The sequence below is a fragment of the Eleutherodactylus coqui genome, chromosome 6 (genome assembly GCF_035609145.1).
Source record: "Eleutherodactylus coqui strain aEleCoq1 chromosome 6, aEleCoq1.hap1, whole genome shotgun sequence".
NCBI lineage: Eukaryota > Metazoa > Chordata > Amphibia > Anura > Eleutherodactylidae > Eleutherodactylus > Eleutherodactylus coqui.
Window position 1 is genome coordinate 214,776,804 of NC_089842.1, and position 60,948 is coordinate 214,837,751.

General features: G+C 46.9%; 2 protein-coding genes across 2 annotated transcripts; one reads left to right on the top strand and one right to left on the bottom strand.

Moving 5' to 3' along the window:
• Nucleotides 1–14,630: 14,630 nt before the first annotated feature.
• On the bottom strand, nt 14,631–31,916 carry EIF2S1 (eukaryotic translation initiation factor 2 subunit alpha). The gene is made up of 8 exons (XM_066608697.1): nt 31,788–31,916; nt 26,701–26,942; nt 24,914–24,993; nt 22,652–22,803; nt 20,143–20,249; nt 19,425–19,522; nt 16,403–16,546; nt 14,631–14,857 (listed from the first exon to the last, which is right to left on the bottom strand). The coding sequence occupies exons 2-8, from the start codon at nt 26,939–26,941 to the stop codon at nt 14,732–14,734; spliced, it is 948 nt and encodes a 315-aa protein (XP_066464794.1). The 5' UTR covers nt 26,942; nt 31,788–31,916; the 3' UTR covers nt 14,631–14,731.
• A 243-nt stretch (nt 31,917–32,159) lies between these two features.
• ATP6V1D (ATPase H+ transporting V1 subunit D) lies at nt 32,160–60,639 on the top strand. The gene is made up of 9 exons (XM_066608698.1): nt 32,160–32,286; nt 42,925–43,042; nt 47,113–47,192; nt 48,944–49,011; nt 54,014–54,058; nt 54,898–55,001; nt 57,490–57,556; nt 58,365–58,443; nt 60,211–60,639. The coding sequence occupies exons 1-9, from the start codon at nt 32,246–32,248 to the stop codon at nt 60,347–60,349; spliced, it is 741 nt and encodes a 246-aa protein (XP_066464795.1). The 5' UTR covers nt 32,160–32,245; the 3' UTR covers nt 60,350–60,639.
• The last annotated feature ends 309 nt before the right edge of the window (nt 60,640–60,948 follow it).

The following is a 60,948-nucleotide window of genomic DNA, read 5'->3' on the forward strand; positions in this document are numbered from 1 at the left end:
TCAGCGATCAAGCACTGAGCTCTGTCATTGGCTGCAGCGCCTGTGACATTACATAAAGTAGGTGGGACTGCAGCCTGTATACAAATGGTGGGAGCAGCACCTAGTGGCGGAGCGAGACACAGTGCGAAGAGGTGAGTATAAGCCTATTTGTTATTTTATGGTGGGGGTGCTGGATTTTATACGAAACCTACATCTTGGAAAACCCTTGAATTCCCAGAACCATTCTGTAAGTTACTAACTGGTTAATTGAAGTCACTGTGGTCTATGTTTAAAAAATAAAAAAGAATACATAAATATAATGTCATGTGAAGATCCCAACATATCCAGTACTTTAATGGTGGTTTCCCATGACTTAAAATTGCTTCACATCACAACCAATCTCTTTCCTCGTTGCTGCTGACCAGGTCATGTGGCTGCTGTAGGCAATCACTGGCTAAAGAAAATCACTGCTGTCGCCAGTGATTGGCTGCAGCAGTCACAGCTCCTGGTCAACAATCACCAGGAAGGACAGAATGGTTGTGAAGCAATTTTAAATTGTGGGAAAATACCTTAAAAATGCATTGAGATGTGTGTTGGGAAATATTTTAAGAAATATGAACTCAAGTACCCAGGTCAACTATGCAAAAGAAAATTCCTTAACCCATTAAGGACAGTAAATTTACTGTATTTAATCCAACCAATAGTAAAAATACGGTGGGGGGATTAAAGCCTCTGCTCCTGCAATAAATCAGAAACATGTCGGGTTGTCAGCTGTTAGTAACAGCCGAAAACCCATGGGAGAAGGCAGGAATGGTTTTTAATAGAGATGAGCGAGCGTGCTCGCTGCTGCTCCTCCCTGCTCACTTCCGCAACTCACCGCTCTCCCCCGCCGCCACCCGAACCTTTAGAGACGAGCTGGCAGGTACTCACATAAGGCACTAGTCGCTCGAGTAGTTTGCCTTAGCGAGTACGTTCGCTCATCTCTAGTTTTTAACCTTTTCAGCCTTCTGGTTTCTCTAGTACACAGTGCTCAATGAGTGCTATATACTAAAGAGTGAAAGTGAAAATCGTTATTCCACTATGCGAGCTGGCTGTCAGGATACCCTGTCACAGCAGAGATGCAGGGTCGTAGAAGCCCCCTGATTAGCTCTGCCAGTGACTACTGTTTTCCCTGTAACGGGCTCCCGTGGATGCCTCTGCTACAGTAGAAAAGTGTCAAAAAAAAGGGAAGGTCCTCTTTTGGTCTTATGACATCATGGGCGACATACATATTTATGTAATTATTCTTTTTACTAAGTAAATCAAAAATCACAGAATAGAACAATATAATAGCGAGATAATAACCGAAAACCATTGCTATATGCACGTTGTAATCCAAAATCATACTTATTATATATCAAAACATCTGAAACAAAATGAAGAACCTGTTCCTATACTTTGCTTTTTTTAAATTAGTATATTTACACTAAAATAAACTATAAATGTTAAAATAAATTTTTTTAGCTTTTTCCCCAATAAAACTAAATGGGAAAAAAAAGTCAGTGAAAAAGATCTAAAAAAATAGCCCTATATGTCACGGAAATAAAAATGCAGCAAAAATAATTTTTGTAGCTGAAGAAAAAAATGGGGCTTTAAAACCACCACATGGGTAAAATCCCTAAAAAAAAAAAAAAAAAGTCTGGTTTTTAGGGGGTTAAAGGGGTTTTCCAGGCACCGCCCGCTGTCACGGCCAGGATGCACTGGGTCAGAGCAGAAGCCGCTGCTCTGGTCCTTGTGGAGTGACCGGTGCTCGTAAATGAAGATGCAGCTCTCCTTGAAATCACTGGGAGTTTCCCCTGCAATTACAAGTGCTGCCCACTACACAGGGACCGGAGCAGTGGCTTCCACTCCAACCCTGGTGTATCCCAGCTGAGACAGTGGGAGCTGCCTGGAAACGGTATGTTAATCTATCATGATCCCTGCATGCAGCATACTGCACACTTCCATGTGCTTTGGTGTCTCCTAACGACATCATGTTGCTACCTTTTTTTTGGTGCTTTTATAGTGATACTACTATATGTAGGCAGTGTATAGCCCAGTATAGTGTTATTTTTAGTATATTGTGGCACTATAAGACAATATTCTGACTATAGACATAGCTATAGCTGCTGTAGATGTAGCATTCACATCTGGGTCTTGGTGCACAATAAGACAAAACTAGTATATACATGCTCTATTGTAGGTAGGGGACCATTACCTTCAGACACTGTCTCTGATAACATCTCGATTTGCACCAAATTAAACCGACAGGAGTTTTACACATTTGTTCCTCAACAGAACTTAAATGAATCTGCAGTCAGCCATTAGAGTGAAGACTACAGTATTCATCGGCCAATCACAGCTCTGACGTCTACTGTAAGGTCGAAAATAAAGAGGAGAGTCCAATTATATGTCCCAATTTTATACATGTTATTCACACATCGTTGTACTGCCATGAACAGGTTCCCAAGTCAGAACTTACTGTCAATTCATAGATCAGCCCCGGTATTAGGACTTTGAGTTTGTATTTCGTTATTCAAAACTTATAAAAAGTTCACCCATTAATCTTTGAGCCGGACCAGAAGAGATGGACAAGCCTCCCACTGTCTCTCCTACACTTGGTTCTAGGCAATTTACATTGTTTTCATAAACAAAGAGTAAAGAAATTCCATCGAGTGGCGCTGCCATATCTTACATACCACTAAGCCCTTCATTACAACTCATGTTGTCTAAAGGTCTATTTACACAGGATGAATGTTGGGCAAACGCTGCTTGACACTCATCCCCACACATGCTAGCTCCCGTGCTCTCACACAGGAGTAAGTAGTGCTGGCTCTCTGACAGAGCGGCCAGCAGTGGGCGGGGCGGCTGCAGGAGATTTCACTCCTCGCTCTCCCCCTGCCCCTCTCCATTCACTTAAAGGGGTTGTCTCGAGGAAGCAGTGAATTATTTTTTTTGCCCAGTCCCCCTTATTAAGCATACATTACTAAGCCCCCCTGTAAATGACTTTTCTAGCTGGTTTATACTTACAGTTGCAGCGTTTCAGCAACTTATAAAAATTTTCCCAAGATGGCCGCCGGCTTTTTTACCGTCGCTTGCTGTAGCCCGACGTGCGCGCTCCTGAGACGCTACCAGCTGTGTCTCCCTGACAACCAGATGCCCCGCAGCCGCGGACCGGACCCCTGGATTGAACGCGGCCGACCACGGCACACAGTCACCCACCGCCAGGCAGCAGGTAACCGGCGCTAGACCCCTGACAACAGACGAAGGCCCCCCCCGGCCCATCACTTACCTGGGCGGCAGGACGGCAGGACAGCTTCTCGGGACGGCTGGGCGGCTTCTCTAAGAGAGGATGGTACAGAATGGCCGCTCCAGCGCGCTCCCGAGAAGTGACAGCTCGTCTGCGCATGCGCAGAAGAGCTGTAGCGGCTAGCAGGCTGAAGCGGCTCGTGCTGAGAGCAGAAGACCGGACTGCGCAAGCGCGTCTAAAAAAGCAAGCTGCCAGCGAATTTAGACGGAACCATGGAGACAAGGACGCTAGCAACGGAGCAGGTAAGTGAATAACTTCTGTATGGCTCATATTTAATGCACGATGTATATTACAAAGTGCATTAATATGGCCATACAGAAGTGTATAACCCCACTTGATTTCGCGAGACAACCCCTTTAACACAGCAGCCATTCACTACTGAACGGCTGCTGTTTACACTGAATGATCAGGATCATCGCTCATCATTTAGGCTGCATAAACGATGAAAGATAAGCTGAACGATGATCGTTCAGTACTAAACGGCCGCTATTAAAGTGAATGTAGAGGAGCCGCGGAGAAAAATCTCCAGATGCCCCACTGTGAGCCAACGATGCTCACTCCTGTACAACAGCACGGGGCGAGTACATGCGGGAACGAGTGGTGGGCATCGTTTGCCCAACAGTCGTCCAGTATAAATGGGGCTTTACTTTACATTTATTCTTAAGTTCTTTTCTAACAATGTTTACCACATGAGGAACGCATTAGATTTCTCTAAAAACCTTTCTGTCAGGAGGCAGAAGTCATTACCAGATGGCAACCATCTGCAATGGCCATGGTTAGTAATACATCTGCTGTCTTCCATAGTACCCTTTTCCATTTAGGATGCTGTCTTATATGTATGTGATGGTCTGATTTATATGATGACCTTCCTCGGTCACAGTCTTTAGTTGCAGTCTGAAGTTATGACTATCCCAGGGTCTGAGTTTTAGAATATAAATATGCACATTTTGGATTATCCATATATAATTCACATAGTGTTTTTTATGAACTTGATGGTGGTGTAGTTGGTAATCCAAACAGTGCTCCTTATGTGTAGGGTAATATGACTAGTGTTGAGCGATTATTGAAAATATTGGTTTGGAAGGGACAGACCTGATTTTAAAAAATTATCAATCGCGATGCCCGATTCCATCTTTTATTAAAAGTAATAAATTGGGTTCTGTAATTTTGGCCTCCAAACTATTACTTGAATAGCACTGGAGATGGTGGTGGTGGCGGCAAGGTCAGATTCAAACCTAGAACTCCATCACTGCAATGTCCTCTCTGCACCAAGAAGAAAGATATTTTTCACCAATTTCTGTAGAATTGTAGGTGGCCATCACCACAGCTAAGAGCATCAGAGTGCTGCAAGCATAGCTTACCAGGAATATCTTTACCTTATTTCAGGTTTATCTTCTCTCTCTCCCCCCCCCCCCCCCCCGCTGCAATTACAGCGCTGGAGTTGCACTTCCACTCCAACCCTGTTCTATCCTGGGGGGCGCTTCCTGGATAATCCCTTTTAAGGATCAAAATACTACTCGGTCCTCCCACCAACATAGGGTTATTTTACTCATTTATATAGCGCATATATAATCTACGGCGCTATACACCGATTTTTGGGCCCTGTCCCCATTGGGGCCTACATTCTAGAATCATCCGTTGGTATGTTTTTGGAGCATGGAATGAAACCAAAGTACCGATGGAGAACATGCAACCTCTATGCACATGTAACTAGAGATGAGCGAACGTACTCTGCCACGCCGAAAAAATTCGGGGGGGCGCTGTGGGTGAGTGGGGGGTTGCAGGGGGGAGAGGGCTCCCCCCTGTTACCCCCCACGCTGCCACACCTCCCCCCCGCCCCCGGATCTTTTCACCCGAGTACTGAAGTACTCGAAAATCGCGGTGCTCGATCGAGTAATTACTCGAAACGAGTACGTTCGCTCATCTCTACATGTAACCCTTGGTCAGAACTGAACTCCAATCCCAAGCACTGTGCATGTTGCGGCAGATCTGGCAACTTCATGGGCAAAGATAAAGCAGGTTGTGCCGGACAGCCACCTTGTCAATGTGTAAGACACTGCTGGCTGGATACATCTACAGATGGAGGGATGGTCTTTGCAAAGATTCTGAAAGCTAGTTCTAATTCACTTCTGTTTTGTTTGCATTGCTTTGCTTTTCCCATCATTGGCTCCCTGAGGACAATAGTAAAAGTTCAAATATACTTACCAAACTTCTTCCTTTCTGCGAGTCTGAAAGCAGCACGATTTTTCACAAAGAAGAAAACCCAGCAGTGACTCCGTTAATTCCATGACACCGGATACATCGCCTTCCCTGGGCTCATGAAATGGCTAACTAGATCCTAGGATGACTGGCAGCACTTGGTGTGGTCCAATGAGTCATGTACCAATTGTTTCAGGCTGGGGGTAGTGTTCCTGTCTGGTGCAGAGCCCAAGGACCCCAGTTGTCAACAAAGCACTGTACAGGCACTAGTGGTGGTTCTATACTGATGCGGAGTATGTTCTCATGGCTTGCGCCTACTGATCCGCCTAAACATGCTATTGACCAGCACCCACCAAGTTTCACGGTGACAATTTGCAGCTCTTCTTTGACTTCATGTACCCCTATAACAATGGGGCATTCTAGCAGAATAATGCACCATGCCATTGGGCTCCATTTGTCCAGAATTGCTTTGAAGAGCATTCTGGAGAGTTCCTAGGAATGGTGTGGCCTGCATTGTTCACCTGACATTAAGCATTTATGGGATTGGATGGAGAGGTTGTTAGAATACCTACATTACTATATAGTGTGTATAGGTTTCTTACTTCAGCCTAGGCAAACATGCATGTATATATTCAGTATATGTTATACAGCCGAGCACTCCAACTAGGGTATGGAGAACACCGTTGGACAGCTGTGTTCTTCACACCCCCCCTGTCATCAGGGAGCAGGATACAGCTGAAACAATAGTATAGAATAATAGAATTCCTAATCGCTGATCTTTCAGCATGCTGAAAGATCAGCGACAACAGAACAATTATCGCTCAAAAGACGGCTTAGAGGGGGGCGTGGCCTGAGGCATGAGGCTGTAGGTCGCGTTTCTTGCAGGCTCCCGCTAGACCCCGGTATCTACAGCGAATAAAGACATCCACCGGCACCCAAAAGCAAGGATGGGGCGAAACAAGAAGGCAGGAGACAGAAGAGCGTCAGAGGCGGAAGATTCGGGCCCCCTAGACGCCTACCTCGGGCGAACTCCTAGGAAACAGTCGGCCCCGACAGATCCCAAGATGGCGCCGCGGCTTTCCTCTCGGGCGGAAGCCCCGCCCCCTCCGGAGCGCGATGCAGCGGCAGCGGCTCCCCTAACAAATTCGGCTCACCGGAGCCCCGGACACCGGCTCCCAGAGCCCACAGAACAGCAGGCAACCCCTCCAAAGTCAAGGAGGCAGCCATATCTCCAGGAGGGACACCAGCGGCAAGCCCCGCCCACCGCGCCCAGCGGGAGTGCAGAGGCCAGGGCCGGGGACCAAGTCACAATGGAGGCACAACATGAAGTCTCCAAAACGGCAAGTAACACTGGGGGGGGCAGCCCAGACAGATCCCCCCACCCTCTCCCCGAGCAGAATCCCGCAGGTCAAAGCTAGGCAACAGGGGAAGGGAGAGAGAACCTCAAAGCCTCCAAGAAGGGGGGGAGGGGGAGAACCACGGCTCACAAAATCAGCCAGAATATGAGGCTGCAGGCGCAAGTCAGTCCCCCTACACAGAGGACATCATAGAGAATGACCCCCCATACTGCCCTTCAGATGGGTCCGCCCTCGGGAAAGCCATTAACAACCAGGGGGGCTCCTCCTACGCATCAATAACCTGCAAAGCAACCAATGCACAAGGCATAAAGAGCAAAACACAGCCTGGGAAAAACGCACAAGCAGACGCAGATACTGAGGAGGATGCGTGGGATTGGAAAGCGCACCTTAAAAGCATACCAACAAAGCTCAAAATCGATGCACTGTTATCCAAAGCTACGAGCACCCAAATGCAAGCCATTGAGGCTATACAAGTAGAAATCAAACAGATAGGCCATAGAGTCTCCGAGCACGAAGAAACACAGGCTCAGATCCAAACCCAGATAACTGAACACCACGACATTCTGCTGGATCACTCCATACAGATCTCTAACATCCTGACGCAATTAGACGACATCGAAAACCGCAACAGGAGAAATAATATCCGAATAAGAGGTCTAAGTGAGGAAGTGGAACCAGCACACCTAGAAAAATGGGCCCAAAAGTCCTTCGGAGACATCCTTAAAAGACCCGCAGACAACTTGATAGAAATAGACCGAATCCATAGAGCCCTGGGTCCCAAAAACCCGGATCCCGCGCGTCCACGTGATGTGGTGTGCAGGATCCATTTCTTCAAGGAAAAAGAGGAGCTGCTGAGAAGAATCAGGGAAAGAGGTCCCATCACGTATAAGGGCAAGCCCTTACAGACCCTTCCGGACCTTTCCAGAAGGACTCTTCAACTTCGTAAAGCCCTTAGACCCATCCTCATGGCATTAAAGGAGAAGAATATCCCCTACCGTTGGGGGTACCCTTTCCAGCTACAGGCAGGCAAGGATGGGAACACAGCAATTTTCAGAGGCCTCAGCGACCTCCCGAAGTTCTTGGCCAAACTTGAACTTCCCATGATCCCGATCCCGGAATGGCCAAAAGTCGCCACTCCACCGCCGCAGCCTCCGAGAGAAGAATGGCGGGCAGCAGGCCCGTCAGGAAGACACTGATCCCCAAAGGCCGTTTCACTTATCACAAGAAACACCTTTTCAACGGGAATGCCCCGGGGAAGACGCTCTCCCCGTTCTACAAGCCGGATTTGGATGTTCAAGAGACTTGATGTCTCCATCGACACACCCCTCAGGGGTCCAATTCAAGGTGCCGGGGTTTGGGGGTAGCTGAAGCCAACTGTCTTGGTCCCGACTCCCCCCCAAACCAGGCCAGCAACACTACTAGTTGCATTTTTTGACCGTTGTGTCAGGACTTTGATTGCCTCTTTGTTTTTCTCTCTAGCAACGTACCCCCCCTTTTTTGTACAAGTTGCTTTCCCACGATTTTCCTGGGGCGGGTAGGCCTAGGCCTGGGTCCCCGCTCCAAACATACAGAAATGGGAAGTTGGAATACATTTCCCTAAATTTTCCCTCAAGTTATTACAAATGTTATTTTATAACTATGCTGTTTTTTATCCCCCTTTTTCTTTTCTTTTCTCTCTTTCCCCCCTCTCCTCCCACCTCTATTCCTGCTCCTCGGTCTCCTCCTGCTGGCTTGCCGTCTCGGTCCTATGACCCAAAATCACCGTGGGGTTCTCCCTTGCAGCCAAGGCTCCCTACTAGACGAATACAATGGCGTCGATAACTGTGAGTACATATAATGCCAGAGGCCTCAACAGCCCTGGGAAAAGAAACCAAATTCTTTACGGCTTCCACAAGAAGAGAGTCATGGTACCTTTCTTCCAAGAGACCCACTTCAAAACAACGAATATTCCTAGTTGCCACAATCGCTACTATCCGTTCTGGTACCATGCTTCCCATCCTGAACGCAAAGTGGCCGGGGTCTCCATTGCCTTTCACCGATCATTCAAACCACAGGTCATGGCAGTAGAGAGAGACTTGATGGGCAGATACTTATTCTTAAAAATCAAAATGTTTGATGGCATATACACCCTGGCTAACTTTTATTTCCCCAACCGGGAACAGATTTCCTTCGGCATGGGGGCGCTCCGAAAACTGGCTGAATTTGCAGAAAATTCAACCATAATTGCCGGTGGCGACTTTAACCTGGCCTTGGACCCGCGGCTAGACACCTCTTCCGGACGCTCCTCGATCTCCCGCTCGGCCGTGAACAAGCTCAGGAGGATGCTGGTGAGTCTCCACCTTGTAGATCTTTGGAGAGCCCTGCACCCCTCTACCAAGGACTACACCTTTCATTCGCAGGTCCACAACTCGTACAGCAGAATCGACTATATTTTTGTTTCACACAAATTATTAGATGGGCCCCCCAAATGCTCGCTGGGCAACTTCCTATGGTCAGACCATGCCCCGGTTCTTGGGGAGATCAGACCAAGGACCCAGAAACCCAACGGATTCAACTGGAAGCTAAACGATAACCTCCTCAGAGACCCAACATGTATGGCGGACCTGACGGAGACTATCAGCGTCTTCCTTGAAGCCCATAAATCAGACCCCACCCCCGCTCCAGTCAAATGGGAAGCGCTCAAGTGTGTAATGAGGGGGGTGTTTATAGCGCATGGTTCTAGACTCAAGAAAGAAAGGGCCCATAAGCTATCCCAACTACTGCGACTCTTGGAGACGCGAGAAGCAGATAATAAAAGAAAGAAATCAGAAGCCCTACAGATAGAAATCACCAAAATCAGACATGAGATCCTCTCAATACTTGATCAAAATACACTCCACATGAGAGACCGTTTCCGCGCGGGGTGTTACGAATACGGAAACAAGAGTGGGAAGTGGCTGGCGAGGGCACTACATCCCCGGATCGCCCAGACAAACATACTCTCTATCAACATGCCAGGGGGAAAGGTCACTCACGCCCCGGAGGGTATACTGGAGGCATTCAGATCATATTACTCCAAACTTTATAATATCCCACAACCAGATACGCGGCACATAAACAAATTGAAAGATGAAATTACACAATATTTACATCAAAATGTCGTCAACACCATAGCGTCGGAGGAGGCGGACGCCCTAGAGGGGGACATCACAATCCCAGAGCTCACACAGGTCCTGAAAGACCTGAAGCTGGGGAAAAGTCCTGGACCGGACGGGTTCACCCCGAGGTTCTACAAGAAACTGGGGGGACAACTCTCAGAAATATTATTAGAAGCATTTAACGCGGTGTCCCGGGGATGCCCCTTCCCACCCCAAGCTCTACAGGCCCATGTAGTAGTCATACTGAAGCCAGGGAGGGATCCCCTTGCATGTGGCAGCTACAGACCCATCTCCCTCATCAACAGTGACCTAAAAATCTTCTCTAAGATCTTGGCAACTAGACTGAACCCCCTTATCCCCCGCCTGATCCATTCAGATCAAGTCGGATTCGTTCCGGGAAGAGAGGCCCGAGACAATACAATTAAAACCGTGTCTCTGATCAACAAAGCTCGGGGTGCCCACTCTCCCCTCTGCCTACTGGCCGTCGATGCGGAGAAGGCCTTCGATAGAGTAAGCTGGGGGTTCTTGGAGGAGGTGTTGAGGGAGGTGGGTCTGGGCCCGAGGATCCTCTCCTGGATAATGGCCCTGTATAGCTCCCCGTCTGCGCGGATTAGAGTCAACGGACTCCTATCTGCCCCTCTCGAAATCCGAAACGGCACAAGACAGGGCTGCCCGCTTTCCCCGCTACTCTACATCTTGGCAATGGAGCCCCTGGCAGTGGCCCTAAGAAAGAACCCAGACATACAGGGGGTGAATGATCACGGACACGCCCATAAGCTATCGATCTTTGCAGACGACCTTTTGATCTATATCACGAACCCACGCATAGCCATCCCGGGGATCATAGCAGAAATGTCTAGGTACGGGAAGATTAGCAATTTTAAAATGAATACCCAAAAATCAGAGGTCCTTAATATCTCAATCCCAGAGGAGGAAGCCAATGACCTGAAGGAGTCTTTTCCCCTTGTCTGGAGGGAGAAGTCCCTTAAATACCTGGGAATACAAATCTCCCCAGACATGGCGGACTCATTTGAGTTGAACTATAGACCGCTGTTATCAGTGTTTGAGGCAGAAATGGAGGGTTGGTCAAAAATTAACTTTTCATGGTTCGGACGAATCAACGTCCTGAAGATGAACATCCTACCTAGAATTCTATATGTTTTCCAGACTGTCCCACACGATCTCCCCAGACGATTCTTCACTCAGCTACGGAGGGCTGTGGTCAGGTTCGTCTGGAGAGACCGCTCTCCCAGAGTAAGTTACAAAATCTTAACTAGATCGAAAAGTTCGGGGGGAGCGGGCTTGCCGAACCTCGAGCTCTATCATAAAGCTTCAATAGGTAGATGTGTTCTGGATATCCTGCATTGCGCGGACGAGAAGGCGTGGGTTCCCCTGGAAATAGGTCAGAACAGGTTCAATTTGGGGGGCGCTTTCTGGGTCCCAGGAGTGGTGGACTGGAGGGGGGCCGGGGCCTCGCCCCTAGCTCTGAATCTGCTGAGGGCGTGGAAGCGCCTAAAAGGGAACAGAGAGATACTCACCTGTCCGGGCCCCTTGACGCCTTTAACAGGAAACCCTCAGATCCGAGCCACAGTATCTACGGGGACGCTGCTATTCATACCTGACTTACCCGGACCCCGGGCTCGCAACGTCCTGGACTCTCGGGGGATGCGCGACTTGACGGATCTCGCGGCTGGCCAGGAAACTAAACCTGGTGCGTGGCTGCAATATCTTCAAGTGAGGGACTACATCAGATCACTGAAGGCCCCTGACCTACTAAACAAGGAGCTAACACCCTTTGAGAGATTATGTGTAGCCTCAAAGCCCCCCCCTCATGTGGTCTCTCTGCTGTACGGGTTGTTGATCGATTCCGAGAAAGGGGAGACGCGGCCGAGTTGGGAGTTGAGATGGGAGGAGGCGCTCGGAAGAGGCTTCCCTGAAGAGTTATGGACTAAGTCTTATACCCTTACACATAAAATGTCCATCTCGAGCAAGGCACAGGAACTAAGTTATAAAATATTGACGCAATGGTACAAGACCCCTGATAGGATACATAGAATCTTCCCATCATTTCCTGGTGAGTGCTGGAGGTGCGGCTCGGGGATGGGAGACATGTACCATATCTGGTGGAACTGTCCACTAATTGCTCCACTATGGAAGGATGTTGCCAGACTGTATGAAGCGGTATGTAGGACACCCCTGGCCCTTACCCCAGAGGTGGCCCTCTTGTCTATGTTTCCGGGCTCCATCTCCCGTATAAAAAAAGGGCTCTTAAGACACTTCATAATGGCCATGCGTCACATTATCCCACTGCACTGGAAGCGGAGGGGCGAGCTGACTAGGGCCATGTGGACCGAGGCACTAGAACACATCAGGTACATGGAGGAGCTCAGGAGTACAGATACGGAGGGAGACCGGGAAGCAGACAATTTCTCTAGCACCTGGACAGTGTGGCTAGATTACAAAAGCTCTGATGCCTTCGACAGGTGGCTTACCGATGGCTCGATATAGGAGCTTACGGTGAGCCCCCCCCCCCCCTCGGATTGGTGTGGGGGTCCTATAACAAATTTCAAGACCCAAAATAATGGGCGCAGGACCGGGACGGAGGCTAATATCAAGCACCCCCCCCTCCCCCTCCCTAACATCCCTCACCCCCTCTTCTATCTCTTTTGTTCTTCCTTATAGCTATTTTTGTATGTCGTTACTGATATGCGTTGTGTGCGGCGGGCGGGCCCCCTCACATATATATGAAAGCGACCCATAACTTATCTCTACGACCGACGGGGTACAGAGTTAAACCCTCGGACTCTCGGTGAGATCGCATAGGCGAACATAAACAGGGTCGCTACAAGACCACAAGGAGAGTGGGGGGGCCCGTGGGCCGCATCGCTCGCAATTGATTAGGATGGCTCGTCTCGCTACGCGAATTTGTACCAATATATCGAGCCCCCTCGAATGTAGCAGGGCAAATGTTTAACATTTAAGGTTCTCACCCTAGGATGAGAAGTGCCAATACTATATACCTAACATCCACCAGAACCTCCCCATTGATTGGTACTCTATTGCGAAATGCCATAAGACTTGAAGTGAGACAGACTACTGGCCCGTTAATCCGACTTGCGAGTTCTATCCATTGTTTATACGACTATATGTACGGTTTATAATTTGTATAAGAAAAATCAATAAACATATTTTGAAAGAAAAGATGGCTTAGAGCGAAAATCGCTGTCTAAAAGGGCCTTTAGTAGTAATACACCTCAAGGCATTAACATATGTTACACAATTGGCTTAGCTTGTAATGACTCCAATGATTATTTCGTGATCACCTTTAACTCTTGCTTATGTAAGTGAATGTATATATACATTGTCTGCCTTGCAATAAACTCAAGAGCATCATTGTCAGATGATACTGGCTGTGTCAGTAGTTTGTGTACACAACTTCTCATATAATTCGGACCAGACAATGAAACGCGCTTGATATCTCTGATGATTTTCCTAACAAGGTCCACTTGCATTCAAGATCCTGAAACTACAAATTTCAGAGCTGTGGGTGGCTATCTAGACAGCATGGATCGACATCCCTCCAGACCGTTTCTGTCTACTTGTGCCACGTCAAGTTGCTGCACTTTGCTGGACTACAGTTGGCCCTATGTAATATTAGTTCTGTCACGACTTTTGGCATGTCAATATATAATCAATCTCAAGTTTGTGCATTTAAAATACCATATGGACAGAGGAGGAAATATCGGACTTTATTTTGTTTTTGGCATCAAATCAACGTATTTGAATGAACTGACAGTCGTGTGCAAATCGCTAATAAAAAAAAAATAGATCAAGAATCCAGCACCACCTGTTACCCAGGTCAGGAAGCCATTAATATCAAAGGGCACTTCACCTGCAATACCAAGCCAGGCCACTGCGCTATGGTTAGTGCTTTTTGCACTGGCCACAGTGACAGCGGTATTGATAGGTGGCTTCCTGCCCATCAGCCATTGATGACCTGTCAAAAAAACAAAAAACAAACCTTGAATACCCCTTTTAAGTACGGATCCATAATAAGGCTGTGTGCACACGCTCTTAGCCAAAACTGAATAGGTTTTCCCAAATTTAACATCTATATTTCAATGATACATTTCGTAAGTGTCACATTGAATGTGTGCTTATAATGCACTTTGATTTCACTAGGAAAGAATTGCACATGAATGTCTACCCCTCTGGTGAAATTGACTGACCACAGGGACCAGTCCCCATCAATGACTTATTACCTCTGTATTTCTGGAGTGTCAAAACTGAAAAACCCTTTAACTCACATGCCTATTGAAAATAAAAGGGACCCAATCCCTCAGCCCAGATCCTCACAGATACAATACATACCGGTAATCCATGATGAGACCCAAGATCAGATCTTACTTGTGCCTCTATAGTAGTGCACTACGTCTGAAAAACCAAGAGATGTGTCCTGAAGAAACTTGAATTGAGGATATATAAAAACAGCCCCGAAGCCTCTGAAAGGCTCTATTAGGCCATAACAAGTCCTGGTAGGTCTTAGAATAGAAAACCGTGACATGAATCTACATGTTTAATAGATATGTCTTTTGCGCACAGACTGGAATTAAGAGTTAGAAGAGGAGCGACTGAATAAAAATGTTATATTTGGGGACAATATACAGATATTACAGCCAGATTTTATAGCCAATTCTTCCAATTATGTTTCTGGTGTTTTTATTTGAAGGTTAATCTTCGGCTTTTGCTTCCATTTCATCTGCATCATCATCTCCATCCACCTCTGCGTTTTCTTTCTCCAGTCGCTCAAGTTGCCTGGCGAGTTCTGTTTCGTCTGTGTCTGTAACCACCTTGGGCTAAACAGGAAGCGACACAGTGAGATTACACCCCATTTATCAACGTGTAAATACCAAACCTGAAAGCTGAGGTTCCTATAAGGATAGAATATGATGGGTAGCAGGTAGCGAGGGGCGGTGTAAATTGAGATTTACTCGTTTTAGGTCACTTAATTCTTGATTAAAGAATGTTTTAGAAACTTTAAAAATGCCTCAACTCTCAATGTCTCCGTTTCTAATCAGTGAAACACATCCTAACATACATACAGCAGAGAGCCTGAGGATGATTTCACACCTGCATTAGGATCAGTTCAGAGTTTTCATCCTTCAGGCTTATTCAGACGACCGTATATCGGCTGGGTTTTCACGCCGAGCCGATACACGGTGTCCTCATCTGCAGGAAGGGCGGGGGGGGGGGGGCTACCGCCCCCTCTCACCACTTGCCACTATTTGCAATTGGAGGGGTCAGGGCGGTGGGCAGAGCTAATTGATGGCACTTAGCTCCACCTCCGTCCTGCCCCTCCCATTGCAAATAGTGGCAAGGGGTGGAGAGGGGGAGGGAGCTCAGTTCCTGCTCCTGGCTCTTCCATCCTCCCCCTGCAGACAAGGACACCGTATATCAGCTCAGTGTGAAAACGCAGCCGGTATACGGTCATCTGAATAAGTCCTTCTGCTGCGCTTTTGGAGGACAGAAACTGAAAGCGGTAAAAAAAAAACGAATCCGTTTTTTTTTCTCCATTGATTTCAAAAAACAAAACACAATGGAAAGGCTTCATTTTGTTAGGAGTTTTTTTGGACTGAAATATAATGCTGATGACTGCACTATTTTTATGCAAATAAACAAACAAACAAAAGCCAAAGCTGAGGGAACTGAAGCAAGCCGAAGCCTTTGTTTGCGTTCCATTTTTTTTTAAACCCCATTGAAATCGACGGGTAAAGAAACAGATCCGTGTTTTTCCATTTTATTTCAGCTTCTCTCCTCCAAAAACAGAGCATAGAGACGGAAACCCTGAACTGACCCCAATGCAGGTGTAAAAGCAGCCTAAATGCTACAAACTAAAGAGTGTGTGGTGCCATACAACGCCCCGTCAGGTGATCTGGGTACAGAGCATGCCACAAGGTTTATGGTCACAACTCAATGGATAGAACTTCCCAATGAAACGAAAGGCATCAAGAGGAAATGTAAAGGTACAGCAGACCTCTACGGGTGCCTTATTACAGCTCTATAGACTGCGTACATGAGGTATTACATATGTGCACAGCTGGCAGCACACGCGCCTTACAGAAACTGTGAAGCAATATGGACGTTACATAAATCATGAAGGAGCTGTGATCCAATGTAGTGTTCCCCAACTCCGGTCCTCAGGGACCACCAACAGGTCATGTTTTCAGGATTTCCTCAGTGTTGAACAGGTGATGTCATTATCGTTGGTGCCTCAGGCATTACCACAGGTGTTCTTACCATAGGATATCCTGAAAACCGCCTGTGAGGGTCCCTGAGGACTGGAGTTGGGAAACACTGATCTAACGGCAAAAGTCTGACTTCATATACCAGTAATACCTCACCTCCATTTGGACATTGAAGACACCTCTTTTCTCCTCGATCCTCTCTTTGATGACGGACATGGCTTGGTTCAGCACAGATAACCCTTCTGTCCTCTCCAGGGTGGTAGTTGTCATTACATACCGAGGCGGTGCAATCAGATTAATCTGCAGAGATCACATAACAGCACCATTAGCAGTAATTCAGCTGGTTCAGTGGTCACAAGGGTACCAATATTAAAAAGGATTCTCTTGGCTGCTTGCAGGGGTAATGTAGAGGCAGAATGGAGCAAAGATCATCTGTTCAACTGTATGGCATGCTTCAGATACAAGTCGTATATCCAAATGCCCTTAAAGGGGTATTCCCATCTTTGACATTTATGACATAACCACATGTGATGTCAAACGTCTGATAAGTGTAAGTATGGAGACTTGAATCTATCCTGAGAATGGAAGGCCAATTGGAGAGGTGGCTGGGATAATGAACAGCCAAGCTTGACGTGCTACACAGTTTCGGTAACTTCCATAGACATGAAGTAGTACAACACATGCAAACTCTGTTGCAGATTCAGCGAGACGTGGACAGCACCAGTTTAACAGCAAAATCGGCTCTGCAGTCAGAGTTGCAACCAGGCACAAAGTGTTCATGTTCAGAACGAGGCCTAAATGTTTCCAACTATGTTGAAGGACCTCGCCAGGAGCCTCCATCACAGATTCTGTTATGAAGGAACTTGATGCACCTCATTATAAGTCAGTGGGGTTTGTAGAGTGCTGTTGGTATCCAGTCGTACAATGGATCCAGCATTGCAGATTGGAACGGAGCTTTGTAATAATAATAATAATAATAATCTTTATTTGTATAGCGCCAACTTATTCCGCAGCGCTTTCAGGCATGGATAAATGCAAAACAATACAACAATTACAATATAAGGTACATTGGGTTAGACACAAATGGTTGGGGGTGGTACAGGAGGTGCAGGGGGTGGGGAACACAGGCAATAGGGGATTTCATGTACAGATCATTTATCAGAAGGCAAACTGGGTGGGGCACCATAGGGAGGGGCAGGGGACTAGGTCAGGAGATTTGGTATGCTTCCCTGAAGAGGTGCGTTTTTAAGGCACGTCTGAAATTTCGTGCATCGGGAATTGTCCGGATGCCTTGGGGTAGAGCGTTCCAGAGGATGGGTGCTGCTCTGGTGAAGTCCTGTAGGCGAGCATGAGAGGTTCGTACTACAGCGGTGTTTAGTCTGAGTGTGTTAGCCGATTGGAGTGAGCGGGCTGGGTGGTGTACTGACAGGAGGGAGGTGATGTATGCTGGTGCAGCGCCATGCAGAGCTTTGTGAGTGAGGCAGAGGAGTTTAAATTTAGTTCTGCAGTGGATGGGCAGCCAATGCAGCGACTGGCATAATGCAGAGGCGTCTGAGTAACGACTGGATAGAGAAATGGGCCTAGCTGCTGCATTTAGTATGGATTGGAGCGGAGCGAGTCTAGTGCGGGGGAGGCCAATGAGTAGCGAGTTGCAGTAGTCAAGCCGGGAGTGGATGAGCGCAACCACGAGCGTCTTTAGCGTGTCCGTGGTTAGGAACGGACGTATTTTAGCAATATTTCTGAGGTGCATGTGGCATGTTTGGGCCAGAGATTGGATATGGGGGGTAAAGGAGAGGTCAGAGTCCAGTGTGACCCCAAGGCATCGGGCATGCCGTCGGGGGGTTATGATGGTGCCAGACACTGGAATGGAGATGTTGAGGGGAGGTCGGTTAGAAGGTGGAAAGACAAGGAGGTCAGTTTTAGAGAGGTTTAGTTTGAGAAAAAGGGAGGACATAGTGTTAGAGACAGCGGACAGACAGTCGGTGATATTTTGGAGGAATGGTCCAGAGATCTCACGAGAGGAGGTGTATAGTTGGGTGTCGTCAGCATAGAGATGGTATTGGAGGCCGAATCTGTGGATTGTTTGTCCAATTGGGGCAGTATAGATAGAGAAAAGAAGGGGACCAAGGACCGAGCCCTGGGGTACCCCGACAGCGAGAGGAAGTGGAGCAGAGATAGAACCAGCAAAGGAAACACTGAAAGAGCGGTCAGAGAGGTAGGAGGAGAACCAGGAGAGAGCAGTGTCCTTTAGACCAATAGAGCGGAGCATAGTGAGAAGGAGATCATGGTCAACAGTGTCAAATGCAGCAGACAGGTCAAGGAGGATTAGTAGAGAGTAATCACCTCTCGACTTTGCAGTCATCAGGTCATTTGTTACTTTTGTAAGGGCAGTTTCGGTCGAGTGTAGAGAGCGGAAACCAGACTGGAGGGGGTCGAGGAGTGAGTTGTCAGAGAGAAAGCGAGTAAGCCGAGAGTAGACCAGGCGTTCCAGTAATTTGGAGATAAAGGGGAGGTTTGAGACGGGTCGGTAGTTAGCAGCATTAGTCGGGTCCAGAGTTGGTTTTTTAAGCAGAGGGGATATAATGGAGTGTTTGAATGAGGAGGGAAAAGTGCCAGAGGTTAGGGAGAGGTTGCAGATTGTGGTAAGGTGAGTAATGAGAGCTGGGGAAAGGGAGCGGAGGAGGTGAGAGGGGAGAGGGTCGCTGGCGCAGGTGGTAGGGCGGGCAGTGGAAAGGAGCCTGGAGACTTCTTCCTCTGTCGTTGGTTCTAGCGTAGATAGTGAGTAGGTGCTGGGTGCAGTGCTGATGGAGCTGGGATCAGGGCTAACCATGCAGCTTTCAGAGATTTCTTTTCGAATGTGGTCGATTTTTTCTTTGAAATAGGCAGCTAGTTCTCCAGCAGTCAGGTCTGTCGCAGGGGCCTGTTCCTTGGGGCTGAGGAGGGAGTGAAAGGTCTCAAAGAGTTGTTTGGGGTTGTGGGATAGTGAGGAGACAAGGGAGGTGAAATAGACTTGTTTGGCATGGTGAAGGGCTAGGTTATACATTTTAAGCATGAATTTGAAGTGGAGGAAGTCAGCTGGCAGCTTTGACTTTGTACATTAAGAGGGATAAAACAGGCACGAAGTGCAGCAGTGACATATTTCATATTGCTATATGGTCTTTACATAAACGTTCCTTACTTTTATTGGCATATTTTCTGTTGAACACTTAAGTCCTGCTCTTAGGGCATCCTTTACAGCATCAATCCCTTCATAGCCGTAGCACGCAACCTCAATATCTGACAAGACACAAAAAGAAGGAGACGATGAGCCCAATACCAGTATAGTCAGACATTAGGAAATAACATTCTACATCTGCTGGCTCATTCAGGTCTGTGGAGGTTCGGTTCGTACCCGGTCGCAGATATTTTCTAAAGTTCTGGATGAACTAGCATAGCAAGCAGTGTTATTACATCCAAAAATAGTCGGCATACATAACGGCAGCCAGATGGAGCCCATTATAGGCAGTGGGTTTCATTGGGTGCCATTCAGATTCAGCCAGTGATGTGTTCGGCGCTTTGGGTTTTGAATTTGTTTGGCTGCTGGACGGGAGTTGAACAATAGAATGCGAATATAACAAGCCCTACTGATCACCTATCCTGAGTATAAGTATGCCCCTATTAAGACATCACCAGTCATATGTTACCAATTAGAGCACACGGACATCACAGAGGGGTTCACTCAGCCCAAGAAGAGAAACACAGGACCCTGCACGACTATGTATTACATACATTCAGATGGTAGAAGCTGCCCCAGTAATTATAGCCAATGGCCCGAGGGTCTACATTAGGAAAGGGAACTGCTCTTTATGGACAATGGATGGAAACAGAATGACTAACAAGCCGACAGTAGACATTACCTGCTCTGATCTTCACAGCTTGTGGAGTAAGACGCCTGTTAATATTGTCAATGAGAACTCGCCTCTCCTCTTCTGTTAAATCCAATCCATCCAGAACTGAAGGGTCCCTAAAGGACACACAAAACATGTCCAATTTAGTGTGTCTGGTAGAAACCGGCGCTGTTATTTACATATGTGTGTACCCCAACAGGCTTATTACTGTTGGGCAGAGTTACACTAGCTGCACCGGAAGAACCTCCAAAGAGCCCCCTGCTGGTTGAGTGCAAATGCATTAGAGCGGACTGAAAGGAAAAAAAAAAAAACAGCACCCCCTAGAGTGATATTGTCAGAGGTGGGATATGGGGAAAAAAATCATGCATAGGAACTGTAACCTGTCACAGTTGTACTTAAAGGGGTTTGGGGAATATTACAATTCCCCAACACTGATCCAGTCCTCTGTTTACTTTGGTTGCAGTGGTGATGTGCTTTACCCATATTACCCCTGCAGCCAATAGGAGGCCCAACAGGGATGTCATCAGTGATATCTCGTAAACATGCCGGGTGTTCCTACATTACTGGACGTCACTAGGCCAGAAGATTCAGTGACGTCACCTGTCAGATGACGAAACGGTGGTCTGACGCCATGGTGAGTAGACTGTTTTTTTTATAGCTTTGGGCATAGGGGAACCTAAACTACAGAAAAACAATTAAGTCGCACAACGCTGGTGTAAGAATTTGATGATAAATTCTGGATGCCTATCTGCTGCTACACCAATTCAGAGATCCGATGCCGATACTGGATGTTCAGTCAAGACGTAGAAGAAACAAAATTCCCTGTTGGAACGGTGCGGCTGGAGAGGTTTAGAGAATGGTCAGCAGTAAGCGGAGTATCTCTTAAGCCTTATATAGAAGACAACGCATTTTGATTCCAACCTGAAACCTTCATCAGGCGATAAAAGGTGTATCTGTATTAAACGATGGACACTGCCATGATAGATTAAAAAGAGTAAAGACAGAAAGATCAGGACATAAATGGACACCCCTTGAAAAGCTGTGAGATGCGTGCCAAATATGCAATAAGTTATGGTACAATATAAACGAATGGGGCCTTAACAAACCCCACTGACTCACAGGGAAAGATGGCCACGGTGTGGATTTTTGTTAAAGCCCCATTCGTTACATTGTACCACACTTTGTTGCAGAGTTTCGGCATGCAAATTCCACAATTCCTCTGTGTGTGAACTTCTCCTTAGAGAGCATCTCATGGCTTTTCAATATACATCCATGTCCTGATCTTTGTATGCATACTCTCCCTAATCTACAAGCCCGTGTTTTGAACACTCACCACTTTAATCCCGATACATTTATGTGCCCGGTGAGAATTCCCCACAAAAAACCCAAAACGCCTTCTTTTATGAATAATCTTTTAGAGAAACTCCAGGTCATTCTCTGGACTTCTCCAGCAGAGCACTTGGTGCCTTCCACATCCTGAATGCACCTCCTGCAGGTTTGTACTGTTTTTGTATACTCGATCACCGTTCAGTGCCTACTGCAATTTCTTTATTTCCTAAAATGCAATGCAGCAGGCACAGTCATCCCCATCGCTCACCGCTGCTTTACTGAAACTGGACCTTCAAAGCAACATCTGCATGGACAAATGGGATTCCACAGAGTACGGTTCTCCTAAAAACACGCCTAGGTTATAATGAATACCCTGTAACACTGGTCCTCAATCACGTGGTCAGAACAGGAAAATCACAATGTTAGCTTCACTGAAAAACGGATGGCCACTGCATGCACTACCATGTAAGGAAGGCAGATCTGTGCCACTGGGGTCAGGAGTGCACTACTATGTAAGGAAGGTAGATCTGTGCCACTGGGGTCAGGAGTGGCATGTGTTAGGAAAGTGCCATCAGATTCCGACACAATCATAAGAACTGATAATTCAACTCTTGATGGGACTCTATAGAAAAGGGCAAGTACATAATATCAGAATCAGTGTCCGATAACGTATAAACTGGTATAGCTACTCAACATTGTATGAAATCTGTAAAATGCTGATAAATAATGACCACACTTTAATAGGGTTTTCTGGGAGTTTACTACTAATGGCCTATCCTGAGGATACGTCAGTAATAGTTCATCGGTGGGAGTCCATCACTTCGGATCCCCACCAATCATCTGTTCGCTTGCCAGTGAGGTTATACACCAAGCTGAAGGAAGCAGACAGCTCTGTTCCCACTGCAGTGCCCAGGCTTGGTATTACAGGCAAAGTTTCCACTGAAATGGACAGTTGGCCTGCAATACCAAGCTTGGCCACTGCAGTGGGAACGAAAGTGTTTGCTTCCTGCAAAAATCAGCTTAGTGGACGAGTGCACTGGCCTGCTCAACAGGTAACAGACCCCTGCCATTCTATTGGTTACCTATCCTGGGGAGAAGTCATCAACAGCAAGACCTAGAAAACCCCTTTAAGCCTCCACCTTACAATTCAATACTTTAGAACTATTACTTGTACAGAAGTTGTACTTACGAAACAGCATGCTTGAAGGCATCGTAGGCCCCATATCCCGGCCTCTTATATTTTTCATCAAATACCCATGCTGTTCTCTGAAACAAGCTATCTAGCTGTTCATCCTTTGTGTATTCCAACACCTCTGCTACATGGCGCAAAATGCTGTAAACCTGCAAATAGAGGGGAGTTAGGGAAAACAAAATCAGCAAACGTTTGGGCTGCCCATACGACATCCATCCAGAATATAGAGGTCACTAAGCACCACTGGTGTAATTACGAGGGAAGGGGTTACAGTGGGGCTCATGAGCCTTTAGCTACGTCCCTGCTAAGCACTCTTCCTCCCGAGCAGTTGTCACCAGTACATGTCCAGCCGCTGGGACCTCTGCTTCCAGCTGATCACTCCATCACCATTATACTCCCTATATCTGCATCAGGACATAATCACTGCTCAATGCTGACATGGGCTTTCACAGTCAGATACAGGTCAGAAAAATCCAATGTGATTCTGACAGTTGAATTAGCCCCAGAACTGAGAAGCTGGGCCTCGGATCGGACTGTCGGATCCACGCGCAGCTTTAGCCCCAGTCAATGGGCACATCTGCACATGGCCGCCCAATACAGATTTCATGCCAAGAATCAACACACCAGTTCTTTTTTGCCACAAAGCAGATTTCAAAACCCGTGCCGTTAACTACAGTGTGGATCTGCATAGCATTCAATAGAATACTAAAATTGTTTCAGAATCCACGCCCAAATTCCAGTGTGAACGAGGCCTTGTAGCCTAAACGAAAACCCTTTCAGCTAAATTGCGGTATAATGAAAGATTAAGCAACTATTTAAATATACTTTGTGTTTAAATCCATTGTGAATTTCATGATCCCTGCTTGCTGCGACTGGATGGAAACATTCCGGCTTACATTCAGAATCTGCATACCTGGTCTGATCATACCTTGACCCAGGGACAAGGCAAGTGTAAGGGGAAGTATCAATGCTCTCCCTAAATAAAGGCCTTGGTAACATTTAAATATACTGCATTATTCATCTTCCACTATTCCAGACTTACAGTCTGCATTAGACTCCAGAGCTGCGTTCACAATTCTGCTACTTAGAGGAATCTATCAAGGCTGTGTTGTCAAGTTCAAGTTAAAATGTAGCAAAGACCTGCTGCAGATTACTATACAGTGCATAATACAAAAATTACACCAGACCATAAACCATAGGAGAAAGTTCTGAGCATATACTGAACCTGAAGCCTACCAAATTGTGAATGCAGCTCTGAAGTATTATGCCGACTGCAGTTCTTAATAAGTATAAGATAAGTCGTTAAATGTATTTACAAAAAGTTATTCAACATTTTATGTAGATTATATCTATATCTAAAATGTTCAATGATGAAGAAAATGGTATTAGTGTACTATGTCTCCACCGGACGTATGGGTTGGCCGGACTAAGCTAAAGGTAACACCCAAGTCACGCCCAAAACTCCCGTTTGGCTCCCACACACACACCCTCACAGAGGGTACAGCCAAACGAGCTATGTCTGAGCTGCCGAGCGATCAGCCCCGGCCACCTCCTTGCTCCCGACTGGTTAGCATACGTTTTCTTCGCTGCCAAAACTACCGCGCACGCACTTTCACAGATTTCCGAGCTGAGCTGCCGAGCGATCAGCCCCGAGGCTACAGCCACACACAAATACATCGCTCACTGGTGCTCGTGGAGTGGCCGTGTAATTGTTGTGGAGGTGGGAACTCGTAGGTGGGCGTGGTGGCCGCTCGGAGGTTGGCTTGGCTGTAGCCTCGGGGCTGATCTTGCTCAGAAGCTCAGCTCGGAACTCAGGAATCTGTGAAGATATGTGTGTGTGTGTGTGTGTGTGTGTGTGTGTGTGTGTGTGTGTGTGTGTGTGTGTGTGTGTGTGTGTGTGTGTGTGTGTGAGCCAAACGGGAGGTTTGAGCGTGACCTGGGCATTACCTGTAGCTGAGCCCGGTCAACCTATACTTCCGGTGGAGACATACTGCACTAATTCCAAGAAAAGTGCTAAGAGGCTGTCAGCGAAGGATACACTATGACCATATGTCCTTTTTATAAGGGAGCAGCTCTTGGTACAGCCTGTTTAACATGGTTGCCCATTGACTTCAATACATGCTGTATAATACTATACATCCACTGCCGGCATGCTTGCAGTTGGACCCCTAATGATCAGCCCAGTGCGCCGGTCAGAAATGACAACCGCATTAACATCCCTGCAGCACAATATCATCAATCTCACATAATCTTACTTACAGTTTTGGACTTTGTGAACTTATCTTCACATTTTAGCGCTTCCTCTGGAGAAACTCTTCTCTTGGATAAATCAATGTATCCTAGAAAGCACAAACCAACAAATAGAAGTTCACCAAATGAAAGACTTGCTTAAAGTGACCACCACTCTATTCATGTAGGAAGGTGGGGGGATAAGATTCTCATTTTTGTGGTCCTGATGGTCAGACTCTCAGATAATTAGGATAGTTGATAAGTTATAGTTTTGTGTCAGAGTCCCTTTAATGTAGAGTATAACAAGGTTTTAGAGTAAGGTCCGTCGCAGCGGTCGCTGCATGGCTGCCACGTGACTGGATTGTGGCAGCTATGCGGCCAACAGACCCACTGACGATGCAGGTCCATGGGGCTTGGTAATAAATTCATTCTTCACTAGCTGTAAGCGGTTACAGGCCGTGCATTTTCCCCAAAAACGTGCAGCCATTAACTAACAGTTAGTGAACACTTTATTACATAGCAAGCTGCACAGACCTGCAGGGGCATCGCTGCCCCAACCCAGCTACATGGCAGCCGTGCAGCGCCCCCTACGTGGGACTGGGAAGAACACATTGAGGGAGATTTACCAATCAAAATGTGCTCAAACTGTTCAAAAAAAACCTGGCGTTTTGAGACAGTTTTAAAAAGTCTAGAAACAGGGGCAAAACTAAGAGTCATAAAATTAGCCATATGAGCGGCGCAAAACGTTGTACAGTAAGGGGGCTTTTACACGGAACGATCGGCATTTTAAAAAAAAATTTCAAACAAAATCATTTGTTCACTTTTAATTTCCTGTAGAAATAAAAGTCATTGCTGACTCGTTCACTAATTGGCCGGTTTAGACAGCTCGTTCAGTCCCTCTCAGTCCCTCATACAGCGAATGTGACCGACTGGGTGATTCTTGTTTGAACGATCCAATGATGAGAGTGGATGAGCTATTGGTGACGTCACTCACTCGTTAAAGCGATAATTGGCTCGTCACACCGCATTCCGCACTGTGATAAATTTGGTGCAGTTCCTGTCGGTCTCATTCAGTTTTACACTAAGTGTATGACAACATTAGTAAATCTGTTCCACTGGGTATCATATAGTCCTGGTACAAACACCTGAGAGAGCAATTCCGAATCATCATTTATTTGTGTCCTTTACATGGGCCCAATGGGAAGATTGACAATTATGTTAATTGGCGCTTGTTTACATTTATCTTACATGGACCAAGAACCGCTGGTATGGGGGCGAACGCTCACTGCTACGATCGTTAGTTCCCGCAGAGCCGGCTGCTCACCTTCTCAAGGGAGCTGAAGAGCAATGATCAGCGTACGAACAAGCTGACAATCGGGTGAAAGAACACTCCGTCCAAATATTGGTGCCGAACAATCGCGCCATGTAAAAGGGTCCTCACACTGTAGGGAAGGCCTTTACTGCTCTCACGTAGCGAGTGCCTCCTGCGTAAGGCCGGCTTCACACGTCCAGATTCCTACTGCGGAATCCGCGATCGGTGTCCGAGGCAAATCGCGCGCATTGAAAGGCATGTACTTTGATTTTTCGCTCACATTCACAGATACGAATGCGTACTCCGCGAGCGGAGGAAAAAAACGCAGCATGCTATATTTTACTGCTCTGTTGAAGTCAATGGAGGCCGTCCAACCTGCAGCCCATACCCAATTAGCATAGTGTATGGGCTGCAGGTATCCGCGTCATCACTAAGTGCTGGAAATACAGATAGTATGGGATCGGACGCAGTTGTATGCAGTTACTGGTGGATGGCTGGCACATACCTTTATCTTTGTCCACCCTTATGACCACCACACACTCGTTTCTGCCGATGCGGATGAGTTTGTTGATGGATCGAATACGCCTCCTGGAGAGTTCGCTGAGGAGGATCATGCCCTCTATGTTGTTATATTCTAAGAGGCTGACGTAGGCCCCCATCTCCGCGATGGAGCGGACGTTGACCATCACCACATCGTCAACTTCTGGAAACTTGTGCTGGTAAAACCGACAACTTAACCCAGGCATCCTGAAATACAGAAACCGCAGGAGTCCGTGGGTTAGTCTCTGCACAGATGGCAAACATCCACTGCCACATCTTCTATCAGCTTCATCAACCCCTTAAAGGGGTTGTCCCGCGCCGAAACTGTTTTTTTTTTTTTTTCAATAGCCCCCCCGTTCGGCGCGAGACAAACCCGATGCAGGGATAAAAAAAAAACAAAAAACAGATAGTACTTACCCGAATCCCCGCGGTCCGGCGTCTTCATACTTACCTTGTGAAGATGGCCGCCAGGATCTTCACCCTCGGTGGACCGCAGGGCTTCTGTGCGGTCCATTGCCGATTCCAGCCTCCTGATTGGCTGGAATCGGCACACGTGACGGGGCGGAGCTACGAGGAGCCGCTCTCCAGCACGAGCAGCCCCATTCAGAAAAGAAGAAGACCGGACTGCGCAAGCGCAAAGTGCATTAATATGGCCATACAGAAGTGTATACCCCCACTTGCTTTCGCGGGACAACCCCTTTAAGGACACATCCTCCCCCTCCCCCCCCCCCCCCCCCCCATTCTCAGTTTTTCCTCCCCACCTTATAAAAAATGAATAACTCTTATTTATCCATCGATGTAAATGCGTGCGGGCTGGTTTTTGCGGGACAAGTTTTTTTTTCGATGGTACTATATAATGTACAGAAAAACTTTTAAAATGGAAAAAAAAATGACATTCCGCCATCTTTCGTTGCGTCTTGTTTCTACGGCGCACACACTGCAACAAACATGACCTGATAGCTTTATGCTATGGGTCGGTACGATTACTACCATACAAAACATATAGTTTTTTTTTTTTTATGTACTACTTTATTTTTCAAATATATTAGATTTTTTTTAATTTTATTTTGTGTCGCCAATTCTGGCGTTTTTTTTCCTGATGAAGTTGACTGTGCGGCGGCAGTAATGTGTTACTTTGACTGATTGGACTTTTATGGACGCAGCGATACCAAATATGTATTTCTGTTTTATTTAGATATTATAAATATGGCAAAAAGGGGGCGATGTGTGATGCTTGAAATCAATAGAAAGCACTTGCCGATCCTCTATTGTGCATGTAAAATGCATGTTGGCAAGCGTGATATCGGGCCTAGATTCACACTCACCCATGTGAATGTAACCATTAGGCTGGGTTCACACAGCCGCTAATCTCGGGATTAGCCAGCCATGTGGACGAGATTTCTCAGAAACCTCGTCCACACGGGACGGTTAATCCGCTGCGGTAAATCAGGCTGAAACCGCGGCTGCGACCGCCACAGCCGCGGTTTCAAAAGAAGCAGCATGTCTGTTTATCTTTTCTTTTTTGTTTATTTACGTCACGGCCGCGCTCTCCTCTATGGGAGCGCCGGCCGCAACGGAAAAGCGGTTCTCCCGGCGGAAATCTCGCGGTTTTTGCTGCGGCCAAACCGTGAGATTTCCGACGGGAATACGCCCCGTGTGAACCCTGCCTAAGGGTATGTTCACACTACGTATTTTCGTGTCGTTTTTGGCGCAGAAGGAGAGCACACTCCATGCCGAAATCAGTTGTCAATTGTTTTTAATGGAAATCCACACCATAGAAAGGCCGCCTGCACACAACCGCGTTTGAAATGCGGAATCCATAACCGTCTCCCACACGAACGATCCGGGGCATTCCGCACCAATTCAAACCCATAGAGCATCTGCATGTCCGCTCACATAAGCGGACCTCCACTGCATTTTTCTGCCCACGGAGGGAAAATAAAAATCACAGCATGCTCCATTTTTTTTGCTGATTCTGCATGGACACAGTACAGAAAAGGAGACCAAATGACAGACCGGCATGGACGCAGCCAGGAATAGGGTCAAAGTCCACTGCGGGCTCCCATATACGGAATCCGACCCGTTCATCTGCAGCCGGCCGTAATACAGCACAGAGTTTAAAATCAGCCCTTTGTGTTAAAATGGGAAGTCCGCATCAGAAATCCGTGGATAAAGGCCGATTCACACGGGCGTACACGTATCTGTGGCGTAACAGCACATTTACCCTGCGTGTTTTCGCTCTTCTGTTTTGCGGGCATAAATACACCACGTATTTATAGGCGCAGGAAGAAGAAAAACGCAGAAGGCCCGATTGTTTTGACGCACGAATCCACAGATTTCCTAAGTATTCACTTCTATGATAAGCAGAATTGCAAGAAAATACACATGTGCGAATGAAGCCGCTGAAATCATAAGTCCGCCCCGGGGAATGAGCCCTGAACGTGATATCTGAGGCCCGGACTCCTGGACACGCAAACACGCTGGGCGGGTGAAATATGCAGGCGTACGGCCGAAATGTGTTTACGCCGGTGTGACCCGCCCATTGCAAGGATAGACATGAGCTGCCGAATGGCATGAAGACCCCAAACGTTTACATGGGGGGGTTAATGTACATCCAGAAGCCAATCTGATCACCAGACTGTAGGACCTCATGTCTCCCAGATCTAATAACTCTGGCGCAGTACAGCGACCTACAGAAAGTACGGATCACCTATAGGACCTTATAGTACTAACCCATCTGTTTGGAGTGGAGATACCATATGTGTCGGTTGTCCTTAACCCTTTGCTGACTAGATAGAATGTATAAGTGCTGAATCATCATCTCTACTGACGTGTCAGCAGGGGTTAACGGATAGGAAAGCGGCGGCATCACCACCGCGCCATTCTTCTAGCGTCCTGCCTTCTATACTGGTGGCGGATACTAGATGGCTTTCCTTGTACCCTCCCTCCAGGGTAACAACTATGGATGTGATGGGGGTCCGTACTGCCCACCCGCCTGCTCCGCTTTGTAGATATTCGGACAGACAACCCTTTAGGGTACGTCCTACAAGGTGGAGGCGCTGTAGATTGTCTGCAGCGCTTACATTACTAGCCGCGTGGATGTGCCATCCCGTTCATCAGTCACACGGCCCGAGAGCAGCTCCTTCCCATTCACATCCATACCAGGCACCGGCGCCATACAACGTACGATGCCCTGGCTGGTATGGGGTAAAGGGGCTGTGGTGCTCACCCAGGCGGTGCGGTCACCCTAATGAGCCAATCCTAATGATCCTGTTGGTGGATACCTGATGATCATCTATTGATGACCTATGCGGGGGAAAGATTATTAATAGTTTAGCCATGAAAATCCTCATTAATGGGGTTTTCAGAGAAGGTAGCCTGCGGATAGTGGTGCGCAATTTACGCAGTGGATGCAGTTGTTTCTTACCCGCGGCTGTGCAGGTTCTACCCCTAAAACCCTTGTCCTGGGGCAAGATCCACAGACGGGATATCCCAGGTGATCCGCGTTAAGATATCACATGTCCCTTCTTTTTCTGCGACTCCGATGTGGAATAAGCTGTGGAAGAATCTGCGATGTGAAGGCAGCGCCCCGGCTACATCTCTGTCAGGGCCTCTATTGGCTGAAGTGGTCACATGGGTAAACAACCCACATGACTACTGCAGCCAATGTTAACCGTAGACTGGAGGACCGGTGCTGGCAGTGGGGGAGCATCGCGGAGGCGAGTAGGGTTTCGTTTTTATATGTTACGCGTCCCCCCCCCCCCCAATGTCACTAATGCATCGAATACTCAGAAAAACCCTTTAGTATGTATGGACGCCTTAAAGGGGTTGTCCACTTCTTAAACATTAATGACTAATCCTCATGAAAGGTCATCAATAGTTGATCATGAATGGGGTGCGGGGGTGGATCAGCTGTTTGCCGGGCCGCTGCGTGTACAGAGCTGTCTGCAGCTTGGCAAACAGCTGATGTCCGGGGGTCCCAAATGGTGGTCTACTGCCAAACAACTAATTTATGACCTATCCTGAAGATAAGTCATCAATAGTACAAAAGTGGACGACCCCTTTAAAGTCCCACAGGGGGAGGGGGGGATAACCTGCTGATCAGTGGGAATCTGACCTCTGCCCCCCCCCCCCCCCCCCATCTGATTCAGGGTCCAGAATAAAGGCAGCGGCGGTCACGTCACTCCAGCATCGTCAATGGAATCACCAGAGACAGCAGTGTTTAAAGGGCTGATCCCAAAATCTAAGGTTATCCCTTATCCACAGTGTAGGGGGAACCTTACTGATCGATCTGCTGTCACTTCGGGTGGGAGAAGTGAGCCTGCAGTGATAAGAAAAGATGGACACGAGACCCCCATTCTAAGGATCGAGACCCCACCGATCATCAGCTTATCCTGTGGGTAGGGGATAACTTTAGGTTTTGGGATCCCTCCTTTAAGCACTTTAAGTCCCAATGAGACCGGTGGAACGCGTCCTCAACTGCCCAGGCAGAGGTCCCCAGGGTGGGTGGGGGGCCCAGAGGCCGGGCCCCACTGATCCGCCAGCTCTGTAGGAAAGGGATGCCTACCGGACCCCCCTCTAAGCCGTAACCCCCCCACCATCACAAGTAGCACCGCCACCACTCGCACGCGGGGGAGGGGGGCGCCACCGGACGTCTGCAATAAGCTAAAAACTGTAAGGTCACACGTATAGCGACATCACGGGATGACACGGACTAGCCACACGTGACGCTGCGCACATCTGGTGGCGTGGAGCCGCCTCTGACCCTCCATTCGTTTCTACGGATGATCATTAGACCCCCGCCTTCTACGTGTTAATACCATGCTGACGGGGGGCCGCAGCTGTGAGATCGCTGACGTTATAGACAGGTACATCACATATACTATATACAGCACACAGGAGAATGCAGAGGGATGCCCCTGTATACAACATACGGCCCAGCACACCCTATATAACCAGCTCTGTACAGGGCAGCAGGCCGGGGCCACCCCTGCAATACCAGCTCCAACCCACACTGACACGGCACTGCAGCCGCCGGTACAAAGCACCTACGTGTCTTATCTCCCGCTCCGTGGTCGGTGACTGGGCCCGGTCCTTCCTGTACCACACGCCGAACTATTTCATCAGCATGCGTCCCGGCAAGACGCTACAGCGCATGCGTCCCCACCAAACGGAACCATAGAGAGGAGTAGAGTGCAGAGCGTTACAGAGCTGTGCGGCCACGGCGGCCATCTTGGTTGTGGTAAACGATACCCAAAATTAATAATGACGATAAAACGACATATTCTAAATGGTAGATATTTCATATTTAGCAGAGTTTTCGAAACATGACAAAGTCGTCGTCTTTTGAGAAGGTTTGGTGGGAAAGTCACGTGTTTATGCTGTTACTGCGCAGAGCTGAAGTCAGGTGACGATTAGGAGCCCCGCCCCTGACACATCACGTCACATGACCCAGTGCATCTTCCTGTAACTGCTCGGTGATAGCGGAGGAGAGAGGAACTGAGGACAAGATGTCGGGCAAGGACAGGATCGAGGTGTTCCCGTCTCGGATGTATGTATGGGGGAAGGTGGTCTGTGCTCGCTATATGTATACCCCATGTCATGTGACCAGCCCTTTAATAAGATTTCCGGATGGGCTCATCGGACTCTCCATCCTGCTCTATAAGACCCTGCCGATCAGGGGGCTCACACTGTGGGGTCATCTGGTTGCCCCTGTTGAATGCTGCCCCTATTGGCATTTTATCATTGCCCCAGGATCAGTTTTCATGGCACAGATGATGCTGGGGTCCTCCAGGACTATAGCATTGATGTGGAGGTCCGACCTCCCGGGCCACCGCTCATCTTCCTGACTGTATACTTATGGGCTATAGCATAGAATGTAATGAGAATTAACCTGCTCTCCTACCAGGCAGACATGGTATAGCCTCAGCTAATGCTGTGCTGATGCATCATGGGATTGATGTGAAACGGAAAAAAAAACCTGACCATCAAGATGGTGGTTGATAAGCATCAGACGGGGAGCTGCATTGCATGGAAGTGACTGCAATACACAGAGACGACCTCCAGAGTGTGTCAGGCAATCTGGCTGAGGGGGGGGCAGGCATGGCAAATGTGTTTTAGCCAGAGTGGCCCTTTAAAAAAAGGTAAAAATCTGCAACTGGGCTTCTGCCACGGCTATGCCTAAAAAAAAATGGCCGCTGCGTAGACTATGTTACAACATTACATGGGATGCGGAATCAAAGTCAAATCCAATGTAATGAACGTACCCTAAAATGTGCGCTGCAATATTCACACAGCAGATGGGTGAGGTTTGTATGATGGCGTCCACCTGCCGCTACTCTGTGCCGCCGCTCATTTTAGCTTTACCAATTCCATCCCGTATGGACCCACCCTTGGGGGATGTTCACACATAGCAGGAACTGTGCAGATTAATAACGGACCTCTTCAATTGAAATCTGCTGCAGATCAACGTCACAAACCGCCCGAAGGGGTGCGGACCTGCATCAGTATACACTCCGTGTGAACCTATAGTCCCTTTAATTGAGCCGGGTCCCTGCATTCTCCGTACTGCCAGGACCCGTACCGCATGCTTCTCCACAACTGCCTGTGTGAGAGCTGCTGCCTATAGTCTGTCGATCCGCATTGGCTGCCATTAGGAGAAATTGCAATGTAGGTCCAAGATGGCAGCCGCAATTCGATTCTATTACCCAGTGGCATGCCAGAGGGTCTTCCAGGCACAGCTCCGGACCCTCTGATCTAAAAGAGGCTCTTCTGTGTCCAGACCTCGCGGGCCACATAAAATGGCGTGGCGGACCAGATTCGTCCCATGAGTCTTGCGTTTGACCCGTGTAATGCCGTCTGTTTAGCCGCTCTGCGGTGTAGTGTTTTACCATATACCATACTTGTGTCCGGTGTAGTTTGCTGAACCTTGGGGTCAGGTCATTGCAGTAGACCACCTCTCTTTATAGCAGGACCACCAAAGCAAAGCGCTATGTACAAAGGAGCTTTCACGTGGAGGAGGCACAGTAGACATTCGGCTGACTCGGTCCCCTGGGACCCGTTATATGTATTATTGGGGGTACAGTGCTTGTATAGTGTCAGTAAGTTAAAGGGTTTGGTGCCTCCTCGAACCTTTCCGCTAGCTAATAGAGGGGGTCCTGAGCAGGGGCCGTCCTTCATGTTGGGTGATAGCCCCTCTAACACTAGTTATAATTTGTATGGTCATCTCCAGCCTCCTACAATGACTTCTCCATCCTTGTAACATTTTCCTACCTCAGCGCAGAACATATTCAACGTGTTTCATCTGTCGTCATCAGATTTATACAAGTTACCCCCCCCCCCCCCCCCTTAAAGGGCCGGATTCAGACAAGCGGATTGTAAAGTAAGCTTGACTGAAACCAGCCAAAGGGGTTTTTGCAAGTGTGTGACCAGCCTTAGGGTGAGCTAGTGACCCACTAGTGTTTGCGAATTTGCTGTTTTTTGTTTTTTTTGCAGGTGTCTATGGGGCTTTCTAATGTTAAAAACATATCGCAATTTACCGCAAAATCACGATTTTGCACGATGCGATCTTAACATTGACAAGTCCCATAGTCCCCTGGAAATAAAAAACCCAGCGAATTTCACAGTAAATAAGAGCTGTAGTGGGTAGTCACCCTTAGGGTTCGCTCACACCGGCTTATGCAGACTTCGGTTGCGTAAATGTCCATCGCGTATTTATGCACGCCAGAAAAATACGCCAGAAGACCTGTTCGTTAGCTGCGCAAATACACAGTAAATATGCAGGTTTCCCGCATATTCACTGCACGTTTGCATTGGCCCATTGGCTTGTTGTATACTACGCACCAAATAGAACATCACGTGAAAAAATGTCAATAACCCATTAAAATCAATGGGTTCTAGTCACAAAAATTACTCACAAAGGCGCTTGTGTGAATGAGCCCTCAGGCCGGCTTCACACAAGTGAGAAAATCGTGCGAGTTTGTGCGTTGCGAGGCGCACAACTATGAGCCCCATTCTTTTGAATGGGGTCATACACATGAGCGATGTTTCCTCGCATGGCACCGCAATGCGGGAAACAAACCGTGGCATGTTCTATCTAGCTGGGAGATCTCGTATCGCAGCCCCAGTATTCTCAATGGGCCCGGCGGCGGCACTGTATCAAGGGCGAGGGGCACGCGACGGGATGCGAGGTTTCGCATTGAAAACTATGAAAGAAACTCCGCGATCTTCTGCCACGGCTGTGATGGCCGCCGGCGGGGATTTGCAATGGGTTCCTTCACATTAGTGATGTTTTCTGAGAGAAAAAAAAAGTTGTGGCAAGCTGTATCTTGCTGCGATTTGCGTCTTTTTTGGGGGGGGGGGAGGTTGTAGTGTATGTTTCTCTATGGAGGCTTTTTGTTTATCGCATCCCGTGAACTTGCGATTTTTGTGTGATGCGTTTTTAACATTAGAAAGTCCTATTGACTTTCGCGATAAAAAATCGTGCAATTTTATCGCAAGCGGCCTCAATTGATGCGCTTACAAAAAAGCAGCTCGGCTGTATCGGTCCGCCCCATTGACGTGCGCGGAGCCCACCAAGTCAGTCTTGGGAAGCTTTAGAGCGGTTTCACACGAGTCTATTCGCAAAAATGCTCGCCCCAAATGCTCGCCCCTGCACGCGCTCATGAGAACATCCCCACTGAAATTGGTGGGTTCTATTGCCTGTGTTGAGTGCACAAATATTTTCCATGTGCAAAAACAGGAAGCCCTACGGCTGGGGTCACACGGGACTGAAATGCCGCGGAAATCTCGCGAAATGACCGCATGGAAATAGTGCAAGATTTCCGCGGGAGACATGCAGCTTCAAAACCTGCAGCCATTCACTACTGATTTTGGAGCGGCTTCTCCACCTGCATTCCACTGCCGCCATCTCACCATAGAGAGGAGAGAGGCTGCCACGGAAACGGGGCAAGAATTGACATGCCGCGTCTTTAAATACCGTGCATGTCAATTTCAGCGCGGCTTGGCCGCAACGTGTGGACGAGATTTTTGCAAATCTCGTCCACTTTGCGGGCTCATCCTGGGATAAAAAGCCGCGGGCGGAATTACCGTGCAGAAAGTCTGCACGGAAATTCTGCGGCAGTTGCGCCCCGTGTGACCCAGCCTTACACTGAAAGTCGCTGTGGATTTGCAGAAATGCATAACGCCACGTCTAAACATGAGGTAATGATGTAACCTGATGACATGACAGCGGTCTCGGCATGTCATCACGTGCTCCGATGAGGACCCTCAGGGTGGTGGGGAGCAGCCTTCCCCCTGATGTCAGTGTAAACAGATAGATGTTTACAGCATACAGGCCTCCTGCAGGTTCCGGGCCCGGCCGGCCGCAGGGGACATTCTGCTCAGGAGATGGCGGCACAGACCAGTACTAGGTGGATGTTCAGGGGAAAACATAAACACCGGCAGACGCTGAACCTGAGTCTGGGTGTCCCATTACATCTGGGAGTGACAAGACGCAGTGGGGTTAGCCTATAGAATAGAGAGTACAGGATGTAACCCAGGATCAGTATAGTATTGCATGTCTACGGTGACTTTAGCAGCAAAGTAGTGAGTGCGGCTCTGGAGTATAATGCAGGATAAGTAATGTAATGCATGTACACAGTGACTCCGGCAGCAGAATAGTGAGTGCAGCTCTGGAGTATAATACAGGATGTAACTCAGGGTCAGTACAGGATAAGTAATGTATGTACACAGTGACTCCGGCAGCAGAATAGTGAGTGCAGCTCTGGAGTATAATACAGGATGTAACTCAGGATCAGTACAGGATAATGTATGTACACAGTGACTTCACCAGCAGAATAGGGAGTGCAGCTCTGGAGTATAATACAGGATGTAACTCAGGTTACTACATGATAAGTAATAAATGTAGACAGGGACTTCACCAGCAGAATAGTGAGTGCAGCTCTGGAGTATAATACAGGATGTAACTCAGGTTACTACATGATAAGTAATAAATGTAGATAGGGACTCCACCAGCAGAATAGTGAGTGCAGCTCTGGAGTATAATACAGGATGTAACTCAGGAGCAGTACTGGATAATGTATGTACACAGTGACTCAGCCAGCAGACTGAGTGCAGCTCTGGAGTAACTAGAGATCAGTACAAAGTTGTAAATGAATAAAATACAAGTTACACAGAATCTTTCCACATCATTCTATATATTAATCTTTTCAGCTCCTCCTGCTGTAATAATATGACGCTGGCAGATCAGACACCAAGTACAAAGTGGCAAGATCTCTTTAAAAAAAGAAGGAAAAAAATCCCCTTTAAATGCCCCCAGAATGATTCCATACATCCCAGCGAAGGTTTGTATTGCGAAGTAATGGCCTGTGACTGTAGAAGAGCCTGACAAGGTGTTCTTTGTCTTCAGAACAAGCCTTTTCCGGTTAGAGGACTGGACTGTCATACGTGTACGGAGACCGTCGCAGCCTCCTGTAGTCATCGTCCCGCGTCTATACGGTCTGTTGCTCCTTCAAGGGGACCTGTCGTGGTATAGTCATTGGGATTGCTTCTGTGGCCCCATGACTATGTCCATTTTTTATCTTCATGGTCACCCGTTTTGCCCCTACGGGCTCTTTTGAGTTCCAGCGCCCCCGCTCTATCAATGTGTCAAGCGGTCAGTCCTTGCTGCTCACTGTCAGTGGGTGACATCGGATTTGATTAGCAGGTGACGTCACCCACTGGCTGGTGGGGAGCCGGACCCAAAACAAGCCCATCTGTGCAATCAGAGGTAAGTATGGGGGAAATCAGCAGCTGCAGAGCCAGGCAACCAACGCCGCTGACTTTATACCGCGGCAGGTAGTCTTTAGAGGGACTACTTCAGAGGGATGCTAAGTATTTAGGCACAGATGAAAGTCTATGCTGAGATTGGTACTGCATATTGTACGCACAAACCCCCCCCCATGCGTTATACGCAGCAGCCTACGCTCGTGTGAGACAGCCCTTACTGTACTTTTCGCACCTGCAAGGCATGAAGTGATTGAAATGGCTAATTAGTCTTAATGAATTCCAGATGTGTTTTTTTTTTTTTATTCCCCCTACACAATTCCGCAGCATTTCATGCATCTTCTTGCGTATTTCTGCACTCCCACTGACTTTATGCACAAATGCAGAGCAAAATAGAACATATTCCATTTTTTTGCGCACGGCCAAAATGACTGCTTTTAATACAGAAATATGACCAAGCACATCAATGGGTTGTGTTCTATGCATTTTGTACACATCAATATGCCTGAGTGAAGCCTAAATCTGCATTATTCTTCATCTAAATTTCCACTGAGCATTATGTCAGTCTTCACTGTAATTCTGGCATTGCATTCCTGATTACAAGTAAGGTGTCGCGTTGCACTACTTAAAAATAAAGGGTGGAACACAAATAGTAAATGTTAGGCTGCACTCACACGAACGTATATCGGCTCGGTTTTCACGCCCAGCCGATATACGTCGTCCTCATATGCGGGGGGGCGGGGGGGGGATGGAAGAGCCAGGAGCAGGAACTGAGCTCCCGCCCCCTCTCTGCCTCCTCTCCGCCCCTCTGCACTATTTGCAATAGGAAGAGGCGGGGCAGGGGTGGGGCTAATTCTCAGAACTTAGCCCTGCCCCCGTCCCACCTCCTTTTGTTGCAATTAGTGCAGAGGGGCGGAGAGGAGGCAGAGAGGGGGCGGGAACTTAGTTCCTGCTCCTGGCTCTTCCATCCTCGCCCCCCCCCCCCCCCCCCCCCCGCGCGCAGATGAGGACGACGTATATCGGCTCGGCGTGAAAACCGAGCCGATATACGTTCGTGTTAATGCACCCTTAGGATGACTTCTGATAATTGGATGAACATTCAGGATCTTGTCATACACCACTGACAAGGTGATGTGGGTTGGGGGGTGCCTGTTCTGGAATTGGGTGGGATGCACTTATATCAGACACTTGTGGTGTATCCCATAGATACGGTATATTAAATAAGTGAGATGGAATATTACCCCCACTGTCCCACCTATTGGAAGGCAGCATTCCTTCAAGCCAAAGCCAGACTCTTTATACAAGTTTTGTATCAATGACTGGGAATTAAAAGCAAAGCCAGACTTCATGTACAGACAGCTGTTTCAGGGTATTTGAAAAGACAGTGTTTCTGCCTCCCATCCCAGGCCTCTCACTAGCAAAGCCAGAATCCTACTGTACATTAATGAAGGGCAAGGAAGCAGGAAGCTAGAGCATGTGCTATCGTTTTGGGTTTTTTTGCATGCGGCTGAATTGCGCATGCAAAATACACGCCTGTAGACGAACCCATTGAAATCATTGGGTTCTATTCATTGTATATTGCGTGTGCAAATACATCCATGTGAGGCCGGCCTTAGGGTTCGTTAACTGCAATTGAAGAGGTGACATCTGTAGATCTGTGTTAAAATGCGCACTTATGAGGCATCACGGGTCAGCCGTCTGTTGGAGGATCTGCTAACCTTTACCTCCGATAAAAGCTTCTGGTGTATAATGGCGGGCCGCAGTGGCGCTCTTATGCCATCCGTTGGGTCAATGTGACCCCTATTTATACATAATAAATATGTGATAAGAGCGTTTCTAGAAGATATAAAACAATGTCAGCATCGCCCTATATTGAGTGCAGCACTGTGATAAATTTGGCGCAATCTGCGCCATTTTAACGGGCTTTCATATATACATCCTACAACACCATGTATACATCTGCCCTCATCGGGCTTCATGTAAAGGGTATTCCGGTTAGACAAAGTTGTTGTCAGATGCGGGAATGTACTTTTAAGCTGCAGGGATACGGTGGCCATCTTGGAACATAGTGATGTAGGGAAACCTCAGAAACGGAGGACAGGATAAAGAGGTAATGGCTGCACTAGTTATACCCATAACCAGCTGTACATAAACATGGCGCAGACACCTTTTATATGTGGAATGCCCCTTAACAAAACTGGCAAATGTGCCTTGTTGCCCATAGCAACCACTCACAGTGCAGCTTTCATTTTCCCATAGCTCTGACTGGTTGCTATGGGAAACGAGGCCTGGGCTCCTGCTAAGACCATCTGTGTAGTAGAAGGGGCTCTGGATCAGCAAGGAGACTTCAGTCATCCGCTGCGACTGTTTCTTAAGCAGTCAGACTGAGGAAGTAGGAAGTGCTTCCCGTCCTAATCACAAGACTCGATCCCCCCCATGACTGGAAGAACCTGCTCTTACTGGATCGCTAATATGGCTGCTTTTGTGTTTTTTTTTGGGGGGGGGGGGGGGGGGGGGCTTACATAATATTAACCACTTAGTGACTGTAATACGCCTTGTTACTGACCTCACTAAGGCCAGGCTGACACAGGCATAAGCGCGTTTTTGCACAACTGAAATGGGTGGTGTTCCACTATTTTGCCCGCTCCCACATGTATTTGTGTGCGTAAGTGCACCACGTGTCTGCGCACACAGAAAATAAAAAAAGTGCAGAAAATCGCATTGATTTTGTGCATGTATGCAAATACACAGGCTTTCTGTGTATGTCGTGCACATTTACGCAAGCCCATTGATTTCAATGAGCTCTTGCGATGCGCAAATGCGTTCAAGATGGGTCATCGCACATCGTCTGAAAACATACGCTCATATGAGGGAATGCATTGAAATCAGTGGGTTCTATTCACAGCGTATTACGTGCGTAATACGCTGCGCAAATATGCTTCTGTGAATGAGCCCCAAATAGGCTCTAAACCGGCACATGCATCTTTTTAAGGCCGAATGTACACGGCAGGCCACATTCCGCATGCCAGATCCCACAGCGGAATTCGACTCCATGCCCGGCTGGTGACTTCGCATATCTATCCGGATCCATAATCTGTATTGCGGATGTGCCAGAATCTGTGCTGAAAGAGAACATGCTGCGATTTATATATATATTTTTTTGCCTTCCGCAAGTGAAAAATTGCAATTGATTTGCGCTCATGGAGAGGGAAAAGCGGTTTTCAATAGCATATTATAGACTGTATTTGCTGCAGAATCCGGAGGCGGACGCCCGCTCTGGATTCCACAGTGCAAATACGCCCGTGTGCATTCGGCCTAAGGCGGTGTCTTAGATGACTACTGACAGCCAGGCTTCTGCTCTAACTGCAGTAGTGGAAAAACCTCAAATCCTGGCAGTTTAACTGCTTACATGCCAACATCAATAGTACTGCAGTATACTGTCCCCAATGATTAAACATCACATCTTTAAGTCCGATTGACGGATCAAAAAATATTGTCAAACAATTCAATAAAGTTTTTAAGTAAAAAAAAATCCAGTTTAAGAAATCATTTTTCCCCACAAAATCCCTTTTTAAATAGATAAAATACAAAAAAAATGTAAAAAGGCATCACTTGGTATTACTTCATTTATAAGGACTCGGACATGGAAAATATTTTATGCATTGTGCGTGGTGAACGCCATAGACATAATAATTTTAAAAATGAACTCCAGAATTGCCATTTTCCTTTCGTTAGCCTCCCAATTGTGTAAAAGTAGCAAAAAATAATTAAATTTATGTGAACTTAGTATCGCAGTAATCGCGCTGATTCAGATAAGAATGTTATCTTGTTATTTTTAGCGAATGGTGAACGATGGAAAAACAAAACCCCAAAACAATGGCGGAATTTCCAGCGTTGTATGGAGTGGGATCTGGAGCCAATTTTGACAGCATTTAAATGCCCTGATTAGAGTTCAGACCCCCCCCACCCCCTACATTGACATCACAAGATGGCTTTCAGTTGTTATGGCAGCCCACGGCCTTCTGAAGGCTGCCACGTATTTATCCTAATACAATGCTGGCATAAATGAAGTATTGCAGTGTATGGTGCAAGCAATCAAACTATTTCAAGTTCCCTAAAAAGTGATAATAAGTGGAATATATATTTATATTATACGGAATATCAACGGAAAAACAAAAAGTTATGGTGATTTGAAGATGGTGGCAGAAAATATATTTAAAAATGTTAATTTTTTAAAAAGTAGTACAGCAAAAAGACTAGTTATCATCATACTAGTACTGACAAACAGAAAAGTTATGTCATTTTTGCTGCAGGTTTTACATCGTAAAAATGGCGAAATTGAGTTTTGCTCCACTTAGAAATTTGTAAAACCTTTTCCGTACATTATATGGCACATTAAATAGTATCCTTGAAAGAAAAAAAACCCGCCTGCAAAAAATAAGAATTCTGTTTTGAAAGTGGGGAAGAGAAACCGCATCATTAAAGGGGTTGTCTCGCGGCAGCAAGTGGGGTTAATCACTTCTGTATGGCCGTATTAATGCACTTTGTAATGTACATCGTGCATTAAATAGGAGCCATACAGAAGTTATTCACTTACCTGCTCCGTTGCTGGCGTCCCCGTCGCCATGGATCCGTCTAATTCTGATGTCTTCTGGCGTTTTTAGACGCGCTTGCGCTGTGCGGTCTTCTCCCCTTCTGCTCGGTCCAGGCACGAGCGGCGTTCTGGCTCCGCCCCCTTCTACGCGTCATCGCGTAGCTCCGCCCCATCACGTGTGCTGATTCCAGCCAATCAGGAGGCTGGAATCGGCAATGGAACGCACAGAGCCCATGGTGCACCATGGGAGAAGACCAGCGGTGCACCATGGGAGAAAACAGCGGTGCATCCCTGGGAAAGGACCGGCGGCCATCTTTGGAGAAGAATTTTATAACTCCATATTTCGTTGGATCGGTGAGTAGCAAGCGGTTTAAAAACCGCTTTAAATTACTATTTTAGGCCAGAGGGGTGACAGGGGGAATGGGGTAATGTTAAATTTTGAGGTTTGCCGCGAGACAACCCCTTTAAGAGACTAATACCATTGGCATCAGTACCAACATCTGGAGACGGAGAATGTACCAACTCGTCAGAAATGGAAAGGTTTGGTAAATTGCTGTTAATCCAGCGTCAGACTATTCTTATCTTTTGCAGAATTCACAGGATTTTTAGATTTACGGTCCAATGTTTTTTTTTTTCCCCCATATATAATTTCAATGTAATCCAGGTATATATATATTTTTATGGACGTACATCTAATAGGCCGGCACAGAACTGTAAAGTAACTAAGAAAGTTTTCCTAAACAATCGAGAGGCTTCCTCTATCTGTAGCTGTATATATGTTTGCATTGGGCACTTTATAACTGTCTTTCTCTCCCTTCACTTATTACTAAGGGCCCAGACCATCATGAAAGCTCGTTTGAAAGGGGCCCAAACAGGACGCAACCTGCTGAAGAAAAAGTCTGATGCCTTAACCATGCGCTTCCGACAGATCCTTAAGAAAATTATAGAGGTGAGATCCACAGCTCGTGGGGGACACCGCCTTATATAATCATTAGCTGCCCCTTTAAGATCATCAAATGTTCCATTAAGCATGACATTAAAAAAGGGGGGAAAATCACAAGTTAATAAAGTCATTTATTCACCTCCTTGTGAGGAGTTTGAGAAATCTGGGTGACCAGCAGTGTTGCTGACTGTCCATTCGCAATGGGAGCTGTGGCGATCATAATGACCGCCTGGACAAGTGGACAGGTACAATTATCATGATACCCCGAACGGCAGTAAATAACATTACACTCTAGGGCACAACCCGCTTCATTCTGGCGGCAGGACCCAGTTATGCTGTCTGTGTCCTGATATTACAGGAAGGCACGACTATCTGAGGACAGCCATGTCCTTCTAATGCAGAGAACAGAGGGCTGCCTGTAGTTCGCAGCGCTGTTCTGCTCCCTGCAATAATCGTAGATATAAGTACAAGTCATAGAAGATGCACATGAGCGCCCTCTGGTGGCTGCTGCCATGCAGCGCCCTCTGGTGGCTGCTGCCATGCAACTCCCTTCCTCGGAGAAGTGAAGCCGCACACTTCATGGGTGCAAGGGTATGTGCTACAAATACTGTGATTAGCTGGCAATAAGGGGAAGCACTGTGTCTGGCACTATTATGGGGGCACTGTTGACTGCAGGGGTTGAATTCTGTCTTTGAATCCTTGTGTCAGGTATGGTCTAGTCAAGCTCTGCACTAGGCATAATATAGCCAGCATTATTTTTTACTCAAATTGCTCCTTTTAAAAGGGTTATCCCATGAATATCATTTATCACCTATGCACAGTGTAAGTGATAAATGATTGATCAATGGGGGTCCAAACACTGGGATGCCCAGGGATAAGGAGAATGGCACACCCATGGTCAACTGGGTGAATGGACCAGCAGTGATCATAAAATAATAATCCCTGGATCAACACTCCATTCAAGTGAATGGATGGTGGTCACACATGCGCCATTCTTTTGATCCCTGTGGGTCACAACAGTCAGACCTGCCCTGTGATCAATCAGTTATCTCCTATGTGGTAGATGGGTAAGAATATATGTTTGTGGGATGTCCCCTTTAAAAGTGTATTCTCATGTGAGATGTTTATGGCACATCCACAAGGTATGTGATGAATGTCTGATAGGTGGAAGTTTGATCTTTGGGACTTCCATTAATTAGAAGAATTAGGATTCCCTGAGCCTGTTTGGCACTTCATATAGGAGATAAGGTGGCCATGTATGCAGGCAGCTTTCTTCATTGCAGTTTGTAGGAGTTTCTGTAACTCCCACAGAGTTTGGCATGAGCTGCCACCTTGTCTTCCCTCTGGAGTGCTGCACAGGGGATCCCCATTCTCCCAATAGTTGTTTCATCTCTGGGACCCCTATCAGACATATACAGTACTGTGCAGCATTTTCTCCACACCTGCTTCAAACTTTTGCGCATTGCATTGCGGAATCCGCAGTAAACACTATTCATAGCATGCTATGGAAAAACGCTTCTTCCTGCATACTTGCGGAAAGCAATTGTGGTTTCCGTGAGTGCAGGAAAAATCACAGCATGCTCTATTTTTGCGCAGATTCCGTGACAGCGTGAGAAAAATGAATATTTTCTGAACTGCGCATTTCCAATGGCAGTTCACTGCGACTGTCCGTAGTACAGAAAAAGAAGAAAGACCACAGGGTCGCCAGGCACAGGGCTGGGTTCTGCTGCGGGCCTTAGAATGCTTTAAAAAATATAGAAGTGTAAATAGATTTGTTTTTGTCAATTAAAGAAATACAAACTGAATGAAAAAGAGAAATCTAAGTCAAATCAATAAGGAAGTGATGATGCGGCTCACAGAACCCTCATCTCATCGTCATCCAGTCTGTCTGGGATTACATGAAGAGACAGAAGGATTGGAGTGAGCCGACATCCACAGAACATCTGTGGTTAGTTCTCCAAGATGTCTGGAACAACTGTCCTGCTGAGTTCCTTCAAAAACTGTGTGCAAGTGTACCTAGAAGAACTGATATTTTGAAGGCAAACTGCAGTCACACCAAATATTGATGTGATTTAGATTTCTCTTTTCTTCATTCACTTTACATTTTGTTAGTTTACAAAAATAAATGAACACTTGTATTTTTGAAAGCATTCTTACTTTGCAGCATTTTTTCCAAACCTGCCTAAAACTTTTGCACAGTACTGTACTTTGATGTGCTTTACATGTCTCGGATACGAATAGCACATTATGTTTTACAGTGGTTTTGATCTGCTCCGCTGTTTAATGTGGCCAGTAAAGTTGAGCACTTTTAATAAGACTGCTGTAGGTCCTTTTACACGTAAAGATAATCTTTCAAATGTCGGAAAGATTAAAAGGCTTAGCTCTGCATTTACATACAGTGTTAATGGCTTTAAAGGCCATTAAGGGTACATTCACACTGCAAAGATGATTGCTTAAAAGATGGCTTTTGAGCGATCATTTTGCATAAACTACTACTTGGCATTAATGCCTATTAGTACCACATAGAAGCATGTGAGCCACCGGGAGTTGTATTCAGGGAACAGATCACCTGCTGTTCCCTGATTACTTTCAATTTGATCTGGAGGTGGGGCTGACTGCTGAGAACAGCTGATACAATGTTATCAGCTGTAATCAGTTCTCCATGGGCAGAGCACAGCTTGAGGTCCTGTTTATCAGCTGTTCTGCTGAATGATTGTTTTCAAGCAGGACTGAAAACCGTTGTTGGGAAGAAAACTGAAAGATGGGCACATTTAGCCTCAACGATTATCGCTCAAAAGACTGCTTTTGAACAGATTTTGAGCGATAATCGTTTTCTAAATGGACCTTAGCACTTATCATCTTCATTTGCTTGTGAAAGGACCGTTAGGCCACGCTCACACAGGCGTTTTGGTTTTTCCCAGTGTTTAACGCTGTGTTCTCAGTGCAGTGCTAAATGCTGTCCATCACTACCATTGATTTCAATGGAGATTCTCAGACAAGCATTCAAATGCGTTTTTCAAGCTGCTGTCTGTTCTATTTACATGCATTTCTGCGTTTTTAAAATGCGGTGCTTTGCCCATTTAAATGAATGGGGAGCGGTTTCAGCGCTGCTGAAAACGCGGTAGAATGGGGTTGCTACGTTTTTGACTGGCTGCACAGTAAAAAAAAAACACAGTAAAACCGCATTTCAACACAGCTGAAACCACAGAAAACGCAGCGTTTTTACAAACGCATGTTTGAGAGTGGCCCTAATCACCCTCTTTTTCCTCCAGGAGTTGTTTGCAGAGTTCAGCATGTGTTTAAACACACACCCGGCTGAGCAAACATCTGCTGGCACATTCCATTGCTCTCCTTGTGGCAATGTACAAAGTCTACTCATTATTTATGCAAATTAAACACAATCTGTACACTGTTAAGGCCCTTTTTTTTACACAGGACGAATGTCGGGCAAGCTATTCCCACTCGTCCCCGTGTATCCTCGCTACCGTGCGGTTATACAGGAGTGAGTATCGCTGGCTTACTGACAGCGCAGCCAGCAGGAGGCTGGAGGAGAGTTCTCTCCTCGCTCTCCCCTGCCTGTCTCCATTCACTGTAAGCAGCTGCCGTTCAGTGCTGAACGGCTGCTGTTTACACTGAACAATCATCATTCTGATTTTAAGCTGCTGAAACTGGACGATTCTCCTCCAGTCATTGAGTTTCAGCATGCCTTTTACATGGGACGAATATCGTTCAAAACCCTGCGGAAGCGCAGAAGCCTGCACAACCAGAACCACAATCGTCCCATGTAAAAAGGCCTTTATCCAGCAGTCTTTTGAAAGATGAGCAAAATGTATTCGCTCAGTCTTTCAGCTGCTGAAGGATGGATTTTATGCGGAGCTAAAATCCATCGTTCAAACGAAAATTGCACGATGCCTGCATTTAAATGTAACAATTATCGCTCTTTTTTGGCTGTTTAGACAATTTTTGAGCGATAAGCATTGCGTGTGAAAGGGCCTTATCTCAGGGATGGTAACTACGTATTATGACTTCGGTTTTCAAAAGTGACTTTATTTTTCTCATTGACATTTGTGTTGTAGACCAAGATGCTAATGGGAGAGGTAATGAGGGAAGCCGCCTTCTCACTTGCTGAAGCCAAATTCACTGCAGGAGATTTCAGGTGAGCAGGGTATATTCTATTGTGATGCACAAGATAGATGGCTAGCAAGAAAGGGTCCAGTGAATGGGAGATGTCGTCCTGATGGTGGCACTGAGACATCTAGATTAAATCAGTTAAGAACCATTACTCTATGGGACATATGAGCTGAGCAGCTTGATCTACAGGCCACCATAAACCTATGAGGAATGTTTAGCAAACGCACTGATTTTGGTGAGGCCCTACTCTCGCCTTATTGATGACATCAAAGGAAGTAAGGATTGGGCATATTGAATTTTACATGCTTGATCCTTTTGCTCTTACAAAAGATAGGCCGCTGCTAGAAGTGCTTGAGAGCAATTATTCAACTTTCCCCAATACTAATGATTTGGCAACTTGCCGCAGTAGAGAGGTCAGCGCCATCATGCCAGGTAATGACGGTATTCTAAAGGCATATTAGGAAGATTGTGGTTATTTTGAGCCAACGTGTCCTATTGTCTACATATAAATAAACACAAATGTTGCTGGTTCAGAGAAGACCAGTATTCGTAGCGCAGCCCTGATTTTAAGTTTCTGTTTCTACCAGTCCTGGTTATATGAGGAATGAGCTGTCATGTGGCTAAGTTTGCCCACTTCTATAACAGGAAAATCAGCCAAGGACGCCATTTTTAGTGGGATTGAACAACTATCTTGTTTGTGGGGGTGTGTCGAATCTAATCTAATGGGGGGGGGGGGGGGAAGGGGTTGGACATGTTCAAATTTAACATGCCCGTTTCCTTCTCAAGGGAGATAAGCCACTGGCAGAGGTGTCTGGTAGCGGCTTATTACCCTCTCCCTGTTGATCACACATGTCGAGCGTACAGGTTGATTCTGGTGTTGGCTATTAGCCGAATCAGCGATGAGCTGATGGCTACAGCATATAAGGTATATGGCCAGCTTAAAAGAGTCACCACACTTCAATTGTTTTTCCTCAAAATATACAAAAAGGTCATTCTAAGTGTTTTTACAATATGTCTTATCAGCTTCTTCTATACATTTTTAGTTAGTTTAGTTAGTTTACATTTCTAGTTAGATGAAAACTGATCTGTCCGCCCCATCTTCTGCTAGCTGCATAAAATGTGCAGAATGGGCTGATGAAGCATATTGTAAAAATACTTTTCTAATCGATTCTGTACATTAAAACAAGTGTGCGTGCGTGCGTGCGTGCGCACAGACGTTCTTTAAAGTTGCTCATACACCTAAGAGGAAAGTCAGCTGAATATCTCATATTTATGGGGGGTCTCTTCAGTTTATTTACCCAACTGTAGATGAGTTGTAAAATGTACTGTCTTATTTGTGTGTTACCATTCTAGAGCTAACTCGGTGGCGTGCCCTCCCTCTTCCTACAGTGCCCATTCACCTTCAGTAGCTGTCAGCTGAATGCTCCTCTGACCAGCAGCTGTTGGTCCCGACCCCCCCCCCCCCCCTCATACACATGCATGTTCAGCTCAATCGGGAGAGTAGGTCTATGTTCACACATGCGGTCAGGTGTTCCGTTTTCCTCCTAAGCTGCTGCTAGATACATTTGGCAGTGTCTTATCTAGGATTGGGCATTGAAATTCAACATGCCTGATCCTTCTTTTCCCCCGACATCTGTTGCAGTCTTGGGAGCCCCCTGTGCACATAAGATAATCAGCAGGTTCGTCTGGCTTCTATATGTATGGGGCCCTCACTAATGTTCAGTGACGTTGTAGTAAGATCTGTGTGACCTTGTCTAATGTAGTCTTTCTCCTCAGTACAACGGTGATCCAGAACGTGAATAAAGCCCAAGTGAAAGTCCGAGCAAAGAAGGACAACGTAGCAGGTAATGGTTACATATGCACACTGTGATCCGGGGGTCTCCTAAATATACCTTCACACTATGCAATATCACATATTCGTGTGTTTTGCTATGGAAAAATGTTGCACTGATTCTGTGGAAAGGTTTCGCATCCTACAAAGGTCGCAATCAGACTGCAGAGGCACCGAGTTGTGTAAATGATGTAACTCTAGTATTCTATATGGTTGTGGTGGTGAACCTATGGCACGCGTGCCAGAGGCGGCAATCACAGACTTCCCTACTGACACGCGCCACCATTGGCCGCTCACCATTTGTGAATGCCGGCAGTCACTCAGCTGCGCTGCTAGCAGCGCTGGGTACTGGTGTATTATGTCGCCACCAGAAGTTAGGGGTGGCGACCTATTACACCAGCATTGATACTCGTTAACGCCCCCAGCTTCTGGTTGGCTGGGGGCATGTTTTGTCCCACAACTCCCATCCTGGTTGGCGAGCACAGTGGGAGCAGTGAAAGTGTCAGCGGCAGGGCTAATTCCAGTGCCGTCCTGCCCCTGGAGAAGAGGCCAATCTTTGGCAGCAGCACGGGCGGCAGAGACGACAGCCCCTATTTATGTTTCGTCCTGGGAGCGGGAGCGGCCAAGCCACCACAGACGGCATTGCCGCCTGTGGCCCCTATTGAAGATCCGTCCTGGGAGCGTTAGCGCCGGAGGTGGGGCCTCTTCAAGTGCCATCCTATCGGCAGCGGCACGTGCAGCAGAGACAGCGGTGGCCCCTATTGCAGTAGCGTCCGGGTCATGTAGCACAGACGTCCAAAAATGGGGAGCGCCAGCACTGGCGGCAGCGGCACAGACTTCAGCCAAAAGAAGTCTGATGGCGTGCGGCCAGAACGGAGCACACAGGCGGCATAGCAGGTGCCAGAAGTGGCGGGGTTAGCGGTTGACCAGCGCTGATGCAAGGGGAACCCTCAAGCATCAGGCGGCCCCTTCTCCTTCCATGTGTCAACTCAGCCTATCGGGAGCTAGGGGTGGGACCGGGGGGGGGAGGGGAGCTGCTGCGTGATGTCACTATTACACACTGGCCGCTGTGGGCTGTCGCTGTTACACTGGGGGCCGCTGTGGGCTGTCGTGTCATTGTTACCACTAGGTGTGTGTGTGTGTGAGTCATATGTCGTGATAAGCCCCCCCCCTCCCCCCCCCCTGACATGTTGGCACTTTGCGATAAATAAGTGGGTTTTGGGTTGCAGTTTGGGCACTCGGACTCTAAAATGTTCGCCATCACTGCCCTATACTAATGCAGCTGCTTCAAGTAATCTATGTAGATGCCTTAAAAAACCCGATACATATGTTCTTGCGTTGTCTGCTGCTCATATTAACTGATGGTTTCTGGGTTATTTAGTGTCATACATGGGTATAAGATGATGAGCGGCAGTTACAGCACTAATATGGATTGAATGGTATAGAAATGCACATTATGAGGGATTACAGTATAAAGCTGGGTGACAATCCCGAATCCCCTATAATAGTTCCTATGGTTGATAGCAATTGATTCCTCAAGTACAGGTTGGGCCATGGAAAAGTAGCCCGCGTGCCATCCTGGCACCACACTCTTTGCAGTAGGCCGTAGTTTCTTGCCACCTGTGCAGTATTACGGCTCTCTAGCCCTTCTGTGGATGTCGCATCAGAAAACTGGCGGTTTTCCTGCAACAGCAAATAGTTGTTGTGGAAGGCTATGTGTGAAATGGATCAATGAAAGGAAACTTAAAAGGCTTTCACCCGCAAGTACACAGGTCGAAAACCACCTGCTACACATTGTATTCAGAGGCTGGTTCAGAAATGGCGCTGAACCAGGTCTATTGCAAACATGAAGAAACCGAGGCCTCGATCAATCTGGACGTCTAAAGCCGTTTGACATTCAGCAGCGGATTGCAAGTATGCCATGGAAATAAACTGGGAAACTGTCCCAGCAAGTAGGTGTATCATGAGCGACCTGTTGGCGAGTGCTGAAGTCTCCAAACATACCAAATAACGTGTGCAGGAAGGGAAAGAGCTCGACAAAGCCAAATGTGTAAGCTGCGGTACGTGGTTGCTGACTAGGATTGTTAGAGGACTTTTGGACTCATTGCTGTACTTTATGATGGACGGAGAGTAGTCTTATTTATCAGGTCACGTGAATTCATAGAATACGAGGTACTGGTCTACTGAAAATCCCCAGTGGACTCACAAAACACCACAGTTCAACCAGAAAATTGGTGTTTGGAGTGCAGAGTCAGGAGCACAGAGTGGGCCCAATTTTCTTGGAAGCAGCTGTGGATATCAGTTCATACATGTTTTATGACCAACTAATACCAGAAGAATGAATGTACTGCTTTTGCCAACAAGATGGGCAACATGCTACACCTTCTGCGACTCGCTGGCACGGTTTCATAAATGGTTTATAGAAGAGCAAACTATGAGCAAGGGGTTAAAGCCGCCAATAATCATTGGTCAACACTGAAATTGTGACTGACTTAGGCCGCCTGCACACGGGCGGAAATCCCGCGGCGGTATTTCCCACGGGATTTCCGCCACTGAAAGTTTGCATAGGAGTGCATTACAATACGCACTCCTATGCAGACGGCCGCGGTTTGGCCGCGCGAAATCTCGCGCGGCAAACAAACCGCGGCATGTCCTATTTTTGTGTGGGGCTTGCACTCACCCGGCCGCCGACTCCGGTCTGTGCATGCGCCGGCTGCGCCGCAGCCGGCACATGAAAGAGCCGGGGCCGCCAGGTGCGGGCGAGTACGCGCTCGTCACTGCAGGCTCTCGGGTCGGGTCCCGTGGCGAGAATTCTCACTGCCGGATCCGACCCGCTCGTCTGCAGGCGGCCTTAAAAAGGTCCTAATCTGAAGTATCTTGGTTTGCTGAACACAAATATGACAATGAACATTTTTTACTGGCTCTCGTTTTGAAGATATTTTGTATAGTTCATCTTCTGTGTTCCGCCCTGTAAATGTATCCGACTGTAACAACATCCTTACAGTTAGGATAACTTAAAGCAGCTACTGCATTCCACTGAGTATAACAAGTACAGCTGGCATCTCTGTGGTGATTTGAAGGTAGTTGCCCTTTTAATGGGACTGCAGCAGGGATATACAAAATACATGTGTTTCTTATGTGAGTGGGATAGCCGAGCAAAGGAATTGCACTACTTGCAGAAGGAATGGACTCGCAGACAAAATGTAGCAGTTGGAGAGAAGAATATCCAGCACCCAGCTCTGGTCGAGGCTCACAAAATCCTGCTACCACCCCTTCACATCAAACTAGGTTTGATGAAGAACTTTGTGAAAGCCATGGACCGGACTTCGCCAGCTTTCCGATACCTTCATGAAAAACTCCCTCGACTCAGCGAGACAAAGATTAAAGAGGGAGCTTTTGTGGGTCCTCAGATTCGGGAACTCCTCAAAGATGACTGGTTCAACAACTTGCTGCAGGGTGATGTGAAACAAGCATGGAAGGCTGTTCGCCTAGTGTCTACAAACTTTCTCGGGAAGGTTAGGGCAGAAAACTACAAAGAACTGGTCCAAGACATGCTGATGCAGTATCAGAAACTGGGCTGCAATATGTCTCTAAAGATCCACTTCCTTCATTCCCATCTGGATTTCTCTCTAGACAAGCGTGGTATGGTTAGTGATGAGCATGGCAAACGTTTTCATCAAGATATAACAAACATACCAGGGAAAATGGTGCACTACCATGCTGGCCGACTACTGCTGGCCACTGCCATGCTGGCCGACTACTGCTGGACACTACCATGCTGGCCGACTACTGCTGGACACTACCATGCTGGCCGACTACTGCTGGACACTACCATGCTGGCCAACTACTGCTGGCCACTACCATGCTGGCCGACTACTGCTGGCCACTGCCATGCTGGCCGACTACTGCTGGCCACTGCCATGCTGGCCGACTACTGCTGGCCGACTACTGCTGGCCACTGCCATGCTGGCCGACTACTGCTGGCCACTGCCATGCTGGCCGACTACTGCTGGCCACTGCCATGCTGGCCGACTACTGCTGGCCACTGCCATGCTGGCCGACTACTGCTGGCCACTGCCATGCTGGCCGACTACTGCTGGCCACTGCCATGCTGGCCGACTACTGCTGGACACTCCACTGAGATGCTCCCGAGCAGCTGTACAAGAGACAGGCAGAGAAATCTAAGACGTAGTCTATGACTTGATGTTCTACAGGTATTACCCAGAGGCCTATTACTATTGGCATGCATTTCATGACGTAAACAATTTTTGCTGATGACCAAGCAATAGAGCCAATTTTGCACTTTGACTGTCATATTAGTGTTGAGCACATAAAAAATTGATCAGAAATGACTTCTTTTATTTCAGTAACATGACTTTTGTAAAAATGTGTTCACCAGTGTAATCTGCATATTCCGGATAAAATCACTGAAAAAGAGAAAATGCAGAAAAAAAATCCCAGAAGCGGCCATATACTTACCAATGTCTTGATACAAGAGAGCAGGTAGAAGCAGCACATCCCTCAGCATGGAGCAGCATGACACAGATGCAAAGTACTGATGAACAACCATACACATACCTACCTTATACTGAGGGGGCTACTTGGTACTATACCTGCACACAGATCTAGCATGCAGAGGGTGTTAGGCCGTATAAAACACAATTTAGGCTTACAACCTACTAATAACGCCGTATTCCAGTCCAGCGAGCTGCCTGCACCTAATGGGCCCACATGCTTTGATCAAAATATGTACAAAGAACCTTGCACTTTTATGCAGTTTATAGATATAGCAGCTGTACACTTGTTTTCAGGTATTAAATGTATATGAGCGCTGAGGTGCGTGTTTTTGCTACTGAAGAAATGCAGTGGTGGATCTTCCGGAGTCCTTATTTGGTTGCATTGTATTCCCTTCCCACATTTTAATCTTAGATGAAGGAATTTCTTTTCAAAGATATTAATGAACATAAGGTATGAAGGATATCTGTACAGGGACTGACCATTGTTCCTTCTTGCAGGTGTGACTTTACCCGTGTTTGAACATTACCAGGAAGGAGGAGATAGTAAGTATTAAGGTCCATGTAACAATGTTATCAGATCTCCGCTGGCAGAACACAGCGTGCGGTCCTGCTTATCAGCTGTTCTGCTGAACGAGGGTTTTCAAGCAGAACTGAAAATCGTGGTTCAGCAGAAAACTGAAAGATGGGCACATCTAGACACAAAGATTATCGTTCAAAAGACGTCTCTTGAGCGATAATCGTTGTATCTAAATGGGGCCTTAGATTAAGTCCTTCTCCGTTATTTTGCGGTGCTAAGCTTCTCTTTGTACACGTTATACATCCTCTTCTACCTACATTGTATTCATAGTCCTCCTGCAATCCCTGCTAGCCGCAATCAACTGCCCCCTGCAATCCTACCGATTCAGCCACTATACGGCCTGACCATTGTCTATGTGTATAGCATCCCTCGTTCTCCACCTCACCATACCGTTCACATCTCCAGCCCCTTTACCTTCTGTATCACCCCATTATCTGTAGTATGTAAGCTTGTTGGAGCAGGACCCTCACCCCTACTGTTTCCATTAACTGATTACTAGATGTAATCCTGGTTTTCTTTCTGCTCCCCCTGTCTTGTAAGTGGCGCTATATAAATAAAGATTAATAATATTTTAAGGCACCCCCTTTCCCCGTATGTATTAGAGTTTACTTGTCTGAACCGACTGGTAACCATGAAGCAGGAAGACTCTCTAAAGTGTATAGGGGCAGCTCAACTTTCCCCAGACAGATGATGAGGTGGGAAAGAAGGATAGGGGACATTGAATTGCAACACATGATGGTTGGTCTGATAGTTGTTGGAGGTGTACAGGCATCCTTACTCTGTGATGTGCACTTGTATTTAACAGGCTATGAATTAACGGGTCTTGCGAGAGGCGGTGAACAACTCGCTAAACTGAAGAGGAACTACGCCAAGGCTGTGGAGCTGCTGGTAGAACTGGCCTCATTGCAGGTATAGGCTGATATGAATTATTTGTCTCTATACATATTCCACCCACCTATATTTATAGGCATAATAAGTTTTAGGCGGCTTTCACACAAGTGAGAAAAACGTGCGGTTTTCTTATGATTTAAGGCTGTACAGCTCTGATGTTGGAAGACGTCCGTCGGGGTTCTCTTACTGTATATTGCCAGCCTCTCTGCTGTCGGAGCCTATCCAACGTGTCACCTCATGCACTACTGGCTTTAGCCAGCAGATAGCGCTGTTGTATAACGGCAGAAAAAGAGTAAGCCCCCTAGGAAAACCAGGATACAAATTGGATTGGAAAGGGTTAAGCCCTGCTGTTGTATTCTATTAGGTTCAGCCAGGCACAGGACTTAATGGAATGTCTTTATAAAAAATTATCAAAAAGTTATGGGGTGGGGGAGGTAAACAGGAATACCTGGGAAAACCCACACAAACAAGGGGTGAACATACAAACTTCATGAAGATGTTGTCCTTGGTGAGGTTTTGAACCCATGACCCCAGCTCTGCTGCAAGTGCTAACCACTTGTGTATCCATGTTAGTAGACAAATTAAAAAGAAGTTTATTTTTTAAGTTGAGAGGAGGATGGAAAATGGTTGCGTCTCCAAGGGGATAAAGGGGTTAAACATGGAAGCAGCTGCACAGATCTTATTGGATGTTTGCTACAAAGTTTCAGTGTTGACCTCACACAGTGTGTGCCAACTGAGAGTAGGTGGAGTTGTGTACAGATGTTCAGTCTGTTCTCATTCACTGACAGCAAACAATATCTTAAGGCCTCATGTCCCCGGCAAAAAGTCTTTTTAAAAATCTGTGCGGGTCTCGTACGTGCGATACGCACCCATAGGGAATCGTTGGGCACCTGCAGGTAATTAAATACCTGTGGGTGTCATTTTTTCCTCGGTGTGCGGTTTGCATGTTTGGGAAAACACCCGCAGCATGCCCCATTTTCTGCGGTTTTCCTACACGGACGGCTTCTATTGAAGTTAATGGAAGCTGTCTGATCTGCGGCACAGTCGCGGATGGCACTGTGGCTGTGCCGCGGATCTGCAGGAAAGCAGGAGAGTTTTAAAAAAAAAAAAGGGAAAAAAAGGACGGCGCATGCCCACCTGGACACATCCCCCGTGCAGAAGATAGAAAATCCAGCTGCGACGGAGGAGACCCGTGCCCCGTCCGGACAGGTGAGTAAATGTCTTTTTTTTACCTCATAGCTGCGGGCATGGCTGGAAACCACTGCGGGATTCTGCACTGGGAATGCATGCGTGCCTGTGGACATGAGGCCTAAAAGTTCCAGATCCTTTCATTTAGGCCCCCTGCACCCGGATTCCGCATATGTAATTATTAGAGTTCTGGTGTGATTAGATGAACAGCCTTGCCACCTGAGGCCCTAAAAGCGGTTCCCCCCTTGGCCTATAAAAGGCTCTCGGAGGCTCCTTGTGTGTAGTGACCTCTTCTTCCACTTGTGTGGAGCCTGTTGACCACTAGACGCCTCTACGACGCAGAGAAGAGTTTTCACCCCGTTACCAGAGTCTGAGAGGGGCGCATTATTTGGATGTGAGAAGCTGGATGGTTGTATCGATGAATTGTCCACCACCTGGGCCGTTCTGACCAGACTGCTGTACTAGAGCCTCCATGCCCGCTGGTATCACATCTTGTATCCAAGCTAGAGACAGTACAACAGGGTACTAGAGCCTCCATGCCTGCCCGTATCACATCTTGTATCCGAGCTAGAGGCAGTACAACAGGGTACTAGAGCCTCCATGTCTGTCCGTATCACATCTTGTATTCGAGCTAGAGGCGGTACACTAGGATACTAGTGAGTCCATGCCTGCCTGTATCACATCTGCTAGCCGAGCTAGAGGTGGTACAGCAGGGTATTAGGGCCTCCATGCCCATGTGTATTATATCTTGTATCCAAGCTAGAGGTGGTATAACAGGGTGCTAAAGCCTCCATGCCCATCCGTATCACATCTTGTATCCAAGCTAGAGGCGGTACAACAGGGTACTAGAGCCTCCATGCCTGCCCGTATCACATCTGCTATCCGAGCTAGAGGCGGTACAACAGGGTACTAGAGCCTCCATGCCTGCCCGTATCACATCTGCTATCCGAGCTAGAGGCGGTACAACGGGGTACTAGAGCCTCCATGCCTGCCCGTATCACATCTGCTATCCGAGCTAGAGGCGGTACAACCGGGTACTAGAGCCTCCATGCCTGCCCGTATCACATCTGCTATCCGAGCTAGAGGCGGTACAACAGGGTACTAGAGCCTTCAGTTCAGTTTTTTTTCAATGCATTCTCCTTTTCCTCTGATATCGTAGTCCCTTACTGATGACAACGTTACAATCACAGAGAAACTTTCATTTCATTTCGACAGCTTTTAGTGTAGGGATTATTTTGACAATGAGTGTATATAAAACTGGACATTCCTTTTGAAGATGGCTAACAACTTACGTTTTTTTTCTTGTACATCTCTGCAGACTTCTTTTGTCACCTTGGATGAAGCCATTAAAATCACAAATCGCCGTGTTAACGCCATAGAACATGGTAAGGAAATCAAAAGGTGTCTTCATTTTTTCACCTTTTATTCCTTAGTCTTTAGTATAAGCTTGGTTTACTCTGTCTTCTCCTTGGTTTCCTACCAAACCTTTGTCTTTTTGGGTGAGACCACACCGTACAATTTACCTGAATGGGTTAACATACCCCATTCGCTCTTAGCAGAACAATATCTGCAGTGGAAGAGCCTTGTGGATTTTCATGCTCTAATTGTTGTGGAAATGCTGCTGATTTTCACTGCGAAATTCATTTGTTGTGACACACGAAGTGCATTCTGCGCTCAAAATCCAGATTTTGGTGCGGATTTAACTTTTTTTTTTTGTGATCATAAGCTTACTCGTTACTGAAGATCAGAAGCTCCTGTAGAAGAGTCTAATTTTCCATCCTTTTTAAGTAAAGTGACCAAATATAATGCCGTTTTTACATGGCACGGCTTTGTCACAGTTGGAAAATGCGCCATAGAAATTCTAAGATGCAGCTCTTGATTTCTGTCATGGTTTGGTCAGTGGATCCGCCCCATTATAAATCAATTGAGCTAATCCACAACTTTTCCATGCAGAATTTGCAGCACTTACAAAAACATGCAAAAAATAAATGCACGTTTATAATACATGTGAATGGCATTGTCTGCAGAGTGATTGCAGATTCTGTCAGGATTTCTGTGGATCCCTGCCAGAACCTGAATGTGTAGGGGGAAACCCGTAAATGGAGAGAAACTTTGTAGACTGTAACTAAGGAGAAAATGGCTTTCGCCATTGTTATCTATGACTCTTCTGTTTTTTTTTTTTTCCCTCCCCAGTCATTATACCTAAAATTGAGCGTACATTGTCCTACATCATCACTGAACTTGATGAGCGTGAGAGAGAAGAGTTCTACAGGTAAGGATTACTTCTCCACACCTCCTCTTATTGCTATTGACATCATGTGGAGCCATTTATCAGGTCCTTCCCAGATGCCATAGATCAGTCACTGCACTCACTTTAAGGAAAAGTCAGAGGCCGCGTTCATAGCTGTTCATAGCCGCACCTCTACGGTTACACAGGCTCTACTACCATTGCATCCTAGCTGTTCCTGAAACTGCTTTTGTAGGGAGCCACACTTGTTTTCCTCTATTAAAGGGGTTTTCTTGGACTTTGATGCTAATGACCTATCCTTAGGAAATACGATCTGTGGGGTCCTACTTTTGGTAAACAAATTATAAGAAAAGGACTTATCAATTCAAAAACCACAGAAGGCGGCCTTAGGCCCTTTTTCACACGGGCCACAAAATCTCGCTCCAAAATGCATGTATGTGAAGCCCATGTTTTCCTATGCGTTCTTTCAGGCTACAAAACATTTCTCATACAAAAGAACCCATTGGAAACCATGGGCTTTACATACATGAGTTGTAGCCCGCATGAAAGAGGCCTTACTGGTATACCCATTCAAAATACAAAGGCGGGTATAGACTCCACATCCCTTGGCATGCAGAAATTGCTATACGGAGGAGCATTGTATAGGTAGGTGCAATATAATGATGAATAACCACTCGCATACCTACCACCTATTGGGGGGCTGCTTAGTATTCTGCTTTCACAAAGATAAGGCATAGAAAGAGTGCCAGTCCCATGGATACGTGTAGTGCACCATGCAGACTTCTAGCCTATTAATGATGCAACATACGTTTCAGCCAGTGGGTTGTCCTGCACTTCCAAAAGTGAACCACACTGCCACTGTGACCCTGGACTCTCCTAGCATTTAAGGTCAGACTGCTTGCTGCAAAAATAATAATAAATACGAGGTATCTGTTTAATATTGCAACCAAGATAAGCAAGCTTGCAACCCACATCAAGGGTCCTCATGCACTACACATAGCAGTGGAGCTGGCACCGTTTGAATCTATGTGCAGGTATAATGCAACTATGTGAGTGGGTGGTCATCACTATATTGCACCTGTCTAATGCCCCTCCATATAGCAATTCACCCATCTGCATGCTGATGGATGTGGGTGCTTACATCTGCCCTTGCATTTTGTATCCGTATACCAGTAACTATGGCCGCCTGCTGTGCTTTTTGTACTACTCTTGGCACCCCAACCGATCGGTTGATTGAAGGATCTACAGTGCTTCAGCGAGCTTCCCCTTCATTGTTTAGCAGGTATGGTGCCACACGTTTGGTGGTAGCTGTTGCTGGCATTACAGCTCAATTCCATTAATTGCATTGAGTTGCAATACTACGCACAACCACCACCAAATCTAGGTCATCACTGTGCCTGGTAAATGATGAAAGGGACGTGCTAAGGCCCCTCTTAGCCAGCTGATTGGTGAGCATTCTGGAGTCGGACTCCACATATCTGATATTGATGGCTATCCTAAGAATGGGCCGAAGTCCTGGAAACCTCCTCTTAAAGGGCATTAGTAGATACCTTTATCTGCTGCTTATGAGATTAAGAGCCACAGATAGAAGTGACAAGGGGCGTCTATGACATCTGAGAGCGAAGAATGGCTGCTGTAGGTTGGTTTCTAACTGGATTCAGGATGTAACCAGAGGACAGGAGCAGAACGGGTTCACATAGGAAGAAGACACAAAAAAAAAATTGAGTATATTTTTCTTGCCTATTTGCATTATATCAATAGAGATTTTCCATTTTCTCATGTATAAACTAGATTAAAAAAGATCCAGGAGAAGAAGAAAATTATCAAAGAGAAGGCAGAAAAGGAGCGTGCGAAGTGGGATAACTCAAGGGGCTCCGAACCGGCCAATCTCCTTGCTGAAGATCGGGATGAAGATCTTCTGTTTGACTAGTCGCTGCTGGATGCAGACCGTTGTATTCTACTAATGACCTGCGTCCCGGGGCTTGTAATTATAAGAACATGCGTGTTGCCATCTTCACTCAGCCTGTCGTTGCCATCTTCGCTCAGTACTATGAGCAGAGGAGGGAGTCGTGGTCTTCAGTACATTAGTAGTTGTAGCGCTAACCTAAGATGCACCCCTGAAAGTGGAGAAGCCTACGTGAATATTTTTAAGTTATTGTGCTGTTGTCTGTCTTGTGATTGTTCCAAAGCTGACAGTAAAAGTGCAGTTGTGTACAGAGACCGGTCTCACCGTCTGTTGTATTCGGTGTCCTGCAGATTCGTTACACCGGTCAAGTCTAGCTCGGAAGGGGACCTCAGTTGGTAGAGGTGATGCATACAGTGGTGGTCAAGAAATAGAGAGTTGAGAAAAGCAAAGGGCAAGATTATTAGAACTCTTATTTCGATAACACACTGCGAAGCCTGCACATCCACTTCGACTCCAAACCTCAAAAATGTTAAACTGAAACAATGTTTGATCTCACTTTATTACTTTGAATTACTGCATTTTGTGGCACAACTTTTGTGTTTTGGGTCATTGTTCTGTTGAAA

Bases quoted from the DNA above. Each gene is read 5' to 3' on its own strand.
- EIF2S1 (XM_066608697.1), bottom strand. From the start codon at position 26,941: ATGCCTGGGTTAAGTTGTCGGTTTTACCAGCACAAGTTTCCAGAAGTT. The intron at 19,523-20,142 runs GTAATGTCTACT...GTGTCTTGTCAG, and splicing joins AGCTGTGAAGATCAGAGCAG to ATATTGAGGTTGCGTGCTAC. The intron at 16,547-19,424 runs GTAAGGAACGTT...TGATCTCTGCAG, and splicing joins CAGAAAATATGCCAATAAAA to ATTAATCTGATTGCACCGCC.
- ATP6V1D (XM_066608698.1), top strand. From the start codon at position 32,246: ATGTCGGGCAAGGACAGGATCGAGGTGTTCCCGTCTCGGAT. The intron at 32,287-42,924 runs GTATGTATGGGG...CTTATTACTAAG, and splicing joins GAGGTGTTCCCGTCTCGGAT to GGCCCAGACCATCATGAAAG. The intron at 58,444-60,210 runs GTAAGGATTACT...TGTATAAACTAG, and splicing joins GAGAGAGAAGAGTTCTACAG to ATTAAAAAAGATCCAGGAGA.